Source organism: Phasianus colchicus, chromosome Z (genome assembly GCF_987193195.1).
Source record: "Phasianus colchicus chromosome Z, bPhaCol1.hap1.1, whole genome shotgun sequence".
NCBI classification, from domain to species: Eukaryota; Metazoa; Chordata; class Aves; order Galliformes; family Phasianidae; genus Phasianus; species Phasianus colchicus.
This window is the reverse complement of record NC_143476.1, coordinates 22044509-22115845: the sequence shown is the minus strand read 5'-3', so window position 1 is coordinate 22115845 and position 71337 is coordinate 22044509. Positions and strand designations below refer to the sequence as shown.

Below are 71337 nucleotides of genomic sequence, written 5' to 3'. Positions count from 1 at the left end.
ATAAGGTCTGTTTGCTGTCTAAAGTAGAAGCTATGCCTTAAATTTTCTGTGTGTCTTGCATTACAGGGATCAACATGTTTGGAAATATTCTATTAGTAAAACCTAGAATGAACAGCAAATGTATACATCCACAAGTGGGAATAGTCAAAGCAGAGAAGATGGATGCAAGTAAATATCTGAAAAGAAAATCAAGTGAAAAAAATGTTATGGAGGAGAAAACTATTGCATTGGTGTCTTACAGTTTTTAGCACATACTTAATTCTAAGCAAGCAAACGTTTCCAGAAATTTCAGAAAGTAGTATTTTGCATGAAGCACTCTGTTTTGCTAAAAGAGAAGGTGCAGAAGTTCTCCTTTGCCCACTGGGACAGGAATTTCCCCATCATTTATGTCCAAGTAAAGAAGAGAAATAAAACTACTGAAAAATACAGAGAGAAAGAGATTGAAATTTCAGCTGGCCTCAGTGAGGAGCTCTCACTGGAAGCAACAACTGTTGTTAAATGGCACCTTCTGACTTGAAACTCCAGACAACTTGTCTTCTGAAGTCAGTTCCTTTTTGCTAGCAAAGTTTGCTCAGGAGAGCTGAGGTCACCACATATCTCCACAGTCCATCACTTCTTTGCTCACCAGCTGTTCCAGAAATAGAAAAAAACTCAGGTCTTACAGCTCTCATCAGTGTGTGCTCTCAGCACACGTTGTTCCTCAGTCGAAGTCCTGCAATCCCTGTAACAAATGCTAAGTGTATCACTGCAGCTTTCCTGTTGTGCAGCGCTTGCAAATGAAGTTGGAACAAAGCCTTGGCCTGGCAGATTAAAGGAGCACTGTTAGAAAAATACTAGAGTCAGGACACCATCAGTAGGCATTGACTAGCACTATGGTGAGCTGCACTCTTCAGCGTGCTAGGCACTGAACCTCACCACTTTGATACTGATAGAGCTGCTGCCCCACTGGGTCAGAGACTTCCATATCAGAAGTATCTGTCAGAGGTCCAAAGGTCCAATATGTGGGTTCTTGTTTTATCTTGAAGGTTAACATTTATTTCATTTGGCAACACATAAGCATGAAATGAATATTACTCACCCAGAGATGTGAGCACAATAGAATCACAGAAGTGCCAGCTACAGTCAGAGTAATGTATTAATTAGTTTATTGATTGATTTTTCCACAGTTGAGTCCCTTTAGCTCTCACCTCTCCACTTGCATTTGAAAAGCATGTTCTCACATCTCAGTCCCAAAGTCTACAAGTTCATTTTGCTGCTTCTTGAAAGTCAAAATTCTGACAGGGACAAGAACTTAATGAGAAACATTAGGTGTCATGAGACTGGTACTTCGGTTGTTAATAGTGACAATACTGCATTTCTTGGTGATGATCCTGGGAAGCCCCCAGCCAAATTCAACACAAACTTCTCAAATGTGAAAGACTCTGTCAGATTTAGATGAACCTGGCCTGTTTCCCTTGCCTTCTTCTCCTTATGTACTCCCTTGTTCTTTCAGCTGCAGGTACGCAGATATTCAGGATACCTGTCTCCTCTGAAAATCTTCTTACATTTCAGGGTCCTTGGCACTTTAGGAAATATATTTTTGCCTCTCCTCCCAAAAAGAATCTGGACACAAATGGATTGTAAGAAGCAAAGGGGTGAAGAGAGAATCCCAGGTAGGTTGTTATTTTCATTTCTTATTTCCCAAAAAGCTAATGGAGGATTTTGACACCATGCATTTTCAGTTCATTTCTGGAGAGAAAATCCCTCCTGATCTTCGTTAGAGAATGTAATATTCCCCTGACTTTTCCTGAAAGATGCACTGGAAAAGAGACAGGTTAAAGAACAAATATAACACACCTTGGTTAATGTACCAATTGACTAACAACACACAAATGTGCCAGCTAGGTTTCTGCTGAAAATGAAAAGTGAGTCACTTTCTGTTGACACCTTTAGAACAAATAAAACTGAGGTCCCTGGAGACCAGGTAAATAAAACATAAAGAAAAAGGAAGTTTCTGTTGCCAGTTGATTTAGGAGGTGGAAGGGAAATAAATCCCTACAGTCTTGAAGAAACAGCATTCATTTGTTTCTGACAAAAAGCTAGTGTATCCTGTTCACATACTCAAAATTAATCACTTAGACAAGTATGAGTTCAGGAGCAAATTATTTTCCATCTGAAATTGAGAGAGTCTGTCCGGGCTTGGACACAGGATGGGGCAGAGGGATAGATGTGGTATCTCCTGCAGAAGTATGGGGAACAGTTCTTTCTTTGCAATTCTCTGGGAGTTTTATTTATCTCAGGTTTTATTCAATACATCTCCCATTGCCTTGAATATTGGAAATAGGTACTGCGTAGGTTGCTCTGAAAGTAATGTCTCCTATTTTTTCCATGGAAAATACAATATGTACAAAGAGCATAATGACAATATTCAACAGAGAAAATTTTCAGCTATTAAACACTATTTTTCAACATAGCCACCATGAGCTCTGCATTTTTGATGGTGATGAACAAGAACCTTCATGCCACATCGGTAATACTGTACACCAGCAGAGGTGACACACTGTCACTGTTTCCACTGCTGAAATGCACCACCCACCACCTTACTCTGCTCACATCTACTGATTTGTCTCTATAAATGTTCCCCAAGCATCAATGAATGCCAATAGGTATCATTTTTTTCCACATGGAGCAATTCAAAGACACACCTTTGCTTCATACGCATTTCCATGTCAGACACCATTCTGCCTCACAGCAGCAAAATATAATGGGATGTCAGTGGGAAAGTTCCACCTCTACTGCCGTGCCATGAACATCTGCCTCTGACATTGTGGGCTGGCATCATAAGGGAGGAGACATTATTTTCTGCACAGTCCTCATAAATTTTTGATGTTTATGAAAGTGTTTATAGCTATACAATATTGGTACTAATCCTAAAGTTAATGATATCATCTGACAATACACTCTTCCCTATGAACAGAGCAATAACATTATGTGAATAAGGAAATGTTATGCACGTACCAATCTGTGGATTTCAAAAACCACACCCTACAGTCATCATCAAGTGCCTACAGTGGAGAAAGCCTAAAGACTGAATAAGCACAGAATTAAAGTCATAAAGTGTTTGAATGCAATAGCTTTCAAAGACCCTTGGAAAAGAGAAGCCATACAACAACAGAGTCAGCAAAGTAGCAAGGTATGGGTGTACTTCATACCAATTTCAACATCATCCAATAAATTCTGAAAGATTTATTCATGTTATCAATCTTTCAAGTGCATGTGGATGGGTGTCACAGTAATCTGGTGTTAAATGTATGTCTAAACTGAGTTATATGGACTGAATATATAGAGGAACAGTCATTTGTATGGCAGTGTTGGATATCCTCAGTCTGATGGAGAAGGTCACCCTATCACCTGCAGCTAGGGCCTTTAGAGCTGGTCTTTCCTGAATGTTTGAAGCAGGTCTTGTGTGCTATTTCTGATTTCTTTTCATCTGTTCTTTTTTGTTTTGTTGGTTGGTTTGTTTTGTTTTGTTTTGAGAAGGGAAAGACTGGCCTATGTTAGATTTTGCATGCTGTTGATTTTAGCCAAATGCTAGCATTCTCAAGCTTGTTGAGTGTGAGGCACACCATTCTCACAGAAATATTACAGCTATCTCCCCTGAATGCATTTTGCCATACAACAAAGCCATGCTTGCCCTTCACTTCTCTGTTATCAGAACAATGTGCCCTTGAGCTTTGCAACTGTAACTGCCCTGAGAACAGCCATTCATGCAAGGGAGTAAAAGCAGCCCCTCTTCTCTTGCCATTTGACTAGCTGCAGAGTGCACAGCAGCAGCCTGCCCAGCAGTACATACGGGATAGAGTTGGGGTTTGGTGTGAGAACTGACCCTCTTTGTTATAACAGCTACATCAACTCAAGGGAAGAAGGAAGCAGAAGTGCCTCTCACAATGCCCTGCCTTCTGCCGTGCCATTGCTGCAAGTCTTCTGATACAGAGAAAGAGAGAAGGTCATCTCAGAGTACTGAGTGCAGAGTACCAGTCCCCCAGGCAGATTTAATGTTTGCCTGCAGTCAGGGCTGCAAACCAGAATGACTGTATTCTAGGTTTTTTAAAGTCTTTGAATTCTCTACTTTAGGACAGAGCTGAGCACCTTAGCAAGACCTTCTCCAGATGCACTGTAGCCCCTGCAGGGGGAAGGTCTTAGCTGAATCCTAGATGGCTAGGTGCTAGAGCTAAGAGGAGTCCTGGAACTAAACAACTTCTGAGACGTATCTGAAAAGCAGTGTCTCTTGTGCAGCTCTTCAGCACATTTGAAATGCTGAAGTAGCTTTAAAAAGCTGCCCTCTCTCAGACAAAAATCAGCCAGACCTATCTACTAAAAATGGCTTTCAGAACTAGGCTGAGGAGAAAGAATTCATGCATGTGTTTTAGCACATCTGCCTTTCATTGTGAATAATTTATTCAAATTAAACCTTTAAATCTGAAACATTTTATTCTACTCTCATATGCAATTTATTTATTTTTCTTCTTTATGAAACACTTCAGTTTGGCTATTTTAGACTTACTGAAATACGGAGGAAAAAAAACATTTTTAAAGCCTTTCAGATATCAGAAGCAAAAAAATACCTGAAATTCAAACAAACAAACAAACAAAAACAGGAATTTAAAAAAGAAAAACTTTTTCAGTATATTTAATTCCAAGAGTGCTTGAAACTTGTACACCCCACATGTAAGCATATCCTTTCTGAAAAGATGCAGATCTATGACATTTATGAAGACAAACACCCTGGGGCACTGCAAAGGGAATGTAGTTCTGTTGGAGTGTAGATCAATACATTTCAGGTGAAACATCTTTCAGATTTTTACTGAAACTCTCCTGACAGAATTAGGCCTTCTGTTTTTGGGACTGATCTAATAGAAAAACTTGAAAATAACACTGTCCTGTCAATCATAGTTTGCACCAAGAAGCAGAAATCAAATACAGATCTAAATTTTTCCACAGAGCAGAATCCAGTAAAAAGGTATCTGTTCCAGTAGATTTTTGTTTCAGTCTAGCTAGTAGTCAAAAACAGGAAGCAAGAGATGGCAGATCAAAAGACTGTGTGCCTACAGAGCATTTGTAGTACAATCCTGAAAATGTTCTCTCAACAATAAAAGGACTTTCCCTGCAGTTCAGCACACTCACATCCCAGATGGACCCCAAGCCTAGCCCTTCAGTTTGAAGACACCAGTGTCCAACCTTGATTTCAACTCTTCCACCAAGGTCTGCAGACCTAGACGTTCTCTTGAAAAAGCCCAGATCTACATAATTATTTAGTGTCCCAGAATCTACCATGATATTTGAGGCTACAGTCTTCAAATAGTCCCTTTTCACAGTAAAAGCTAAATATATATGTGCTTCTACAATGATCCAAAGCATCAGACAATAGAATCAAAACACTGTAAAATGTTCAGTCTTGGAAAAGAACTGCAGGAATTTCTGCAGTGCGTCATTTGACACACCGCACTGCCAACACCTATAAGTCAAATACCTTCTTCCTTTTCAACAGGATCCACATCCCGCACCTGCTTTGTTATCTCGTCTTTCCAACACCAAGTAGAACAGGTGGAGAAATTACTGCCAAGACACACTCGGCTGTTTAAACATAGGTGTCTAGTGACATTTTAGGGAACTTAAAGCACACCTTACAGACCTCAGCTGCCGGTAAATTATCTCTAGGACCTTGCTTATGTCTTTACTTCTTTACAGTATCTATCACAGAACTGCAGGAGGTGATAGGGAAGGACCTCTGAAGGTCACCTTGTCCACTCCCTCTGCTCAAACAGGGTGACCCAGAACAGGTTTCCCAGGGCAATGTCCAGGTTCCTTTTGAAGATCTCCATTGAGGGAGATCTCACAAACTCTCTGGGCAGCTTGTGCCAGCTTTCTGCCACACAGCACAGAAATGTTTCTTCATGTTCACAGGGAATCTGCTCTGTTCCGGTTTGGATCCATTGCCTCTTGTTCTGAACACCACTAAAAAGACTCTTCTTTGCACCTTCCCTTCAGCTATTTATACACAATGACAAGATCCTCCTTCTCCAGGCTTAACAGTCTCATCTTTCTCAGCTTCTGTTCACAGAGGATGTGCTCCAGGCCATTCATTATTGATGCCCTTCACTGGACACTCTTAGTTGCCTTCATGTCTCTCTTGTACGGGGGGACCTGGATCTGAACACTGTGCTCCAGGTGCAACCTCACCAGAGCAGAATGTTGCCTCTTTCAGCCTTCTGACAATATTTTCCCAATGCAGCTCACCATACCATTAGCTTTCATTGCAGAAAAGACAGACACATTTCTAGCTCATGTCCATCTTGGTGTCTATCAGGAAACCCAGTTTCTTTTCTGCAAAGCTGATTTCCATCTGTTTGACCTATAACAAGTAGTAGTTTATGATGTTATTCTTCCCCAGGTGCCAGAATTTGCATTTCCCTTTGCTGAACTTCATGAGGATAAGGTCCCTCTGGATGGCAGCATGACACTCCAGTGTTTCTGCTGGTTCTCCCAGATATGTATCATGTGCAAACTTGCACACTACTCCATCATGCAAATCACTAATGAAGATGCTGAAATGGTGTTTGACCCATATTGATCCGTGGGATACACTATTATTAGACTCCAGCCAGACCTTGTGCCACTCATCACCACCCAGCTACTCAGACAATTTTCAGTGAAACCTCATTGTCTACTCATCCAGCCCATATTTCATCAGTTTTGTCTGAGGAGACAGCATCAACAGTGTTAGTGAGATCCAGGTAGACAACATCCAGAGTTGTCTTCTCGTCTACCAAACCAGTCCTTCCATCATAGAAGATTATCAGTCCAGTTAAGCAGGACTTCCTGTTTGTAAATTCATGCTTACTAATAACTATCACTTTCTTTCCAAGAAAGAATACTTTCCAGAATTAGTTGCCCCACCACCCTCCCAGAGACTAAGGTGAGGCTGACAAGCCTCTGCTATTCTGGGTCCTCCTACTTGCCCTCTTTTGAGACTGTTTTCCTCCAGTTCTCACAAATCTCTCTCTGTTGCCATGATCATTCAAGACAATCAATAGCAGCTTTGCAATGATGTCACACAGCTTTGTCAGCACTCGTGGATGCACTGCTCAGGGTCTACAGACAATGTGCTTTTTATTAAGTATTCCACAGCCTGGTTGTCTTCCACCAGGAGTACCTTTTCCTTTCTCCAGACTTTCACCTCAGCCTTGTAGATATTCAAACAAAGTCATTCCAAGGGCACTTGGTAAACAAACAGAGAACTGTTCAATGCAGTGATGAGGCTGACCACAGCACAGATCCGGGGGATGTGAAGACACAGACCTACATTCCATCTGTTGGCTGTGCAAAAAAAAAAAAAAAAAAAAGGCATTTTCAGTCACCCATATCTAACTCTTGGCTCCCTACTTTGTTGTTTGGCAGAAGTGTTGTGGTTGTTTCCTGGTGCTGGGAATTGCACAGATCCACCAACATCTGTAACTCAGACCGTTCTGTGTCTGCATATAGCAGAATTAAGTAGTTACATTTAAACAGCATAACTAGGAGAATAGTGATCATTCTTTCCTGTCTGTGTCCTTGTTTGCTGAGTATAGCATATTTCCAGGAAAGCTGAGAAAAAGCTCATTGCTAACTGTGGAGAGACCACCATTCTTCAAAGAAACAACTCCGATAGATCCAGATCACTGCTGTTTTCTACCAGGAGACTGCTGTTTCCCTGATCTAATTGCTGTTAACAAAAAAGACTGCACACCTCAAAGCTTAGCTGTCCTTTTCTGTTTAGGCACTTTTAGCCATAGAAGAAAACCTCCAGAAGAAAACAGGAGACTTAGTCACCCAGGATATGAAGAAAGATGAGGTACATACTCGCCCCTGATAAAAGGTAATGGGGAGCTGGCTTCCTTAGAAGTAGAAAAAGTGAGGTACTCAATGAGTTCTTTGCCTCAGTCTTCAATGTTTGTCAGGCTACCCATGTTTGCCAGGACTCTGAACTTCTAGGTGAGGGTGTGGGGAGCAAATTCCATCCCACTGTAACAGTGGAACAAGTCCAAGACCTTCTCGTGAAACTGAATGTATGTAAGTTCACGGTGCTGGATTATAGCCATCCTAGGGCTGTGAGAGAGATGGCTGATGTGGTTGCTGAGCTGCTCTCCATCACATTTGAAAAACCTGGCTGTCCAGTGAAGTCTCCTTAGACAGGAAAAAGTGAAACATTACTCCCATTTTTAAGAAAGGGAGAAAGGAAGACCCAGGGAACTACTGGCTGGTGAGCCTCACCTCTGTGCCTGGGAAGATCATGGAGCAGATCCTCCTAGAAGCTATGCTAAGGCATATACAAGACAGAGAGGTGATTCAAGACAGCCAGCATGGCTTCACCAATGGTAGATCATGCCTGACCAATCTGGTGGCCTTCTACAATGGTGTGGTAGCTTCGGTGGATAGGGGAAGGGTGACAGATGTCATCTATCTGGAATTCTGCAAAGCCTTTGACATGGTCTAGCACCACATTCTCCTCTCTAAATTAGAGAGATATGGGTTTGAAGGATGGACTGTTCGATGGGTTAAGAATTGATTGGCTGGATGCAGCCAAAGGGCTGTGATTAATGGTGGAGACCAGTCACAAGTGGTGTCCCTCAGGGGTCGATCTTGGGACTGATGCTCTTCAACATCTTCATCAATGGCATAGACAATGATATTGAGTGCACCCTCAGAAGGCTTGTAGATGACACCATGCTGAACTGTGCAGTCAATACACTGAAGGGAAGGTCCAGAGGGACCTGGACAGGCAGGAGAAGTGGACCCATGAGAACCTAATGAGGTTCAACAAAGTCAAGTGCAAGGTGCTGCATTTGGGCCAGGGCAACCTCAGGTATTTATACAAACTGGGGGAAGATCTCCTTGAGAGCAGCCCTGTGGAGAAGGACTTGGGCGTCCTGGCAGATGAGAAGCTGGACATGAGCCAGCAGTGTGCACTTGCTGCCCAGAAGGCCAACTGTGTTCAGGGCTGCATTAAAAAAGGGGTGGCCAGCAGGGACAGGGAGATGATTGTCCCCCTCTACTCTTGTGAGGCCCCTTCTGCAGTACTGCATCCAGGCCTGGGGCTCCCAGTACAGGAAGGACATGAAGCTCTTGGAGTGGGTCCAGAGGAGGGCCACTGACATGATCAGAGGGCTGGAGCACCTCTTCTGCGAAGAAAGGTTGAGGTAACTGGGTTTGTTCAGCTTGGAGAAGAGAAGGTTCTGGGCGACCTTACTGTGGCCTTCCAGTGCTTGAAGTGAATGTATGAACAGGAGAGGGAATGACTGTTTACGTGGGTTGATAGTGATAGGACAAGGCAAATGGCTTTTATCCAATACAGGGGAGATTTAGGTTAGATATTAGAAGGAAGTTTTTCACCCAGAGGGTGGTGAGGCACTGGAACAGGTTGCCCAAGGAGGCTGTGGATGCCTCATCTCTGGAAGCAGTCAAGACCAGGCTGGATGTGGCTCTGGGCAGCCTGGTCTGGTGGTTGGCAACCCTTCCCACAGGAGAGGGGTTGAAACTAGATGATCATTATGGTCCTTCTCAATGCAGGCTCTTTTATGATTTTATGATAATTTTGCCTCAATCTTTGCCAGAAAGTGCTCTACCCATTCTGTGCAAGTTGCAAAGGCAGGATCTGGGAGTGCAAAGAACTGTTCACTGTAGGAGAAGATCACGTTCATGACCATCTGAGGAACATGAAGGTGTAAACCCCATGGGACCTAATGAGATGAATCTGTAGACTTGGAGAAGTAGTGCTTGAAGTTGCTAAGACACTGTCCATCATATTTGAGAAGCTGTGGCTTCTAATGAAGTTCCCAATGACTGGAAAAGTGGAATCATAACAATCATTTTTAAAAATGAAGAAATAAAAAAAAAAGGAAAGCATGAAGAACTATAGGCCAGTAATCTCCTCTCTTTATCCAGCAAGATCATGGAGCAGATCCTCCTGAAAACTCTGCTAAGGCACATGGAATACAAGGAAGTGAATGACAACGAGTCTTCACTAAGGACAAATTGTGTCGGACAAATTTGCTGGTCTTCTATGACAGAGTTACAGCATTGGTGGATAAGGGAAGGGTAACTGATATCACCCACCTGAACTTGTACAAAGCATTTGACACATAGAATCATAGAATTATAGAATCACAGAATCATAGAATGGACTGGAAGGGACCTCCAAGATCACCTAGTTCCCACTCCTCTGCTGTAGACAGGGACATCTCCCTCTAAACCAGGTTGTTCAAAGTCCCATCCAGCCTGGCCCTGAATGCTTCCACAATCTAGCTGGGCAACTTGTTCCAATGTCTCACCACCCTCACAGTAAAGAATTGTTTCTTAATATCTAGTCTAAATCTGTTTAAAGACATTTCCTCTCATCCTGTCACTACATGCCCTCATAAAAAGCCCCTCCTCAGCTTTTGTGTAGGCCCCCTTCAGGTGCTGGAAGGCACTATAAGGTCTCCTGAGAGTCTTCTTTTTTTCAGGATGAAGATCCCCAGCTCTCTCAACTTGTCCTCACAGTGGAGGTGCTCTGGTCCCCAGTCATTTGTGGTCATCCTCTGTACCTGCTTCTACAACTCCATGTCCTTCTTGTGTTTGGGGCCCCAGAACTGGACACAGTACACCAAGTGGGATCCCATGAGAGCAGAGCAGAGGGGCAGAATCACCTCCCTCTAACTCCTGGTCATTCCTCTTGATGCAGCCCAGGATACAGTTTTCTAGGCTGCAAGCACACATTGCTGGCTAAGGTTGAATCTTTTATCACCTAACACTCCCAAATTCTCCTCAGGGCTGCTCTCAAGACATGACATACTGTCTCTGAATTGGTGAGACACTGACACGATGGAGTACTCTATGGTTAAGGAATTGGCTGGATGGCCACACTCAAAGACTTTAGGGGAATAGCTCAATATACAGTTGAAGGCCAGCGATGAGTGGTATTTCTACAAGGTCAATATTGGGACCAGCACTATTTAATAACTTTGCTGGTGTCATGAACAGTGGTATCAGTGGAACATCCTCAGCAGATTTGTGGATTGCAAGCAGTGTGGTGCAGTCAACACTCTGGAGGGAAGGAATACTATCCAGAAGGTCCTGGCCATGCTTGAGAGGTAAGCTTGTGCAAATCTCATGCAGTTCAATAAGGCAAAGTGTAAGGTCCTGCACCTGGGTAGGGACAGTTCCAAGCACAAATGTGGTCTGGGCAGATAACCGATTGAAAGCTGCCCTGAGGAGAAGAATTTGTGGATGTTGTTTGATGAAAGGCTCAACATGAGTCAGTAGTGTGCACTTGGAGCCAGCTGTATCGTGGGCTATATCAAAAGAAGAGTGACCAAGCTGCCATGGGGGTCAATTCTCCCTTCCTACGCCACTCTAGTGAAATCCCATCTGGAGTACTCAGTATTCAGATCTGGGGACCCCAGTGTTAGAACAACAAGAACCAGTTGGAGTGAGACTAGAGGAGGAACACAAAGATGGCCAGAGGGCTGGAACAGCTATTCTACCTATAAAGACTACACTGAAGAATTCCAGTACCTGAAGCAGGCCTGCAAGAAAGATGGAGAGGAACTTTTTGCAAGGACATGTAGCTATTGGATAAGGGATAATGGCTTTTAGTTGAAAGAAATGAGATTTACATTAGATATTTGGAAAAAATTTTTACTCTGAAGAGACATTGGCACAGGCTGCCCAGAGAAGCTGTGGATGCCTCATCCCAGGAAGTGTTCGTGGCCAGGTTGAATGGGTCTTTGGGCAGTGTGGTCTAGTGGGAAGTGTCCTTCTCCATGGCTGGGAGTTAGAACTAAGTGATCTTTAAGATCCCTCCCAACATAAGCTATTATTCTCTGTTTTTATCAGTTTTCCCCTGGTCTGATCAAAGACAGGGAATGAGCAATTACCAAGGCCATATCAGAACAGCCTGCAAAATCTTTCAGTGCAGATTTCAAGCTCAGATATATATGCTGTAACAGAGATGAGCTACGCCAGAGCAGGCACCTCTCTGAGACTTGGGATAGGAGCACTCAGTGCACTTCACTTATCTGCTAAGGAAAACCTGACAGGAATTCCTGAGAACCGTCAGCTAGGGCTTTGTTGTACTCATACTCCTGACTGCTTTTCTGTCTTCTTAAACAACCAAATATGTGAAGAAGCAGGGCTTACTGGAAAACACTGGTCTGTGGCTGGTCTTCTTGCTGTACCACAGAATCACAGAACCAAATGACAGAGCGCAGGAGGTCCCTGATGACTGCTGAGAATACATCAGTACCCATCACAGGAATGAGGTAGAAGAGAGGTATCTTTCCCAAATTTGGTTAAAAGGAATGAATTGTTTGAGGGCCATCCTCAGTGTAACAGCCAAATGCATTTTTTCTGCATGTTCTTTCTCACCAGCTAGTTTATCAGTCACATGGATCTTTCTTCTGAAGAATTAGGTCTCATGACTTCTGCTTCACATGTCTCCTCAGAGTTCTTTGAAGTCCACAAGGCTGTCCTTGAACTAATCACTCAACTCCCTGAGAATATTTGTTATTTTCATTTGCCTTTCCTAGCACCAGACCAAGTGTTATTTTGTGAGACAGCAAGGTAACAGGGAATCTGCAATATACTGAGGTAAAAAGCTGCAAGAAAAATTTCTTTGTTTTCCCTTCCCTTCCCTTCCCTTCCCTTCCCTTCCCTTCCCTTCCCTTCCCTTCCCTTCCCTTCCCTTCCCTTCCCTTCCCTTCCCTTCCCTTCCCTTCCCTTCCCTTCCCTTCCCTTCCCTTCCCTTCCTTTCTACAGAACTAGCTAGGCCCCTCTTCTTTTCTAGATAAACATCCCATGCTATCCCTGATGAATCCTTTCTCCAGGCTACTCCCACACATCTTTATGCATACAAACCTACTGTTTCCAGACTCCTGTTCCACGTGAATGCAGCAGAGATTACAGACCCAAGCAATCAGAAGATAAAATCAGAAGACAATCATTATTAGAAATACTTCCTACAGGTGCAGGATAGCCTGAAGCTTTTGAATTTAGCCACAAAGGAGTAAGCAGGTTAACCTCTGGTGCAGTGTGGCTTGTGCACCATACTACATACAGTCACATTTTTGGTACTACTATACAGGACATAGCTAAAACCTCTAAAACTACACAGGACTCAGAAGTGAAATCTGATTTCACTGAGATCTGGAAAAGGCTATGGATTTGCAAATAAATTTGGTGGTTTGTTTCTGGTAGCAGAGAGGTTTTCAGATGTTATTGACTCTACTTTAGTGAGTTGTGGCTATGATGTGCAGAATCAAACTCTGTAACCCAAGTAAGATTACAAAACAGGTACTATTTATTCAGTGCTGCACGGACACCGGGTGCAAGGGGAATAGATTCTCCTAACTTGCACACTGTCAGGAAAAATCATGCCACAGATATAGGCTGAACTAACACATAATCAATAGTTTTCCTGGAATTCAGATACATATTCATTACACCCACGAGAGTTCATTAGCATGCAGACACCCCCTCTTGCATGTGCGTAGTGGGCTGTGGGATGAAGATTTGTTGTCTTCCTTGCAAAGGCTTCTGACCTTTTTAGCTGTAAATTTCTGATCTTTCGGGGGTGGGGGCATCCCTCCAGACTGGTTTCTTCTTGTCCTCTGGACATCTAATCGTCTCCCTGCCAAATGTCCTCAGGCTGTTCTCAAACTCTTATCTTTATGGCCTTCATCCCCCTCCCTATCTAAGACCCAGTGTCTGCCATCCCTTATTTTCTAACAAGCTCTACATTCTTGCTTCTGTAAACTATCTCTAACTATACCCCTTTACCCCCCTTATTCTCAGTCACTGTGAAGCCTTCTTGCCTTTTTACTTTCACTTATGGGGCCCTTCTCACCTTTCAGCTAACAGAATGTATTAGCCACTGACCGCACTATGCCACTGGCTACAGAAACGTATGCACCTTTTTCACATTTACACCCTCAGACATTTGGATGGAGTCTTGATGGGTTTTTTTGTTTGTTTGTTTGCTTTTAATGAATATGGGTCAGCTAATCTTAATCCGCTGTTAGAACAAGCTAGTGGGTTTCATTAAACTTGCAAGCATAGAGATATTCTACATGGAGTTTTTTCATTCCTCTCAGCCCAGAGTCCCTGCTGTTGTGCATCCAGAATTCCTTTTCCACTCTTGTCCACTTTTGACAAGACAGGCCTGGGTGGCCAGGTTTTATCTATAGAGGAGAGAAAGAGACTTACTCATGACTTCCAACTGCTTCATCTCTACTTTATCCACTAAAACTGGCTAACTCCAAGAGGGCTGTAAAATGCCAGTGGAGAGCCCCATTTGGCTGGAGGAGTCCACAGCCCTTCCCTGCAGTGATTGGTGAAACCTCCTCTTTTTCTATCGTACTGGAAAAACTGACACTTCCTTTCTCCTCCAGCAACTTTACTGCCCTCATTGTTATACTGAATTCCTGCAGTGTTTGTGGAGTGCCTTTTTTGTAACAGAGCCTGCATGAACTACATAGAACTGTCTTCTCTTTTCTGAGTAGACTTTTTTCGCATGCCATCTTAGCAGGAGACAAATAAAGTGACATAGTGGAGGGTAGAACAAGAAGATCTGGTGTAGCAAGATTAATCAGTTTGCTCAGAAAGTTCTCCCTGTTCCTCCTTGCCTCAGAGCAAAGAGAAGAGGTCAGAGAAGTCACTGTTTACCCTCAGCTTCCTGCACCACCAGCTCCGGGTTCTGGATTCCTGTGTAGGTACAGAAAAATGCTGCAAAAAATTCAGACCCTTTCATGCCTGATGCCTCCCCACTTGGTCAGGCCAGAGGACTCTGAGCCACATATCCCTCAAAAGGGAGGCGAAGTCAACCTGTAAGGTGTTGACAACCCAAGGAAAATTAGGGTGCTGCCTACGCCCTGGTAGGAAAGACCAGGAGAAAGATGTGGAGAAGTCCTGGTAGGCATGAATTTTTGAAGCTCCAGTGCTATCACTGTGTAGCCAATATAGAACTGTATGCATATTAATATCCTATGTAACTGTACAAAATCAAAGCTGCTCCCTTCTCTCGTTACCAGAAAACAGGGGTGCTTTGAGCTAAGTGCCAGCTGACCAACCAGGCCAGCAGTGGCTTCTGCTTCTGTCAAGTTTCAGGAAAAGCAAAGAGGGCCAATCAATCAGAGGCCTAATGTGGGGAGGTAAGGATAAAAGGGAAGTGCTCCCACAGACACAGCTCCTAGCAGACTCACGGTGCTTTCTAGCATAGTAAGAGAAGAACAAGCGAGTTGGATGAATGAGTTTGCATTATTAACCCCCCAGAACAAAGGCCAGTTGTTCTGGCAGTGGATTAATCATCAGAAGAGTAGGAAGTCGAGGTCCCATGCCAGACGGGTGATTACTGAAGCTTGGAGAAGCAGGATGACCGATCTCTGCTAAGGTGGAAAAGTACAGTCAGAAGGAAGTTGGGCCTGGGGAAGCTCATGGGAATTTAGGTGTGGTGGGGTTTTTTTTGGTTTTTTTTTTTTTTTTTTTTTGGTTTTTTTTTTTTTTTTTTTTTTTTCTGTGTAGTGCTGTCTCAGGGAAAATAGAAAGCCTTGTGCTCCACTTCTATCAGCCCTTTTTTGTTACCACTGGAGAAATATTAGTAGCAAAGCATCTGATACAGGGAAATTTGAATACAGTTTGCTTTCTGAAATCTCCCATAACTGGCAAATCTTTAAAAAAAAAAAAAACAAACACATACCTACATATATGAAGGCTGATCAGAAAGTAATACCTCCTACTTTATACCTCCCATCACATGTTGTTGCCATGTGAGAGATGGCAGCAGAGGGGCATTCTGACAGGGTGGTGTCTGACATAGAAGTGCAGATGAAGCAAAGGGGTGGAACTGGATTCCTCTATGCAGAAAAAAAAATGGCACCCATTGACGTTTATCAGAGCTTGTTGAAAGTTTATGGAGATCAAACAGCAGATGTCACGCAGTGAGGCAGTGGGTGGTGCACTTCAGAAATGGTGATAGTAACAGTGTCTCACCTCTGCTGGTGCAGTTTGTTAAGAAAGTTGCATGCAGGCTCTTATTCATTGCTAGTGGAAATGCGCAGCTCTTTTCTCTTTGAAACAGTGCTATTGTGCTCTTTGTATCTGTTGTAGTTTCCTTAGGAGTTAAGGAAGGAGACATTTCTGTCAGAGTGACTTATGCATATTTATCTACATATGAAAATACATACATGCTCATAATACTGCTCTGGGCGAAGAAAATCTGTTGATGTTTCAATGCTGGGAAGCACTATGAGCTGCAAAAATGTGAAGGAAAGGTATGCTAATAGAAGAGAGTGTAGAGGGATGGATTTCAGTTCAGATTGCAGACAGAAAAATTTAAGATAACTTTCTGACACAGAAAAAGCAACGAACTCAACAGAAAAAAAAAAAAAAAAACAACTTTAAAACACATTTAATAGAATAATAGTTGTGTTAGGTATGTGTGTGGAGAACAAGGAAAAATGCAATATATTTTCACGGCAATCTACCTCCGTAAGCTCTTATTCTACAAGTGTCTGCTTTTGAAACCTTTTCTCGTAGCTGCCTGGCTTTTAGGTATGTAATAATGTAAAATGAGCAGCCAGAAACACAGTGGCAATGAAATGCAAAACCATAAACTACTCTGGCTACAGGAGGAGGGATGAAAGCAGTTATTAGCACAGCATGTAGGTCCTGAGTTACAAAATCTTTCAGTGATGGTTATGGCCACTGCTGCTGATTTGGATATGTGTGGGCACAGATCTGACCACAGGGTGCGAGCTGCTCAGTAGAACTGACACAGATTTGCTGACTGAAGTGGTCGTGCTATAAAGATGTTAGGTTGAATGTGTTCGGGCATAGTGGTGATGGGTTGACTGCTAGACTTAGCGGTCTTTTCCAACCTTAATGATTCTATGATTCAGTGACAAGAACAAAGGAAGACAGTAGGAAAGGAGAAAACAGCTGGGGACAGTTCATTTCTCTGTACTTATCGAGGCCTGCATGCCTAAGACCAGGAGCCAGAGAGGGAAGAACCGCTGTATCCTGGAACCCTCAGGTCAGGGCCACACGGGTGCTGGAGCCACTCGGTATAAGCGTGGGCTGCGGGGCTGCCCGGGAGCAGGGTGAGCGTGCAGCATCGCCCGGGGGACGGAGTGCAGCTGCAAGCAGCAACAGAGGACACAGCCCTGGAATGAGGGGGCAGACTCCTGAAGTCTGCGCTGCTGCTGCTGCTGCTGCTGCCTCCCGGACCTGCACTTGGAAGCGCCGCTGTTTGACGCAGACGCCACGCAGGCTTTGCTTCTCAAGCACCTTGCCCCGCGCGAGCCGCGGGTCCTACCGCCCCGCTGGACTCCGGGCATCCCGGCAGCGCTACCACGCGAGGTGTCAGGGGGACCCCGCTGACACCCCTTCGCTGCCCTCCCGCCTGCCCAGCGCTCCCCTCCGACCTCCGCCCTCTCCGCCTTCCGCCCCGCCTGCGGAGCTCCACGGGCGCGCGGCGCCGCCCGACCGCACACCCTCGCACCCGCTCGAGGACCCCGAGGCTCAGCCACGGCCCCCGCCGCGCCCCCTCCCTCTCTCGCGCCCCCTCCCTCCCTCCTCCCCGCCCTTCGGGGCGGTGCTTGCGGCTCGGCCGCGGCCCCCGGCTCAGGGCGCCTCTCCCATTCCCTCTACTCTCTCGGCCTGGCAGCGGCAACACGGGCGGCGAAGGGCTCGGCCATGGGCACCAACGTGCCGCCGCGCCGGGAGCCGCCCGCCCAAGGTCCCCATGTAAGTCATCGGCGTGGCTTCGCGCAGCCCGCGGGGGAGGGGGGTGCGACGGTGTGGGGGCCGCGGGGAGCCCCCGGGAGCGGGGCGACGCCCCGAGATGCCGTGCCTGGATCCCGTGGGGCCGGCGCCGGGCGGACGGGACGGGATGCGGAGCCCCCCGATCCCCGCGTGTCGCGGTGCCGGAAGGTCCGCCGTGCTGCGCGGCTTCAGCCTTGCGGGGTAGTCCGTGTTAAGATTTGGGAGCTGGCAGCCTTCGCTCAGCAGGCACCGTCTTTCTTGCGACTTCCCCGCGTACTGTTTGGTGATGCGTTGGGTTTAGGCTCCCTCGTGTTGGGGTTAGCACCGGGAGGGCAGTCGGAGAAGGTTTCAGGATGTTAGGTTTTAGCATTATCAGTCACTACATTTGTTTTGCTGTTGTCCTGGTGGTGATGAGGCATGGCCCCATTGTGCCAGGTGCTCGGTAGGCATCCACTGAGAAGAAAGATGTGGGGCTTTGGAGGGTTCACATGCCAAGCAGGTTATGGTCAGTGGGTGGGTGTGAGGCTGTGCGTGCCGGCAGACTGACAGGGAGCTTCATCTCTGTGGGGCAGTATTTCTGAGTAGGTTTTCTTTGAAAGCGTTCAGCTAATGGAAGTGAAGTGAAGGTGCCGCTGAGGGAAGGGCAGAAGAGAGGCAGACAGAGGGAGAAGGGGACTCTGAGCCATGGGGGCTGACAAGGTGTTCCCAAGGGGTTCAAGGTACCCGCCGAACCCCAGGCAGGTCCCTGCTTCATCCCCTTGGGCAGCACCTCCAGCACAGGGTTTGCTCTGCCCAAAGTGGTTACCGCCGGCTGCTCAATACGACCTGTAGAACAGGTTCAATGACTGCTCATCATTTTTTGTGTCTGTGACCAGAAGTTACGACTGCATGCAGGAGAGATGCAGAAAAGACATTGGAGATCTGCTCCGCAGAGAAGAACCTGGTTAAGCTGGAGGACAGTAGGTTGGCCATAAGCCAGCATTGTGCCCTTGTGGCCAAGAAGGTCAATGGTATCTGGGGTTGCATTTTTAAATGAGCATGACCAGAAGATCCTTCTGTTCTGCCCTGGAGGCCATATCTGGAGTACCTTGTCCAATTCTGGGCTCCCCAGTTCAAGAAAGGCAGAGAACTTCTAGAGAGAGTCCAGTAGAGGGCCACACAGATGATGAGGGTCCTGGGGCATCTCCTCTATGAGGAAAGGCTGAGAGACCTGGGGCTGTTCAGAATGGGGAAGAGAAGACTGAGAGGAGATCTTATCAGTACTTATCAGTATTTAAAGGGCAGCTGTCAAGTGTGTGGGGCCAGGTTCTTGTTAGTGGTGTGCCATAATGGAACAAGGGGCAGTAGGCACAAACTGGAGTACAAGAAGTTCCATCTGAACCTGAGGAAAAACTATTTTACTGTGAGAGTGACAGAGCACTGGAACAGGCTGCCCACAGCAGTTGAGGAGTCCCCTTCTCTGGAGATATTCAAGACTTGCCTGGACACTCTCCTCTGCAACCTCCTGTAGGGAACCTGCTTTAGCAGGGGGTTGGACTGGATGATCTCCAGAGGTCCCTTCCAAATCCTACAGTTCTGTGATTCTGTGATGTCTGCCAAAGTACAAAACCAAAGATGTGTGCCTGTATGTGCAAAGAGGTCCTGTCCTGTTTGAATCTGAATGTCTTACCATGTTGTGTAGAAATTCCTCTTTCTCTAAAGTGTGTCTTTACACATCCTTGCTTTCCTCTTGCCTGTCAGCCAGCTTTGAGCTCAGATCTGGTTCCCAGTCTCCTTCAGATCTGCAGGTGCTGAGAAATAACATCATCCTGGATATCCTCCAGAGACAACATCCATCTAAGATACAGACTTTAAAAAAGTGCATTTCCAGCAAGCACTGAAAATATGTCCACAGTCCTTATTTTTAAATAAAAAATTCTTCGACAAAGTTTTTTTGACCTCTTGTAGCTGTGTTTCCCCATGGTGCCTTAAGTTTAAAGACAAACTGGAACTGAGTTTTAAGGAACTGAGAATCCCATCAATGCTGTGATGCTCAAGAAAAGGGGATTTTTATGCATTACATAAAAATGAGACTAGGGCAGAGTCAAGGATCCCTCTGATATTTTTTACAAACCTGCATAATTCCATGCGGTGGAAGTTGGTAGTGGTGACTTTCCCATTAAGTACCTTGCTTTAAAAATGCAAACCATCCTTTTGAAAATCCTTTTCGAATTGCCACATTTTTCTCATAATTCTACTGTAAAAGAATGAGACAGCTCATGGGACTTAGCGTGAGGCACAAGAGCATGCTACGCATTGTCAGTACTCCAGAATTGCCTGGCAGGGTTTTAGAAAGCGCAGGCAAATAGTCCCCTTAGTCAAAGGCAGGGATGCTTATGCTGATTTCTAACATGACTGCCTCTGTAGCCAAGCTGATCAGAAGGTGTCTGTAACCATATGGCTCTGGGTGGCCTTCTACATCCTGGCATACATCTCGCCTTGTGAAAATAGGCTGCTTGTCTCTGGTGCTGTTCCAGGAGTATGGCCTTTCCAGGAGAGCCTCAGCAGAGCCTGTGGAGGTTAGAGCACCTACTGGGAGCATCACCTTTCCCGCAGTCAGGGAATACTTTAGCAGTTGTTTTTAATTTGTAATTTGAGACTATCTTTCATTCAAACATCGAGTACCAAAATCAAAGCCCTAATGAAATACCATGCGTAGAAGTCCAGCTGAGAAAATGAGTCCTGGAAGTTGACTAAGAATAACTGCTGATCATCACTCAGATGCTTTAGACACAATTTTCTGTTTCAGTTAACTATGAAAAGGAAGGAAGGAAAGAAGTAAATTACCATTTACCGTATGAGTTGCTTTTTTTTTTTTTTTTTCCCTCCCCTTTCTAAATGTCATCCTGAACTTTAAAACTTTGCTCTTTGTCATTTACAAGTCCTGGCTTCCTGTCCAAGTAAAATGTGTTTACAGAAGGTCTGTGGCAGTCTACTTGCACAGTCTCTAGAAATAGTGCCTCCTTTAAATTCGTGTGCTTGTTCTTTAACTCAACTTTTGGTTATTGTTTGGAGAACAAAACCATTTCTGGAGATTACTAGTAATGAAAACATGAGCTATAGATAATCCAAGCAAAAAATGAGGTTGTTTTATCCCTGGCCCCAAATTAAAAACAAGAATGTACTTTTAGATAGTGCTTGATGCAGAAATGCTGTGCTTTTGACTGTCATCTGAGTCTTCCACAGCATTTCTGCAAGGATCTTCAAATGAAAAAAAATGAAATTATCAGGAGGACCAGATAACAGCCACTTAATAGTGTAGGAATTAAGACTGCTCTAACAGTCACACAAATAAAAATGATGCTCGCATAACTCAGCTAATAGGACCTGTCAGGAGGATTTGCCCATTTCTTAGTGAAGGCTACACACATATACAGAGACACACACACACATGCAAAAGAAGAAGAAGAAAGATTTTTCTCACTTTATATTCTGTCTTTAAAAATTTCCCCAGCTGTACTGAAATTACAAACTGTCTGTATTGTGTAGCATAACCATCTCTAAAATCACATTTTCTTTTTGTCTCCATAGAAGCTAAAAGTCAAATTAGACATTTACAAATTACTCAAAGCAATTTTACCATGGGAAAAAAAAAAAAAAAAAAAAAAAGGATGAAATACATATTTACTTGTATCATTGTTCAGTCTAGATCTGAGCTTTGTCTATGTAGTAGACAGAATGTAGTAGTATTAACCCTCTAAAATTAGAAATTATGGACTAGCACACATTGGTCATCAGATAGTCTCATTGAAAAACACAGTTGCAAGCAAGTAGGATGTTGTAGCACATTAGAAGCTATAAAAAAGCTGTAGAGCTTATGTACTAGCTGGACAAGACGAACAAGTAGAAACCTCTAGACCTGCTCACAGTGCAGGAAGTATTTATTAATTCTGACAGAATGACAGAGTTTGATGCTCCAACATTCCTCACTGCCAGTCATTTAATATTCTTTTCAATATCATATCTCAATTGTAAGTGGGAAAAATCAGGCAGTCCTATCAGTAGATGTGCATTTCTGCTTCTTTCCCCCTCCCCCCAGCTTCTGGCTTGTTGTACTTCCTGCTCCATGGAGCACATCCCTACACCTTTGTTGGAGCTTGCAAGCCTGCACAGACCCACAAGCACAGCAGCACCTCTCTGGTTAGGGAGTCTGATCTGCCCTCAGTCTCTGCACCCATTGAGACAAAAATGCCCACCACTAGTCTGTCACTGACAGGAAGTTTGGAGTGAGGGCCAAGTGCTGGGTGGAATGTAGAACACCAGATTAGAGCCACAGCTCTACTGGCAGATAATAATTTTGGTGTCTTACATCTTTAAGGTTGAGATAATACAGCATGCATGAAGGAGAAATGGTGCAGCTTTAGCTTCTGCTTGAAAGCCAGATAGAAGATCAAGCTATGCTTTGTAACCAAGTCTCTTTAAAGAGAATTAACAAGTTGTGATAGAAGCCCAGAGTGAGGAGAATTGAGAAAGCTTAATAGAACTTAGTTTTGCTGTCTGGTCCTTCACATTTGAGAGGCATTTGCATCAACCTAACTTGGTCATTTCTTCTGAACGTTTTTCTTTACCAAGTATGCAAATACCACTCCCAAATGAAGACAAAGTGACAATGGAAATCTGGTGACAAACTTACCGCTGTTCTTACCTAAAGACAACAGCTGGCAACCAAGTTGATTCCTCCCTAGCTTTTGTCCAAATACTCTTGATTAGGTAGTGGCTGTATTCATTCCTGTTTGAACATATCACAGCCAGTTTCAAGTAGACTGTCTTTTCTGCTTATCTGAGGCTTAGACACAGCACAGGCTTCAGCAGACTGCATCTTGCTGTCCTGCTTGAAAATGCTGCTACAGGCATCATGCCAGCTGGGCTGCCATCATTGTTCAATCCCACCTGCTTCAAAGCCAGCTTTGTGTGTACAGAAGTGTGCTGTATCCCCTAGTGGATGCTTGACGTGTGTCATCAAGCATGAATCAGCAATAGCAATCATGTTTATTCTAGCAGAAGTGAACACGAGAGGAACTTGAAACAGACAAACCACGTCCTTAAGAGCTTTTAACCCAAGAAAAGAAAACAGACCCTTGAAGCACTTGGATTGATCACACAAGCAGAGTGGATCATGCGATGGCGGCAGAAAGTGGGTCAGTTCCACTATTTTATTTTTAGAGAGACAGGGTTGGGGGGGGAGGGGAAATTGTGTAAAGTTTCTTTCAGTTGAAGACATAGACTCACGTCATCAGAGATTGAATGAAACGATAAAAATCACATCGAAGTTGTCAGCACTCTTTTGCGTGGGTTTTATATAGGTACTATCTTAGCAATCCTCGGCCAAAGAGCCCATCAGAACAGAGGCTGCCTTTCACACTGTGCCTCTACTGCATCCTTCTACTCTAGCAAGTTACTGGAAACTTGATTCAAGTTTTATAGGTAAGTATAAATTATATAATAAACCACCAAAAACCACCATATGTTATTGTCCTAGTAAGAAAGAGGTTATTAATCTGTTACAGAACACTGGCAACTCTAAAGTCTTGTGACGTCTTTATCCAATTCCTGTAATTTCAATGAGAATCTCAGTTCTCCTTACCTGGGGTTTTGATGGACCTCATTTTATCATATGTTCTCCAATTTTCAGATATTTTTGAATTTCTTTTTTCTTGGCAAGGAACTCTGTGCCTAACAACCTTACCAGCATCCATGTCATCTATCTGTAAAATTCTGAGCAGGATGTGAGAGATCTGTTCTGTGAGGAGGAGAAAATAAAACCCCAAATCCTGCATAGTGTAAATGACTTCGTCTCATCTTCCCTATCTCCTCTTTCTCTGAAACATCAGCCCATGCTGTGGTGATACTGACCTAAAACTGCTGTGGTTGCTTGCAATAAGTATTGACTGTGCACTGCTCACCTGGTAGTGTTGTGAAGAACAAACAAGAAGATGCAGAAAGGCAGTGTCTTGTTATGCTTTTCCTGCTTGTGTGCATCTGCTTATATTCTCCTTATATCATATGGTAGGTGTTACCCAGTCTTTTCCTATGAGGTGCATTCATAACAGAGTGCATTCACAGCAGCTGAACGCTGCTGGACACCACTTTCTCAGAAATAATGACTGCATCAGAAGGATCAGCTGTTCTGGAAGCACTATGCCCTTACCTTTATTATTCAAGCTCTTTCGTGCGCTTTTGGTGGCACAATGCACAAGGACATGCACAGCTGCTTCTGCTTACTTGTGAAAATCTTAGACTGAGCTTTCACTTCCTTATATTCAGCAACTGGTTTTGACATAAATCAAACAGATGTAAATGGGGAGCTAAGGAGGGAGATTAACACCTACACTTGATGTAGATGTTGATGTAAAAAGACACATTCCTTTGCTTTTATTTTTATGGGAGGAGGTAACTTCTGTGCAGAAGGCAGTGGCACTGAGCGTCAGCCCATGCTATCCATCTCCTGTATGACAGTCCGGTCAGGCACTGACAGGTCCCTTCTCTCAGATGCAGGCCACAGCCTGTATTTGTCACCTCACTCAGGATGGCTTTCCAAACAGTGCAATCTCTAAGCCAGATGCAGATCAAAGGAAATGATCAGATGGTCTTCTGTTCAAATCCTAAGCAGCAAACATGCCCTCTCTGGAAAGATTAAGCCCATCTCCCATTACTGATCCTGTTAAGATGTTCTTTCTCTCTTGTAAACAGTCAATTTCAAGCAGAGTTTGAAATATTCCCAAAGACAAGTATTGCCTTTGGTGGATTGTTGTTTGTTTTTGTTTGTTTGTTTGTTTGTTTGTTTGTTTCTTTCTTTCTTCCTTCCTTCCTTCCTTCCTTCCTTCCTTCCTTCCTTCCTTCCTTCCTTCCTTCCTTCCTTCCTTCCTTTCTTCCTTTCTTTCTTTAATAAATTATGACAAAAGCCACTTAAGATGTTTTATGATTGAAAATTTCCATATTTGTTCCTCAAAACCTTGAAAGAAAAGGCAACTTTTTTTCCCTAGTGAAGGGATAGGAGTATAACCTCTCTGTTTCCTTGCATTTATTTTCTTTTAGTTGAGTTGCCCACAGGAGGCATTATGAAGATAAATCTTTCTTGAGCAGCTGAAATTGAAAGCAGAAGGGGTGTAACACATGTTATGTAGGTCGATCTGAAAGTAATGTCTCCTGTTTATTTGCAAGAAAACTACAAGAGATACAAAGACCACAATAGCACTGTTTCAAAGAGCAAATTCTCAGTTACAAAATACTCTTTTTCAGCATAGTCCCCACCAATATGCTTTTGGCCAGCGTTGAGCAAAGCCTGCATGCTGCTCTGCTCTTCTAACAGTGTGCACCAGTGAAGGCAACCTGGTTGCTAGGAAAACGTTGCCATCACAGTTCATCTATCATCAGCCTGAACAGATGGAAGTCAGAAGGTGCTGATCTCTATGGTGAGCATGGTTGAGCAGTCCAGCTAAGACTGGCAATGTGCTCCACCGTCTTCAAAGAGGTACGGGGCCTGGTGTTATCATGCTGCAAGAGAAAGGTTGTCTTCTTCTCTGACTGGCTTGACTCTGGAAGTTTGAGCCTTCACCTTAGTCAGTGTCACGATGTAGCAGTCAGATCTGATGGTTTGTCTGGGTTCCAGAAGGATCACTCCTTTCCTATCCCAAAAGACAGTGCACATCACCGCACCTGCTGAAGGCTGTATCTTGGACATTTTCTTTGATGAGGAATTCACATATCATCACTTGAATGGCCATTCTGACTCCAGCTCATAGTGGTGACATCGTCTCTTGTCACTGGTAATGATGTGATCCAGGAAATGGTCACCTTCGGCCTCATGTTGGTTCAATAGGTCCTGGCAAATTGGCATACGGTGTTCTTTCTGATCCCGTGAGAGCATCTGTGGGACCCAACTGGTGCAAACTTTGTGCTCTCCTGACATTGCAACCATTGTTTCCAATGCACAGGAGCCAATATTCAGCTCTGTTCATAATCTTCCTATCTGCATGGATGAGCTGATCAAGACGCTCTTCATTTCATGGTGAGACAGCTGTGTGTGGCCACCTGGAATGTGGCTTATGTTTCACATCACTGTCACTACCGCTGAAACATGCCACCACGCCACCTCAATGTGAGACATCCGCTGTTTGGTCTCCTTAAAAGTTCACCAAGCGTCAGTGAATGCCAATGAGTGTGATTTTTTCTGCACAGAGGAATTCAGTGACCCACCTTTGCTTCATACACGCATCCATACGCCACTATGGTGTCAGAGTGCCCCTCTGCTGCTATCTCTCACACGACAACAACGTGTGATGGGATATTGGTGCGAAAGAGCCACCTCTACTGCTGTACCACCAACATCCGCCTCCGATGTTGTGGGCCAATATCATAAAATAGTAGGAGAGCAGCCCTTGTGGATGGATGAACAAAGACACACTTTGGACTAGAGAACTGTCGGAGCGTAGGTGCCAAATAGATAAATGTGACATGAGCTTGGTATTTTCTAAGTGTCTGAGGATGGATGGCCCTGCCACATCACTCTGTCAGTTTCTCAGGCTTCAGCGGCACTAATCAGAGATCCATCAGAGGGAGAAAAATCGCAGTGAAGAACACTCCTTTGACCAGGATTGTGTGGCACTGCAGCATTTTATGTAGGCGCTTCCGCAGGAAAACACAGCAGGCGAGTGCTGCTGAGGAACTGAGCCCAGACCCAGGTCAGACGCAGTCCCTGAGAAAAAGCAGCATCTCTTACAGTCATCTGAAACACACAGGTGATGAGCAACGCCCGGAGGCAGGTTTTAAACCGTGCCATCGCGGCACTGCTAACGGGATGAAGTCGATACAGGCGCTCTCGGCTGAATCAACACCCGGGCCGCAGAACCGCGCGGCACACGCACAACCTGCCGAGGGTCAGACGCGCTTCCCAGCCGCGGATCCGCCGCCCGCTGCGCTTCTCCTCGCCCGCCCACCGTGGGCGGAGCTGCTACGCGCGCGGCTCCGGCACCGCCACTGCGGCCTCGGCGCGGCGCGGCGCGGGGAGAGGCGGCCGCCGGGCGAGGTGACCGCCGGAACGGCCCTGCCGGGGCGACCGGGCCGCGCCGCGGGGCGGGGAGGGCCGCGGGCGGCGGGCGGAGGAGCGCTGCCGGCGGGGGCATCGCCGGGCGGGGCGCGCATGCGTGGCGTGGGCCGGTGGTGGGTGGGGGAGGGCGAGGGTCTGCCGCAGGGGAGCGGCGGCTCCGCGGGCGGGCGGCGCGGGGAGGAAGCGGGCGGCGGGGAGGCGGCGGGTCCGGGGGGAAGGAGGGGCGAGCGCTGGGGAGGAGCGCGTCGCTTCTGCCGCGGGCCGTCAGGCGGCGGGTGGTTCGGTTCGGTTGCTGCGGGTCGGCTCTCCTAAGGGAGCGTCTGCGAGGTTCGGGAAAGCGTCGGTCTGGAAGCGGCGGAACGGCCGCCTGCAGCGAGGCCTGCCGTGGCTCACACGGGTTTGTTTGTTAAACTTGTGCCGCAGAGGGTACTAAAAATAATTCTGCTCTGGGGCTGCCCGAAACCTCACGTTGACTGAAGCTGAAACGCGGAGTGCGTGTGCGGCACTGCGCTGAGAGGTTCGTGTCTGAGCCGGGAGCGTCATTCGTGCGGCTCCAAAGGCACGCCTTGGGGATGTCGGCTTCACGTCTTCGGTGTGATTTCATTTGAATTCGTGGCTGTTTTTAGGCGGGCAGAGCTGGGATGTCCTGCGCAGGAGCATCTCCGGAAGAGGCCGGGTTAGAGCTGGGGAAGCAGTGGTGCTGCTGGGTCTGACTGCTGGTCATCGCCATCGGTTCAAGGTTGTGCGGTGACAAAGGGTAACGCGCGCCCTGAGCTGAGTGTGCGTGGCTCTGCGCGTCTGCAGACGCTCTTTATATGCTTTCAGTTCGAGGGACTGAACGCCGTACGTGCACTTAAAATATCTGTAGATGAGGTCAAATGAAAGCAGCCATCATCTCAACAGACAAGTGCGGATGTTCCAGCAGGAGGAAGTAATTAATTTGTCTGAGAGTGTAAACCATCTGAAAGTGTAAACCGGTATTTAATTAACACAGTACTTTTTAAGCAAGGGTCTAATGAGAATGCAAATGTAATGGCTTGCTGTAGAACAGATACTATTACTTTATGTCTGGATTTATAGAATTCAGCTTAATTTGTCTTAAAAATAAATTGCTGAAGTTCCAGGTTGTATCCGCTCTGCTTAAGGTGGTTGGCACTGTTGTTTTGCAAGGGTGAATGAGAAATGCCATTTCTGATGAGCTCTGTCATGGCAGCTGTCATTGCTTTTTGCCCCTCTTCTTTCATTCTCAAAGGTAATTCGTGACTGATGGAGTTATACTAGGGGAAAAAAAAATCACTGTGTCAGTTATAGTTTCACAGAGCCTTAATGGATTGCAAGTGGAAACTAGAAATATCTTTTATCACTGACAACTTGAGATGGATTTCTGATAGTCCTAACATGACTATTATGCAAAATATTGTTGTTGTTGTTGTTGTTATATGTGACAAAATCTAATATGCATGAAAAATAGGGAGAACTTGGAAAAACTGTTGAATGTTTCAAGTGTCATGAGGGTAGGATGCTAAAATAGCCTAATGGACTTTGTCTTAAAAATTTACTAAAAAATGTGAGGTTTTTTTTTTTTTCCTGTTTATAAAGTGGACGTGGAGGAATACCTGTGCAGTAGTGTCAGTAACAGGGAATCAACTAAAGGAAAATTACATTGATGTCAGAATGTGACAAAGCTGAAAACCTATTTCTTTTGCATTATCTGTGTGCAGTGCACAGCATGGAACCCTGGGCTGTCATCTGACCTTGAGTCTTCTGTGAAAGTACAAAATTTGATCCTTCCGTCGTGGCTGAGACCTTGTGGAAGTAATTCTCTCTTTTCCCCACAGCAAAATTCTGTTGCCCTGGAAATGCCTAAAATTAAAGGAGCATGAAATCAGTCAGTGTTATTGTTGTGTTTACACAGCAGCTGCTTGGGAAGAGCTTCCCTAGCTATCTGAATAAGTACAGAGATTGATACTGCTATATCTGTGTCAGAGATGAGCAATCCTTCTGCATTAAGCAGGAAAAAGTCAGCTCTAGTTTACTTGCCACTAAAATGCAGTAAAAATCTGAGATAGCATTAGATTTCTTACCCCGAGGATAGTACTTATTTAAAATCCTGTTATTCCCAGAAGGAGAACTACAAAAACATACCCGGTCTGATGTTCTCCTCCCAAAATAGTGGTTTCTGTTGAGGGGAGAAAGGGAAGAAGAGGTGTAAATTGGATTCCTCTATATTTTTTAATGGATTTTCCTTTCTTTCTGAACTTTTTTTTTTTTTTTTTTTTCATGTGCTGAAATAACTGAAAAGAGCAAGGTAAAATGGTAAACATGGGATAGGTAAACATTAAACACGATTACAAAGTTTAATCAGCTATTTAACAGGCTGGAAGAGTCCATTAGAGGAAATGTCTCGTTACATTAACTGCTGATGTTGTTTGCTTTGTTTTGTTGTTGTTGTTTGTTTGTTTGATTGATTGATTAAAAAAAAAGTATTCAATTCCTGGGGAATTTTAATTGCCAATATGTTAAGAACCCTTTTTTAAAAATAAACAACAACAATCAAAAATGGACTCCAGATCAACTAATGATTATTGTCATTATTATCTCCAAAAATTGTTGTTTTACTGTCACCTAACCCAATGTTGTATTATTTAATATCTCAATGTACTTTGGCCTGCAACATAGTATGAAAGGGATTAGGAGTCAATATTTAACTCACTGTATTTCACCAAAGTGTATTTGACAAATACATAAACTGACTTGAGCAAAAACTTTTTTTTTGTTCACAGAGCCTGTCAGTAAATGTATCTCTTAGCAGTTTGTTCCATTCTGTAGTTTTAAAATAGATTTTTTTTTTTTTAATTTACTTATGTGCCAATAATTTTCTTAGCTAGAAAGTTCCATTTGAATAGGGAAAAGTCATTCTACTGTTTAGAATTATGGAATTATTTATATTGGAAAAGACCTTCAAGATCATAAAGTTCAATCAGCAACCGGACCTACCAAATCTGGTTGCTGAACCATCTCCTTTAGTCATGCTTCTGCACGCCTCTTAAATACCTCCAGTGATGGGGACTGCAGCACTTCTCTGGGCAGCCTGTATTGATGCTTGATCACACTCTCGAGGAGGAAATTCTTCCTAACGTCTATTTTAAAAATCCTCTGGCACAACATGAGGTTTTTTTCCTTATGTTTATCATCTGAGAGACCAACACCCTCTTGGCTGCAACCTCCTTTCAGGTACTTTCAGGGAAAGATGAGGTCTCACTTCAGCCTCTTCCAGATTAAGCAGCCCAAGTCTCTCAGTCACTTCTCACAACTCTTCTAATCACCAGTTTCACTGCTGTTCTCTGAACATTTCTCTGTAACTTAATATCCTTCTTGCAGAAAGAAGCCCAAAACTGAATGCAGCATTGGAGGTGTGATCTCACGTGTGCAAGGGCAAATAAGTTCCCTGCTCCTGATGGTCTCTGTTTCTGATACAGGCCCAGATGCCGTTCTTGGATACCTGGGCTCACTGTTGGCTCACATTTCACTGGCTGTTGACCAGAACCCTGAGGTCCTTTTCTACCAGGCAGCTTTTCAGTCGCTCTTCTTCAAGCCTATGTAGGGTTGTTTTGACCCACAACCAGGACCTGGTGCTTAACATTCAAAAATAGAAGGGTACCCACAGGGATCATGAAGTCCAACTCCTGACTGCTCCTCGGGCTGTGCCCACACCCTGTGCATCCCATTCCATGCCCACTGCCCTCTGGTACAGACCTTTCCCAGACCCCCAGCTCCCTCCCCTGGCACAGCTCCATGCCGTTCCCTCGGGCCCTGTGGCTGTCACACAGAGCAGAGCTCAGCGCTGCCCTCTGCTCCCTGTGAGGAGCTGCAGCCGCCATGAGGGCTCCCCTCAGCGCCTCTGCTCTGCGCTGAGCGCAGTGAGGGACCTCAGCAGCTCTTCATACATTTTCCCCTCTAGACCTTTTGCTATCTTTGTAGCCCTCCTCTGAATGCTCTCTAATAGATGCTGACACAATGTCATAGAAAGACATAAAACTGCGTGCAGTGCTGTAGGTGAGGCTGCACAGTGCAGAGCAGAGGAGACAGCCCATCCCCTCGCCTGATGGCAGCACTGGGCCTGCTGCACCCCAGGGTATGGTTGGCCCTTTGGGCTGCCAGGGCCATTGCTGGCTCACATTCAACTTGTCATCAATCAGAACCTCCAGATCCCTTTCCATGGAGCTGCTCTTCAACCTCTTGTGTCCCAGTCTACATACATCCAGGATTGCCCTGTCCCGCGTGCAGAATCTGGCACTTGCTCTTCTTAAACTTCTTGTGGCTGGTGCTTGCTCAGAACTCAACGTTTCCCAGCAAGACCTCTCTACCCTCGAGGGAATCAACAGTTCTTCCCAATTTAGCATCATCAGCAAATTCACTTAGAGTTCCTTTCAGTCCTGCAACTAAGTCATTTATGGAAACTTTAAAAAGGACTGCCCCTAAAAGAGAGCTCTGAGAAACCGTACTAGTGATTGGTTTCCAGATAGATTTAACTTCCTTGTTGTTGTTGAGTGTTGTTGAATGTCATACAGTTGGACTTGGCTCACTGACTTAGTCTAACCAGATTCCCCTGGAAACCCTTCCTACTCTCAAGCAGATCCGCATGCCTGCCTAACTTGGTATCATCAGCAAACTTTGTGAGGGTGCATTCGATCCCCTCTTCCAGATCATTAATAAAAGTGTTAAATAAAATTAGCTCCAAGACTGAGCCCTGGAGAATATCACTGCTGACCAGCCACCGACTGGACTGACTTCTGTTTGCCCTTTGAGCCCACCATCCAGTCATTTCACCTAACTGTACCCCTGTCCAAGCCATGAGTAGCCGGTTTCACCAGGAGAATAGTGTGGGAGATGGTGTCAAACACTTTAGAATTATTAGAATTCAGATAGACAACATCCATGGCCTTTCATAAAGCTATGCTGGCTGCATTTGATCTCTCAGTTGTTCCATGTCTGCTGTTTGACAGCTTTCAAGAGGACCTGCTCCATAACCCTTCCCAGTACCAAGATGAGTACAGGCAGACCCGTAGCTACCTCGACTCTCTTTCCTGCCTTCCTTTTAGACTGGAATCACATTCACTGACTTCCAGTCAACTGAGACCTCCCCGGTTAGCCAGGACTGCCACTAAATTATTGAGAATGGCGTGGTGAGTGCTTCCACCACCTCCTTTAGTACCCATGGATGAATTCCTTCCAGCCCTTTGAATTTATGAATGTTAAAATGATGTAATAGGTTACCTATTGTTTCCCACTGGACTGTATGTGCTTCATCTTGTTTCCTGTCACCATCTTTCAACTCAGAGGAGTTGTGTATCCTGGGAACAATTGGCCTTTGTAAAAAAAAGCAGGCAAAAAGTCATAGAATGACTCAGGTTGGAAACGACTTTAAAGATCATTGAGTCCAACCACGACCTAGCCATACTACCCTAACAAATAACCCTCCACAAATCATGTCCCTGAGCACCACATCCAAATGGTTTTTAAACACATCCAGGGATGGTGACTCAACCCACCTCCCTCGGGAGCCTATTCCAGTGCTTAAGTCATTAAGTATCTTAACCATAACTTAATCATTAAGTCATTAAGTATCTTAATATTATCATCATCTTCCCTCACATCTGATAAAGGATGGAGCTTCTCCCTTATCCTCCTTTTGCAGTTGATGTATTTATAAAAGCATTTTGTATTGTTTTTGACTGTAGTAGCTAAATCGATTTCCAGCTGAGCTTTTGCCATTCCAGTTTTCTACCTGCACAAGTTGACAACAGCTTTGTAGTTTTTCTACACTGCCTGCTCCCTTTTCCAGTGTTCCAGAGTTTAAGAGTTACAATTGAACTTCGTAATATTTAAATATTGCTCGTATAGAATATGTGGATTACTTATAGAAGAAAAGGTACTAAAATAGTGAGTAAATGGATAAATGGAAAGAACAGCCCTACTTTTTTTTTTTTCTGAAATCTTTTAATGTTAAGTACTGTAAAGTATCAGTTGTCTACCATCAGTGGGTAAGGCAGTATATGTCTATAGTTAGGGGCTACAGTTACATATGCTATTCATAACGTGTGCCATTTATTTGCTGTAAGATTGTTACTAATGGTTTCTATTTATTCATTTATTTTTCAGGAACTGTATTTCAAGAATCTTTCAAAACAGAAACAAAAAGAAGACATGGAGAAGAATGGAAACAACCACAAACTTCGTGTTTGTGTTGCTACTTGCAACCGTGCTGATTATTCAAAATTAGCTCCTATTATGTTTGGTATTAAGGCAGAACCACAGTTCTTTGAGCTTGATGTCGTAGTGCTTGGTTCCCACTTGATTGATGATTATGGGTAAGGTGGATTTTTGTCTCTCTTCCATTTTCATTCTGTTTCTGAAGTGTTGGCAGTACAGTCATGAATGCTAGATCACAAAATCCTTGAAATCATGAAAGCACATAACAAAATTTTAAAAATCATTTTTCAGACATTATAGATATATTCTATCTCAATTTTCAGCTTCTTCAAAGATTGCTTTTTTTTGTTGTTGTTGTTGTTTCTTTACAATTAAGTCTTGGAAATTTAGAAAGTTTTGTGTAAGTGCTGGAACTGAGGTTTTCAACACAGTTTCTAACAAAGTGAGAAATTCAGTTCATTCAGACTTACCTTAGAATCCGGTGATTGTCAAATGAAAATGTGTTACAATTTTTAATTTTCATGGCAAAAAGATAACTTGCAGTCATTCTAAGTTGTAATTTACATACTTACTGGATAAAGTTTTTATATAATTGGTATTGCAGGGAAGTACTGTTAGTTCTCACCTCCAGGATTTTGGGGGAAGAAAGCAGCATAGGGTAATCTCTTTCTTACAGAATGAGTAACTAGAGGTAGAGGTAGGAGAGGTATTAGATATCATTTGGCAGAAGAGATTAATGTCCCCTTCCTAATACTGTGTAAGTGAGCAGTCACATTACCTGCCTGGGTAGATGGAATGTCTTGTTTCTGATCCTTTCCTTTGTAAGAACTTCCTATATCCCAGGTAAGCATTCTTCTATCTGCTGAGGGAATGGAGGAAGGCAGAAGGAAGAAAGTGTATACTTTTTCTGGGCTTCTTTATGTCTTTATGTCCGGATTTTGCTCCAGATGCCTTTATCAAACTGGGCTAAGAAAATTAAACTGTTAGGAAGACACTTTGCAAGTCGAAGTAAGGTTTTAGCATAATGGTCTCAGGATTCAAACATTGTTAAACTTTTAGAAATGTCATGCATATCTTCAGGTAAAAGCACTTTCTGGGCTTCCCAACTAGCAATTTTGACATGTGATAAGTTAAGGTGTGATTTTTTGTGAGGTCATGGGAAGTTTTATTATATCTATTAGACTGCTAAGACAGGAAATGTAACTGCTGCAAATTCTCATTATGGTGCTGTTTCTTGCTTTGCACTGGCCATTGTTTTCATCCAATAATATGGTAATATGAATTCAATACCTTAAAACTAACCTGATTTAAAAAACAAACAAAAAAACCTGTTGTCAGGTTAGCATATGGTCAGGCTGGAAAAATAAGCCAGTCCTGCTTCGCTAGCTGAAGAGGATTTTTAATTATTCAGTCTGATTTAAATTAATTTATAAGTGTAACCTTTAGATAAGGACAGTGAATGTATCAGATAAGTTGAAGACAAAATGGGAAAACATCTTTTTTTTTTTTTTTTTTTTTTTCTCTCTTAGGTTTAAGCAAGCAGAAGTGTTCAGCTTTGCATTTTTTTCTGTTGTATTTATACATTCATCCAGCAAGGTCTATTTATTGGTGAAGAACTGGCATATCTTTTCAGAAAAGAAAATGACCCATATTAATTTTCCAGTAGACCCTGCAAAGACATGAATAAAGAGTTTAGTTTCTGGGGGTTCTGGAACATGCTTAGCAAAACTTTTTATTAAAAGTGTACAGAAAACTTGATGGAATTGGAGTAGGAGGGATGATCTTTATATAGACTAGAGTGTTCCCAGATTGGTTTCCTTAGTGAGGGAGACTTGATACGCAGGCTTTTGTTCAAACATAGTACAGCTATTCTAGTGTTCTGGTATGCAATTATTTTGTCAAGCTGTGTTGCTGTAAATCCAAGTTCTATTTCCTCTAACCCTTTCTCTCTTATCTTCAGTAACACTTATCGCATGATTGAACAAGATGACTTCGATATTCATACAAGATTGCACACTATTGTGAGAGGGGAGGATGAGGCAGCCATGGTGGAATCAGTAGGACTTGCATTAGTGAAGTTACCAGATGTCCTAAACCGCCTGAAACCTGACATAATGATAGTTCATGGTGACAGATTTGATGCTTTGGCACTAGCCACATCTGCAGCCCTGATGAATATTCGCATTCTTCACATTGAAGGTGGGGAAGTCAGTGGGACCATTGACGACTCTATTAGACATGCTATAACCAAACTGGCCCATTACCATGTGTGCTGCACACGGAGTGCAGAGCAGCATTTGATAGCCATGTGTGAAGACCATGATCGCATCCTGTTAGCAGGCTGTCCTTCATATGACAAGCTTCTCTCTGCCAAAAATAAGGACTACATGAGTGTTATACGCGTATGGCTAGGTGAGCAATCCACTTCTTGGTGGTTTTCAAATTACTTTAGATAAACTCACTGAGTTCTTAATCTGTGGTCTGTGGTGCATTGGGTGCACAGTGATTCTAGGAAATGCATGGGAAACAAAGGACAGACTTGTTGGTAGTGGGTTTTGGTTTAATTGGAGATTATTATGAAACTATTTCTTCTAAAGAAAGAACAAACAAAGAAAAAGAGTGTATTTGCTACCAGTATCTACCATAGCTTTCTTTCTACATTTGGCCTTATTCTGTATTTATTCTGCATGTAAGAAAAGCTACAAATCTGTCTTAGCAGAAAATTTAGTCCTTTTCCAAGGAAAAAACAAACAAACAAAAAAATCCCACCAAGATCTTCTTAAATTTGTAATTTCTCTGATGCGAACAATTTAAAAGTAGACTTTTTTCTATATGAACACTTTCATTATGGTGTAAAGAATGTGTCAAAAGAGAATCAGAGCTATTTAGAATTGATGTAAAAAGAATGGAGCAAACTTATATTCTGAACATTCCTTTGCAGAATGTATTGTAACAGGGCCAAATGTGCTTAGCACTTTTGGTGTTTTGATTTACTTAGAAGTATTTCCTGTAGATGTTGATTTTTTGTGCTTTCTAGTAAAGCTTGACAAAGCAGTCTCCTATGTGGTGCAGTAGCCTGAGTACTTGGAAAATGGAATCTTATTAGATTAGTAGGTGACTGTGTAGCAGATCAGCTGTTTAATAAATATGCAAAAACAAGTATGGCTTTAGGAATAAAGTCTTTGCATGATGATGGAGAGCTGGCGGAAAGCCCAAGTAATGGGTGGTAATGACAATCACAAATCACAAACCTACTCATCTCCTGTTGTGAAGCAGCCCTTCAGGTAGATTCTTTTCTTGCTGCCGTCAGCGAAAGTTAAGAGCAGCTTCAGAGTTTTCATGTTATTACAGACTTAGGGAGATGTGAGAACAGCTCTCAGCTCTGGTTTAGACCTGCAAAGATTGAGATCTAGGCCTGAAAGTTAACAGTGTGTGGAGCTTTGCAGAGGTAAAAGTTATGAGTCATACCTAGAGAGGCAAATAATAAGCTGTCACATCACTCCCTCCTCTTACTACTCTCTGCTACTGAAAAACAAAAAACATTTTTCTTCTTTTTTTCCATCTGAACAGGCGAAGATGTTAAACCCAGAGATTATATAGTTGCTCTGCAACATCCAGTAACCACAGATATTAAACATTCCATAAAGATGTTTGAACTGACACTAGATGCGCTCATTTCCTTTAACAAGAGAACACTTGTTCTATTCCCCAATGTAGATGCAGGTGAGTAAAATGTCTGTGTGACAGAAGGATGGATAACCAGTTGCAAAGCATACATTGGTTCATACAGAGTGCTTTTTCCCAGAATGTCCAGCCAGATGGAAATAGCTGGATGATCTCAGCGTCAGACTTGCATCCACTGCAACTTATTCTTGTCCAAATTGCTGAAGGACGTTTCATCTTTTCAGTGTGGGAAGGAAGACAAGGGGAAACTGTGTTACATGTGGGAACAACATGTAATGCCTCTTGCACTAACTGAAAAAATTGTTAGATTTATTGAAATGATTTTGGGGATTAAACTTAAGTTCATGTGCCTGAAAAGGAACAAAAACAGCTCAGAGGTGACAATTCAGTAGGCTGCTATTAGCTTCTTTGTGTGTTGAGACTTCCAGTGAACTCTATTCATTTATTCATGTCTTTTGTTTTTCTGTAGGAAGCAAAGAGATGGTTCGGGTGATGAGGAAGAAGGGCATTGAACATCATCCCAATTTTCGGGCGGTGAAGCATGTCCCATTTGACCAGTTCATTCAGCTAGTTGCCCACGCTGGTTGTATGATTGGGAACAGCAGTTGTGGTGTCAGAGAAGTGGGCGCATTTGGCACACCTGTTATCAACTTGGGGACACGTCAGACAGGAAGAGAAACAGGTAAGTGTTTGCATAACTACTTCAATTTTTTTGTAGTTCTGAAGGTTTTTTGTTTCACTTAATAAAGTAAAACAAACGCTTTACAGAGGCTATACTGCTGTGTCAGTGCAGCTTAATTTTTGACCTGTTAAAGCTTTGCTGGCTATTCCTGTATTTTTGTAGCATGTTAGTGATGAGATAATGAGACATTTATCTGTAGACAAGTTAAATATATATCTCCATTTGCAGTGCATCTCATTTAGCAGAGAGGCAACTAATTGTTGTCCTTTACAGCTACTTCCATGTTCATTTGTATGCATTTTTCACTTTAAAAACAGGAACTCATCACCACATTAGGAATTAAACTGTACTGTGGTATTTCAGTCATGCAGATTTGACATAAATGACCACTTGCCTATGGTTTTCATTGTACTTATAGAATTCTGTTGAAAACTAGTACTCTACCCTATGTGTTCTGTAAGGCATGATAATGTACTCTAGGAGTCACCATTGCTTTATTTGGAGCAAGGGCAGGTACAGGAAAGGTGAAGAGTAATGTTGATTTGGCTGGAGTCTCCTGCTCAGAAGAACTAAAAATGATTACTTCCTTATTCGTTTGTAAAGCAGTTCTTATCCTCTAACTTCATTTAAGTAGGTGACTTGTCCTGTTCTGTTAACTTTTACCATCTAGGTGAAAATGTTCTTCATGTTCGTGATGCTGACACACAGGATAAAATTCTGCATGCACTACAGCTCCAGTTTGGTAAGCAGTATCCATGGTAAGTATGTTTCACACTGGGGGGGGCATTGAAGTAGTTGAGAAAAGCATTTAGAGGTGACTTGTCGTATTTGATCACAGACTTTTTACTGTGCTAATCTGAAGTTACTAATGATGTTTTGGTATAACTGGTAGTTTAACATCCAACAGAAAGCAAAGAGGAGAAAGTTCATGTATTAGTTTAGACTAGAATTATGAAGACAGCTCATTCCATAGTGGAACACGGAGTATGGGAGAGAACATCCTGCCTGTCTACCTTTGACATCTGCTTGAAAGACATGCTACTTTGTAGCTGGATTGGCGTCAGGTGTGATAAATGGAGGGTCATGAGTGCAAACTCTCAGAGAGGCTGTGGATGTATTCAGTGCTCTTCATATTTACAGTACTGAGCCTCAGTTCTAAAACAACTGAGCTCTTAAAAACTTCAGGATGTTACATGTGTAAGACTCAAGAGTGTATTTGTTAAAGACCTCAGTCTTTTCACTGGAGTACTAAATGTTTGATATTATTTTGTACAGAGGTTTTTAAAAATGAGACTTATATGTAGCAAACTAATGTAAATGGGAGTCTTGAGAGGTCTCCCCAGGAGCCAAGATCCGGGACATTGCTGAGAGGGTACCACAGATTGTCAAGAGCACAGACTACTATGCCCTGTTGCTCTTTCACATGGACATGAAGGACACAGTAAAGCAGAACATGGGCAGAATCCAAGAAGACTATAAAACCCTATTGCAATCAACTGGGGAATGAACCAGGCCAACCAGAATAGTGGCAGATGTTTTTTAGCTCTGTCTCATGACAGGAGCCACAAAGCCAGCTGCCTCACAGATGTGTATAGCTACAGGGGATCCTCTTGCTTCCCTCTAGGGATACCTGCACCCTCTGCTCCCTTTTCTTCTCTAAAGTGTCTGTATATCAATGCAGCATGGGGAATAAACAGGAGGCAGATTCATGTGCAGTCACAGGGTCATGATTTCACTGCTGTCACAGAGTCATGGTGTCACAGAGTCATGGAGTCACAGAGACATGGTGGGACAGCTCACGTGACTGGAATGTTGTCATGGATGAATATGTCCTTTTTAGAAAAGACAGACCAGCAAGGTGAGGTGGTGGAGTTGCTCTTTATATGAAAGAAAAACTGGAATATATCGAGGTCCAAGTAGGGATGACTGATGAATGGAGAGCTTGTGGGTGAGAATTAAGGCATAGACTAATATGGGTGACATCATTGTTGATGTTTACTACAGGCTGCCTGATCAGGAGGAGAAAGTTGATGAGGCCTTCTGTAGACAACTGAAAGTAGTCTCGCAGTCACAGGTGCTGATTCTAATGGGGGACTTCAAGCAGCTTGATAATTGCAGGAAAATCGACACTGCCAGGAACACGCAGTCCAGGAGGTTTCTGCAATGAGATGAAGATAACTTTTTGTGGCAGATCATGGAGGAGCCAATGAGGAGAGGTGTGCTGTTGGACCTTGTTCTCACAAAGAAGGAAGGGCTGGTTGGTTATGTGATGGTTGGAATGAGCCTGGGATGCAGTGATCGTGAGATAGTGAAGTTCGAGACCTTACGTGGAAGAAGAAAGGCACTAAATAGGATTATAGGATTACCACTCTAAACTTCAGGAGAGCCAGTTTTGACCACTTCAAGGACCTATTTGGAGGTATCCCAGTAATTAAAGCATTGGGAGGCAAGGAGATCTGAGAGAGTTGGTTAACATTCAAGCAGCGCTTCTTTCAAGCTCAAGTTCAGTGCATCTCTAAGAGAAAGAAATTCTGCGAAGGTGGCAGGGGACCTACATGAATGAACAGGAAGCTCATGGAAAAACTCAAATGGAAGAAGAAGGTCTGTGCAATGTGGAAAAGGGGTCTGGCTATGAGGGAGGAATATATGAACGTTGGCAGGGAATGCAGGAATGCAACAAGGAAGGCTAAGGCTGAAATTAAATCTGGCAAAGGAGGTCAAGGACTACAAGAAGGACTTCTTTTAAATATTTGAACAGCAAAAGGAAGACCAGGGAAAATGTGGGTTGCTGTTGACAGAAGTGGGTGTCCTGGTAACAGGGCACTGAGGAGGTAAAGTTACCGAATGCCTTTCTTGCTTCAGTCTTTACTTCTAAGACTGCCCCTCAGGAATCCCAGATACTGGAGATAAGAGAGAAAGTCTGGAGAATGGAAGACTTCCCTTTGGTCGATGAGGATCTGGTCAAAGATTGTCTATGCAAACTCGATACACACAAATCCACAGGCCCTGATGGGATGCACCAACAGGTACTGAGGGAGCTGGCAGAAGTGACTGCTATACCACCTTCTGTCATCTTTGAAAGGTCATGGGGAATGGGAAAGGTGCTTGAGGACTGGAGGAAAGCCAGTGTCACTCACATCTTCAGAAGGGCAAGAAGGAGGACCCATAAAACTACAGGTCCATCAGCCTCACGTAGTCCCTGGGAAGGTTTATTCTGGATGGCATCTCCAAACAAGTGGAAGAAAGGGAGGTTATCAAGCATAGTCAACATGGATTCACCAAGGGCAAATCATGCTTGATCAATCTGGTAGCCTTCTATTCTGTCATGACCATCTGAGTAGATGAGGGGAAGGCAGTGGATGTTGCGTACCTTTCTCCTACAACATCCTTGTAATGAAGTCAAGTAAATGTGGGATAGATGAGTGGAGGACAGTGAGGTGTATTGAGAACTCGCTGACAGAAAGAGCTCACATAGCTGTGGTCAGTGGCAGAATCCAGTTGGAGGCCTGTAACTAACGATGTTCCCCAGGGGTCGTTACTGGGCCCAGTCTTGCTGAACATCATTAGTGACCTGGATAAGGGATGGAGTTCACCCTAAGCAAGTTTGCTGGTGATATGAAGCTGAGAGGAGTGGCTGGCACACTACCAGATGACTGTGCTACAATTCAAGAAGACCTGGAAAGACCGGTAAGCTGAGCAGAGAGGAATCTTATAGGATTCAACAAGAGCAAGTGTAGGGTATTGCACGTGGGGAGAAGTAACTGCATGCATCAGTGCAGGTTAGGAGCTGACCTGCTGGAAAGCAGCTCTGAGAAGGACTTAATGGCTCTGGTGGATAGCAGGTTCAGCTAGCAGTGTGCTCATATGACCAAGAAGAATAGTGTATCCCAGGGTGTGTCACAGAGAGCGTGGCCAACAGGTTGAGGGAGGTGATCCTTCTCTACTCTGTCATGATCAGGCTACATCTGGAGTATTGTCCAGTTCTGGGCTCCTCAGTTAAAAAAAAAAAAACAAAACTTTTGAAGAGAGTCCAGCAGAGGACCACAAAGATGACTAGGGGCCTGGAGCATCTCCCGTTTAAGGAAAGCTGAGAGATCTTGGACTCTTCAGCCTGAAGAAAAGAAGACTGAGAGGGGATCTCATCATTGTTTATAAATATCTGAAATGTGGGAGTCGGATGGGGCCAGACTCTTTTTGGTAGTGCCCAATGACAGGACAAGAGGCAGTGGACAAAAACTGCAATACAGGAAGTTCTATACAAAGACAAGGAAGAACTTATTTACTGTGGGGGTGACAAAGCACTAGAACAGGTTGCCCAAAGAGGTTGTGGAGTCTTCTTCTTCAGAGATATTCAAAACCCATCTGGACACTTTCCTATGGGACCTACAGTAGGGAACCTGTTTTAACAGGGGGTTGGACTAGATAATCCTCTGAAGTCCCTTCCAACTCATATGATATTGTGATTCTGTGAACGTTCCATTTATTGCTATTACTACTTGTCACATTTGTAATAAGTATATCTTGTCTGAGTGTGTAGCATGTTCAGAAACTCAATTCTTAGTATCTGTAATTTTAGATTGTTATTCTGTGGAGCCTTTAATTGAACTCTTATTTGCTCTTTTTTGTTGTTGTTGTTGTTGTTAAAAAGCTTTCCATTTTTTTCCATCCTATGTTCCATATTCCTAAATGAAGCTAATGTCAGGCTTGCACACTGTTGTTGTGTGTGATCTTCAAGCTACTGTGCTCTATCTACCACCTACCACAATATACTTGAGTAGTTCAAAATGTAGCGTTGTCATAATAGTGATATTATAATTTTGTAACAATACAGTATTACAGCCTTCTGTCATTTAATTAAGATTGCAGTGATACTTCCATAAGATAATTAATTAAGATTGCAATGTTACTTCCATTTAAATTGATATATATATTTTTTTCATATTGTAGCTCAAAAATATATGGTGATGGTAATGCTGTTCCAAGGATTTTGAAGTTCCTTAAATCTATTGACCTCAAAGAGCCATTGCAAAAGAAATTCTGTTTTCCTCCTGTCAAAGATAATATCTCTCAAGATATAGACCACATTCTAGAGACACAGAGTGCTTTGGCTGTGGACTTAGGTGGAACAAATCTCCGAGTAGCAATTGTCAGTATGAAGGTAAATATTATCCTTTTAGCTATTCTGCAAACTTCTGGGAGCTTTGTGGTTCTTTTCCTAGAATGGATATATGCTTAGGATGCAGAAGACTTGTGGAAAGAAGCAGCACAGTCCTAGTTGCATACCTTCTGCTCAAAGTCATACTATCTTAGAAGTACAGGGCAAGTTTCTGATTTGTTGGTTCCCTGTAAAAGCTGCCTAAGTTCACCATGCAGCTTTTCGTTTGTCAGCAAAGAGGGAAAGGTTCCATACCCTGTCTCATTACTTTCCTGTTGACTTACACAGCTATGTAACAGATGCACAGAACCACTTTTAGTAACAGCCAGTATTTATAAAAGCAGTGTACTCAGAGGAGGTGGTGGGTGGTCACAGGACACAGAGTTTTGCATCTCTTTTACCTGGAGAAGAAAAGGTAGCAAGTAATCAAAAATCTTAGTATCTTCCTACACAGCAGCATGATAAGTAGTGGCACCAAATCTTAAATGGAAAAGCATTTTGTGTAAGACATAACACCACAGAGGTGTAGACCACTTGTAGAGAATCAGGCAAAAAATAAAATACTAATTACAGGCCTGGAAAACAGGGAAGAGTTGAACACACTAGAGTTGTTTAGTACAGTGAAGAGAAAACTACAGTAAAAAAAGCCTTCAGATATGTAGAAGTCTCTTCTGCAAGGAGAAAAATCAGTTCCACTTGTGTATGAAGAAATAGCAATGGATTAAAACTACAGAGTGGAAAATGAAAGGATTTTTTACTATTTTTTACTAGGTCTGGAAGAAAACATTTTCAATTATAATTTTTTTTTGGCAGTCAAACTGTTGCCACCATTTCTGCCAATACAAAGATGAAGGTAACTAAATTGGAAAAAATGCTGTTTATTCTGCAGTGTGTAGTTTTGAGGTGGCATTTATGAAAGTTAAAATGTTAGCAAATCAGAGCAAAATGCTCAAAGCTTCATAATAAAATTTACACCACAGTTTTAAGCATTTAACAGCAAGTGGCAGAGATGAAGGTGAGGTTTTCAGGAAGAAAATAATAGTTTTCAAGAACTCAGGAAGTGCTCCTTTTGAAAGCTGCTGTCTTTGGAGGTTTGCTGTAGCCTTGCCTTACAAATAACTTCCTCTGTTTTGCCTTCCCCTCCAAACCAGAAGAGGAAACTAAACATCATTTAAAATAACAACAACAGAAAGCACGATGCTGGTGTTGATGGAGTGAAATGTCAAAAATATCAAAGTTCTGGCATTTTCTTAGTTATTTTTGCAAGAACATTTGAAATGTGTGGCATATAGACTGACTGACTTTGTTATTCCTTTGTCCTTAGTTGTGCAAATACACTGCTGTTCATTTACGCATATTTTGTGGAGTACTCATTATATAACACAAAGAACAGGTTTGCTAAAGAAAATAGCATCTTATGCATATTCATAGCCTTGTCCTGCAATATAGTCATTACATTAAGGTTAGTTCTTTTGTACCACAGATTCAGATGTGCATAATTAATTTTTTTACTACCAGCGCATGACTCGCAGGTTTTAAAAATAATCCCTTCCTCCTGCATCCTCCCTCCCACATACATCAGATGTCACAGTAGATGCACTCCAGAAATACTTCCAGTGACTCAGAGTCATAACCACTTAGAAGAAAGGTTATTTCTGAAAGGATAGTAAGTTGTACATTAAAATTTGAAGCACTTCTCTCTGGCTGGTATAGCAACAAAATACTAGCTACTGCTAGCAACACCATTCAAATTTCTACATGGTCAGAGCAGAAGCATCTCATTCTTAAGTGCAGTGGATTCTGTCTTTTTTTTAAGCAATTATTATTAATTTTCTTAACACTTAAGAGTTGAGCTGAAATGTACTGCTGTATCAGACTTATTCCTAACAACAGTTCCAGCACATTTCCTTATGCAATTCACATGTTCCATCTGTATTTTATTTCAGCTAGGGAAAATTGAAGCAGAATGTAGGGCCTAAGATACAGAATTTAAAGCCTTCTTCTTGTAAGTTTGAGTCCCACAGTCCTCAGGAATCAGAAGACAATCTGTTCTGTAGCACCAAAGTCTAAGATGTATTAAGTATATATATATATATATACACTTTCCATTTTTAAGTTGACCTGTGTTGAAATTAAAGAGAAATTTCATTAGAAATTAAATTTCTTAGAGAACATTTATGTTTTTTATTTTCTAGGGTGAAATAGTTAAGAAGTATACCCAGCTCAACCCTAAAACTTATGAAGATAGACTAGATTTAATTCTAAAGATGTGTGTAGAAGCTGCATCGGAGGCAGTAAATCTGAACTGCAGAATTTTGGGAGTAGGTAAGTTAATGAATACTTTTTTGTCTTTTCGTCTGAGAATTTCAACATGTAACAAAATCACTATTGACTAATGTAAAGCACTTCTTTCAGACTGATCCTGTGTATTTTGAATTCTTACACTGCATTCCTACCACATCCGAAAAAATTAACTTTTTATGAAAATGGGAAGCTGACTATAAATACTGAAGTTGCCCTAGCCTGTAACAGCCAGGAAGATGATCTGCTGAGTTTTAACAGTGCCTCAGTCCTAACCTCTAGCACAGTTAAGCTTACAATAGAGGCACCCATGTTACTGAAAAACATTGCTGTATGTACTGTATTATATGGTTTCTATACTTCTGAATTTGAATGGCACATTTTAATGGTTCCCTGAATTAAACATATATGAAGTCGTGGTACACAGAAGTGGATTGTGAAATTCCATGCAGAATCTTTGTATTGAAACAGGTCCTGAAACAACTTCAGCTCAGTTCAGTTTGCTTTGTTACCTGTAAGCCTTTCTTTATGGCCAGGATTGGTTGTGCTGTAGAATTCTCAGTTGCACTGGAGCAGAATAAAAAGGTTACAGTCTTAGATCAGTTTTGCAGCGAACAGAGTCAAAGGCAACATTTTTCATTCAGTTCCATTTTGCTTACACTGTAGTAGAGTCATAGAATGGTTTAATTTGTAAGGGACCCTTAAAGACCATCCAGTTCCAATGCCCCTGTCATAGGTGGAGATATTGTACACTAGTTTGGGTTGGCTAAAGTACCCTGCCCAACCTGGCCTCGAACATTCCCAGGGATGGGACATCCACTGCTTCTTTTGGGAACCTATTCCAGTGTCTCACCACCCTCATCATGGAATTTTTCTTCCTTATATTCAATTTAAATCTACTCTTGTTCAGTTTAAAACCTTTGGCCTTTTTCCTGTCACAGTATGATCTGGTAGAAAATCTTGCAGTCTTTATTATAAGCTCCCTATGTACATTGAAAGAGCCTTCTCTTCTCTAAGTGTTTTCTCCAAATGTTTTCTCCAAACTTTTCTTTTCTCCAACCACAACTCTCTCAACCTGTCTTCATGGGAGATGTTCTTTAGGCCTCTTTGATCATTTCTGTGGCCCTCCTCTGGATGCAATATAACAGGTCCATGTTTTTCTTGTGCTGGGGACTGAGAACTGGAGACATTACTCTGTGTGAGGTCTCATGGGAGAAAAGAAGAGGGAGAAAGTCATCTCCTTCACTGTGCTGGCCATACTTTTTTATGCAGGCAGTATACAATTGTGTTCTCCATCCATCAGCACCCCTGAAGTCCTTCTCTACAGGGCTGCTTTTGATCTATTCATCCCCCAGTCCTTACTGACCTTGGGGATTACCCCAGCTCAGATGCAGAACTTTACACTTGGCCTTGTTTAACAGACCCGCTCCTCAAGCCAGACAATATCCCTCCAACCTAGCAAATCAAAGTTCAAAAAATTTTGAACTTTGAATGTTTATTGTTTTTGAAACAGTGTTAAGCACTGAGAGTCAGTAAGATGAGTCAGTTTTGCACTTCACATCTTTCAGGCTACCCATTGCACAGTACCCATGACTTAACCACCCAAAAAGCTTTCCTTTTATTTGTTTAATTATTCCAGAATTACATTCCTATTTACTTGTCAGCCCACTTTCTTTGACTTTCAGTGACTGGCTGTTACTGTTTGGTTGCTCCTGAAGGAAAAGTTTTGCTACAGAATAAGATACATTTCTTAGCTGGTTATTTTACATACTTGCTTCATTCAGTCTCATAGTTTGAATCAGGATGTTATTTGAAATTAAGATTTCTTTTTAGAGAAACACATGTAATTTCTATGGGAATAACTAATTTGCTAAATTATCATTATTTCCTTAAGGCTAAAAATATTAAACTAAAGTGATCTCTTCTGTTTTGCAAATACTTAGAAGGACTAGACTTGATCCTAGAGCCACTGTCAGTACTACTCATTAGTTATCATAGGAAATGGTAAAAGTAAAGGCGTGTTTTAATAAGTTCTTGCTGAGTTAGCGTGGAAAGCTTTTTTTTTGGTAACGATTTTCTGAGTATCTTTAGATAAACTACAGAATTATATAGTGTCTTTACAAGAATGATGGCTAAAATACCCAAACTGTGGTGTCTATATCTAGATATATCTATATTAGAGTGGCCTGCTCAGTCCATCAGCTTTGGAATCCTCTCCAGCTAGAGAAAACTGGTTAATGGTAACAATTCTCTTTACGTGTCAGTAGTAGCAATAACTGGCAATAATACATGGAATTTTTTACCTTACTGCTTCAACACTGATAGGAGAAATAATACTTCTCAATGCACAGAGAAAAAACTGATTTTTTACTTATGGTTTTAAACTGACTTAGTTCTGCTTTTTCTCTCCTGTACTTCTGGGACTTAGGTATTTCCACAGGTGGACGAGTAAACCCTCGAGAAGGAATTGTACTTCACTCCACAAAACTCATTCAGGAGTGGAGCTCTGTAGATCTCAGAACCCCAATATCTGATGCTCTGCACTTGCCAGTCTGGGTGGATAACGATGGAAACTGTGCTGCTTTAGCAGAAAGGAAATTTGGTCATGGAAAAGGAATAGAAAATTTTGTAACACTCATCACTGGTACAGGTGAGTATATTATAGCTCAGTGAAAAGTGAAGTTGAAACACCAAATATCACTCAGAGGTTTATCTGGTTTTAAGAGCATAAACACCTGATAAGCACCTGTAAAGCTCTGATATATTAACTTCTTAAACCATAAATCCTTGTGCTACTATATCTGTTTGTACTTTTATTCAGGCGAATGAAACCTTTTGCATGGTACATCTTTCTTGATAAATGTAAGTTCTGCTGTTGCTGGCAAGACATTTTCTTAAAATAAGCAAAATTTGACCAATTTTAGCTGGAGTAGTTTTAGTTTATTCAGCTCTATATCTTAATTAATTCTCTTCTGTCTGCAGAAATACAAGATCAGAGTATATATGTAGAATAGGTAGATAAGAACTGAGTAAGACAGATAGTATCTCAAGTGCAAATGTAGACTGTTCTTCCTAAGCATACAGTCCTTTTGACCACTTAACACAACGTTTAGAGTATTCTTCATGACTAGTTATTCTCAACAGCTGTTGAAATGTAGTATTAAAACGTCTGAAAATAAAAAATTTTAAGGCCACTTCTGGTGTCAGCTTTGAGAAAAAGAGCGTGACCCACAAGCTTAAAAGATCTGTCACAGTAGTCCAATATCATCCACAGATTTTAAATAAGCTTGGAAAAAATGGCAAGCAATATATTCTGGCTTTGTTACATAAGAACAGGAGGTAGCTACAAGGTTACTTAGTATGTGTGCAGAATATGGAGAAATTTGTCCAATAACAGTCACTTATGGGCTCCAGTACAGAAGACCATGGATGCACATACTTTTTTCAATCTGTATTAGAATAAGCCAATTTCAATGTCCTACTGAACTGGGGTGTTTGAAGTCTGCATTTTATCTTTTTTACTATTGGCTGTTTTTGTATCTTTGCAGGAATTGGAGGTGGAATCATACATCAACATGAATTGATCCATGGCAGTTCTTTCTGTGCTGCTGAGCTTGGGCATATTGTAGTATCTTTAGATGGACCAGAGTGCCTGTGTGGTAGCCAAGGATGTATAGAAGCATATGCCTCTGGAATAGCATTACAAAGAGAAGCTAAGAAACTGCATGACGGTATCTATATGTTTTATTTTTGAAAACATTTAAATGATTCCTAAACTGCAGTATAGTTAAAAAAAAAAATTCAAAGGAGACATTGAAAAAAAGACCTGCCACCAGGAGGAGACAATAACAGGTATACAGGCAACTGGCTAGGAGATCCTGTGCATAGGCAGTGAAGGAGCTGCAACAGCCTGTATTAGTACCAAACAATTCTTTTTCAGATATGGTAGCATGCAGTCAAGCCATATTTAGAACCTCTGGCTTCAAAAGTGCAATAAACATGTAGCAGAGTTCAGTTTCTCCTTTTTAATGATGTGGTACATTTTGCAGCTCGACAGGCATTCTGTGAGCAGTTGAATTTCACAGGCTTCATCTTTCAGCAACAGTTTCTCAGTCTATTGACTGAGGTTGATAACATTTATATTTGATTTTATGAAGGTTTGGTGCAGGTGATCATATTAGTGAATTACTTTGTTTGAATTTGATGCTCTCTTTCTATGAGCAGTTCCCTGAACTGTGATCACTAAATTCAGAGCAGAGCCGATAGCTCAAATTTCAGAATGTAAGTAGAGATGCAGAAACCTTAGCTGCCCGTTTACTCCATTTCTTAAGTTAATACATCACCATTTTTATCTCTTGGCTTTCTCTCCTCCCCTTCAAACAGAGGATCTGCTTTTAGTAGAAGGAATGTCAATGAAGAATGAAGAAGTTGTTAGTGCTGCACATCTCATTCAAGCGGCTAAACTTGGAAACACAAAGGCAGAAAGCATTCTCAGAACAGGTAAGAAGGTGGAACAACCCTCCCATGATTAAATTTTTGGGGATACAGATATGGTAATACACTCTAACACTACAACATATAATGTAGATTTGAGGACCTCTATCTGTATAATTACTACCTTTACTAAAATGTTAAATGCAAGTGTTGGAGGAAATGTGAGCAGAAGGTGCATTGAAGATTCTTTGTTCTAATAAACAAGATTAAAAGTTCCTGAAAAGATCAGTTTGGTTTTAAATGAAAAAAAGAAGTGAGTCTCAAGATCTTCGTATTGAAGAATCTGGGGAGACGTTTTACTGTAGGCAAATGAATGTCTAGTTTGAGCAAGCAAAGGCAATTTGCCTATTAGTTTACATGGGATAATTTACTATTTTACTAGCTTGAAACATAGAATCATAGAATCACTAAGGTTGATAAAGCCCTCTAAGATCATCCAATCCAACCATCCACCTATCACCAATATTTCCCACGAAACCAAGTCCCTCACTACCACATCTAAGCATTTCTTGAACACCTCCAGGGACAGTGACTCCACCACCTCCCTGGGCAGCCCATTCCAGCACCTGGCTGCTCTCTTGGAGAAGTATTTCCTAACATGCAACCTGAATCTTGCCTGACCCCCACATCACCACAACCTTCCTTCAGGCAGTTATAGAGAGCAATAACGTCACTCCTAAGCCTCCTCTTCTCCAGACTGAACAATCCCAGCTCTCTGAGCTGCTCTCCATAAAGCCTATGCTCCACACCCCTCACAGCTTTGTTGCCCTTCTCTGGACACACTCCAGGGCCTCAGTGTCTTTCTTGCAGTGAGGGGCCCAAAACTGAACTCAGTACTTGAGCCATGGCCTCACCAGTGCTGAGTACAGAGGGCCAATCACTTACATGCTCCTGCTGGCTGCACTGTTTCTGATAGAAGCCTGGATGCCATTGGCCTTTCTTCATACATACCTGGTAGCACTGAGAAGTTAGACTAATGCTTTGCTGTTTTCTTCTAGAGTACAAGTGTGACGATACACAGCTTGATCTTACACATCCATATTATTGAATAATGCACTACTGCACTTCTTTTTTTCCTTTTAAAGGAAAGATTAATACAGTCTGATAACATGAACTCAAAACTTGGAACACTCTTCTGAATACTGAGTTATTTGCTGCTATCAGATCTATTTCAAAAAATTGTGTTTGCACTGCTTTGAGTATTCCATGTAATTTCTTTTCACTTTATTTTTTTCAGCTGGTACAGCATTAGGACTTGGAGTTGTGAACATTCTGCACACCATGAATCCCTCTCTCGTGATTCTTTCTGGAGTCCTGGCCAGTCACTATATTAATGCTGTCAAAGATGTGATACATCGACAGGCTCTGTCTTCTGTTAAAACTGTGGATGTGGTGGTCTCAAATCTGGCAGATCCTGCTCTTCTTGGAGCTGCTAGCCTGGTACTGGATTATACTACCCGTAGAATATACTAGATGCCTGGAAGAATTACAGAAATGAACTTTCATATTCCTTATGGGTGGAGGGAATACTTTGCCCAAAATCTTCCTCTGACCAGAGCAGCTACAGAATCAGAGTAATAATGTTCTAAATAGTTAGTGACTACTTCAACATTTCCTAATTGAGGTATTACCTTTTTGTATTTTTTCTAAATTTCATCAAAATTCATAGAAACTATTGTGCAATTCTGTTGATTTTAATCACCTCAAAGCTCAGATGTTGCTTTAAGTGTAGCTGAATTATTTATGAGCATATTTTGATGTACAGTAGGAAATATGTGTTTTGTGTCAAATTATAGCTAATACTTGGGGATCCAGTTCTCATTTTTCACCTTTGTGAAATGAGAAGTCTACAATGTGACCAGCTTTTCGATTTACAGGTTTCCACCCACAAAGTAAATATGATACAATCACCAACAGCAGGTGTTAGTTTCTGTAAGTGGAAACAACGGAAGGTGCCTCCGCAAACAAAGAAGCTCTATTTAGAAGTGGTTTGTGAAGGACTTGGAGGATACAGTTATTTATTACATCGCCTTTAGAGGGCAGAGTCCCATTTTAGAAGCTTTGCATATGAAGGAGAAAGGCGGTCGTTTTGTGAGCTTGCAGGCTGCAAGAGCAGTCCAAACAAACTGACAAGTGTAGCAGGGTTCACCTTTGTGTTCTGGCTACAGCCCGCAGTAAATAATATTATTGTGGAGGTTGAATTTCATTTTAATGGGTATTCTCAAGGGACTTTGTCTACAACTTTGTCTTCCACATTAGCAGAGGGGACTTTATTCTTCAGTGGCCAGTTATCTGACAGCCAATAATGTGGTACATATGAGCATAAAGACTGCCTTTTAAGAAATCTCATTCACTGCAGTGACATAGTGCATCTCCTCAGCAGTGCTGGAGCGGCAGGTGAAGTGTCAGTGATGTCCAACATTTACCATCAACTCACAGGATGGAAAGTTAAATCTGAGCCTCATCCTCACACATTCAAGGTATTCATTAGCCTTGGAGCAACTAACCTTAAAGGGTTGCCTTGTTAAAACACAGTTTATATGACACTCTGGAAGTTTCTACAGGAAACATTCTGAGAGAGAGAGGGCTTTTCTGGGACCTGTGTAGAGGCCGAAGATCACACAGTGTAGTGTGTACATTTAAGGAAGGCAGGTTTCTTTAACTAGACCAATTGGATACATAGTTCTGTGTCTACTGATCTGCTTTTTAGCATGTTTTCAAGATACTGTAGTATTGACAATTACTTGACACAAGAAGAAACTGAAAAACAGGACAATATAAGTGGTCAGCTATCCCAGAAGGAAGACAGCTGCCAGAGAAACAATCTTGTATCCTGGCATTTCATGAATTATCTGCTCCATAGTAAGGATATACTGGCTCTTAACCTTTGCTAAGTTGCATCAGGCTTTATGTGTTCCTTTTCATTTAGCATCTGGATTTAGTTGATGAGTCCCAGTAACTTCAATACCAGAGCAGTAGCTCCATGAGCAGGTCAAGAAGTCCGTTTTGATCTATATTTGACAGCAGCTCAGGGTGGGGGTAAAAGTACTGAGGCTCTAACAGAGAGAATGTCTATCATTTGACCTTTCCATCCCCAAAGCATCACAAGGAATGTCTGATAAAAAGTGGGACCAGGTTTTGCTTTCCAGACCTCCTAATGCTGTTTCCCTTTTGACATCTCAGATAAAATTTTTCCTTAGCAGCTGAAGGGAGATGGCAGGCACTGACAAAATATAAAAGATATTTAAACATTTCAAAACATTTGATAAAATAAATCAAAAGTCTTTTCTCTTTAAAAAAACAGTTATTAATTAAAATGTTTCTGAAGTTGTTTTTTTCTGGCAACTGGACAAAAACCAGCTGCAAAGGGGCAAGTGGTGCAGAAGCCCTTGGTTTTCCTGAGACAGTCGTCAGTTTATAAAATTAAAAAGATGTTCATATTTAAAAGTGTAGTAGTGACTTTTGTTTGCTTTTTCTGTTATTTCTTCCTCCCATGTTCAGAATCCTGTCACACTTCAGACAATTCTTTGTGAACCAAAGGTTTCATGGACACTACTCCAAGTTCTATCCAGTGCCAGGGGAGAACATCTACAGTGCCATGCTGTCTGGTTAGTTGATGTTGACCCTGCGCTCTTTAAAGCACCCCACTCCTTGAAAGTCATGAGCCCTATTGACAGCAAATAGCCTTTATATCCATTACTGGGAAGGCAAGGCAATAGCTGGATTTCCTTTTTCCAAGCTAGCTTCAGAATTTCAGACTGTAAAGAAATGTGAGACTCACAGTGACCTTCCCATTACTGTATTACAGAGACTTCCCATTACAGTGCCTTCCCATTACTGTACTAGCACCATCTGCTAAAACCACCTGTTGGAGGAGATGGAAGTCTGGTTTTACAATGTGTCTTTTAAGTGCACGTGGTATCACAACTGTACTGAAGCTTTAACAAGGTTGCCAAGCATGCCACAGCCAGCTCTCTGAGCAGAATGGCATACAGCTCTGAGGAGCATGGCAGGAGACCCCTTGGGACATGCATTTTTATCATCAGTATTAACATGCACCAGCAGTACTTGAAATTGCATAGTGCCAAGAGGCTGAAAAATAATTTAAACTGATGCAGGCTTAGTGCTGTACCTTATAATTAATGTAATCATTGCAAGACTTCTATGAGATGAGTCCACATGCTGCATTGCTCCATCTGGTAGGAAAAATTGGTTCACTCCAGCACCACTTATGCACAGGTGCAGACAGCTGGGAGCAGGAGCAGTGAGAAGGCCAGCTGGGCTCTGTCTGCTACCTGCCTGCTGATCTCTGCTGTTGTTTTGCAAGCAACATAGCTACTCAGCACTGCAACAATGTCTGGAATGTCTTTTTAGTCTCCTGAGAAACAAGTGTAGTTATTCTGTGGTTATTCTGTATTTGATCTGCTATCCAGAGAGTGAAAATCAACAAATGCCATAGCCTTCTGGTGATCCTTCCATTTAAATTGTCAAAAATTGGGATGCACAACCAGTAGAAATAACGTCAATGATGTATTGCAGAAAACAAATCATACTGCACAGAGAAAGAGTTCATATTCAGTCACCTGCCTCAGTGAAATCTGATCGCTGTCTCTCTCTCAAATGCAGTGGAGAGTACACAGGCATTAATGAGGGGAAAATGCTGGAGCTGTACAGCCCTCAGGGAAGTCCAAGTAACATCAAAGAAGCACTAAAACCTCTGCTTTGGCAGCTGAAATGTCCTTGCTAATGTCATGCATTAAGTACAGCTGTGTTTTAGTCTGGCACCCAGCTGTGTTTGCTTTGTACTCCGAAAGCAGATGCTTTGCACTATGAGTATGTAAGTAAGTGTTTTAGAAACAGCTGAAGATGCTCATGAGCTTCTGAAGAAGACACAGAAAGCCAAAGTCCATGGATTAAGTTTGCATACGCAACTGTAGAACTTTTGGGTTGGTACATAAGTTAATTCACACAAAACATATTACTCTGCTCTGTGGAAACAGAACGATGCCTAAAACACTGACTATATGGTACACTCCAGTTTGGTGTAAAATCAGACAAAGTTTACTCCTTTTCCAGAATGAGCAAGGCAGCAAAGACATGGGTAATGCAGCCAATTTTCTGCTACTTTCATAACTGAGGGAAGCTTTTGTGTATGCAGCCCTCCTCCTGGTCCCACACAGGTATCAGCAGTACTGTAAGCAAACCACAGATCATTATGAATCTTTAACTTTTAGCTGAAGAGGATCTGTTTGAGAGCTTACATTTTTTTGTTTAAAAAGAGACACCCCACACCACTCCTGCTTTGCTTTTACAATCAGGCCACCATTGCTACAACTCCTAATTTAAATGGACTATCCCGTACCCAGTCAAGCACAAAGGCCTCCATTGACAACCTTTCACAATGAAGATCAGCAGACTGCACAGCCTTGCACGGACTACACCCAGTGCCAGCACGCTGCTGCAGCATCACTGCTCTGCAGAGGAACGAGCTTGTCTGTGTAACAGGTACCACCTGATAAATCCTCTTGTCAAACCCAACATACAATCCCTTGTCCCTTCTCAAATACTTGCCAGTAAACTATGCATTCTCCTCTTGACCAGCCGCCCAGAAAAACAAAAAAAAAAAATGTGGTTCATGGCTAATGACAACTTTCACTTACGTTCCACTGGCTAAGAGCTTCCTCCCAGAGGCAGAAAGATGCAGGGCAGTACTCAGGCTCCCATCTCTAATGAACTCATGGCCTTGACACCATCCCCCTTCAGCTCTACACTCATTACCATTTTGGGCCAGTATGGTGCTGTCTGCCTCCTGACCATAGGCTAAATGAAGCCAGTCATATTCCAGAATGTATTCAGTAGTCTGCAGCTTCTCTCAACGCTGCTTAAGGTCTCATGTGCATACACCTGGAATTTTGTTTAAAATATGGGAATTATCCATGTTTTTTGAGATTCTATTGATTGTTTTCTTCATCAGCCACATTACTGCTACAAAAATAAACAATGGTGGGAAGAGGACTGAGTCTGCTCAGTTGGCTAGACACAGTGCAAAAGTGTCACAGCAAGTCACAGAACAATGGCAGATACTCACCAAAAAGAAGTCCATGTTCTGAAGCACAGACAAGGAGTTAGATTCACCCAGAGATAGTTAACTATGTTTTTGCTCTGTTGAATAAGGCATAACTAACAAAAACAGTTTTCAGACAGCCTGAGTACTGCTGATGTCCCACTTAGAACACACTGTCTAGTTACAGGCACCTCAGTGCAAGAGAGACATGGACACATTGGTGCACTGAGGTGACAGCTTGGAGCACCTTTCCTACAATGCTGAGAGCACTGAGACTGTTAAGCCTCGAGAAGTGGAGGTTCCCACTTATCAGGGATCTTATCGATGTGTATGAATAGCTGGAGGGACAGCGTAAAGAAGATGCAGTCAGACTCTTCTCAGAAATGCCCAGTGCCAAGACAGGGTGCAATGGACATAAACTGGCACACAGAAGGCTCCCTTTGTACTCCAGTGAGCATTAATCAGCATCTGGAATCCTCCCCAAACTGAGCTAGGCTTTCAGCTCATGCACAAAAGATTAAGAAATTCTACACATTAGCTAAGCTACTGTATCAACCAGAGCAAAGCTGGAATCTGATCTGAATGCTGGGTGAGACTGAAGAGCCAAGGAAGGAACAAATCTCCAAACAAGTTTGTTTCAAGCCACCTTGGAAAAGAGCTGCAATCCAGTTGATACACAAACAGCAGTAAAATTTTCCTTTCCTCTGCTTGGCAGCTCAACTGCAGACAGCCTCCATACAAAAGTGCTCTGCATGTGAAACCAGTGTTGAATACTTACATAGCAAAACAGGCAGCCCAACAAGCAGATGGATGTCGGAGTCTGTAACTACTCAATGCCCTTGTATTATTTTTCTAACCTAAAACCTATAGCTGGAGTGAGCCTGTCACACAGCAAAAAACTACCCAGAATTGCTTACCTGCAGAAGGTAGTGTCCTTGGTTCCACCAGAACTAAGATAAGCTCCTTAACAAGCCTGGTGCTCCAGTTTCCCAAAGCTTCTGTCTTGTGTAACAAATTGGATAAGGAAGCAGTTCTAACTAAAGCTCTCAAGAGCTTTAAGAAAGCTTACAGAGAGACAAGCAGAACAGCCTCCAAGAAACTAGAGATACTGCTGGCTAGTCATTCACTAGCACAGAGAAACATTTGGTTTAAACACTCGCTGCGAAAAGGGTGCAGGAAAACTTCTCAATTCATCCAGAGTCAACACATTTTGCAGTTTAACACATTTTTAATATCAGTTACGCTGGAAGTGACTTCTCAGTGCAAATAGCACAGACTACAGTTCAGGAGGTTCTCTCATTTAAAACAAAGACAACATGAGGAAGAACATGCAATCAAACAGTGATCAGCTCTAGATACATCATGTTTGGTCCAACGAAAACATAGAAACAATTAATCCAATTACAGCAAACATAGCTTCTCTGAGTAAGGTTAAGATATTGCATCTGTAGTGTTTCCATTGTGCTTTCCTTCAGCGAACCAGCGGAGCCTGCTTGAGCGAGATGAGGACTGAACGCATGCGGGATACATCTTTAGCCTGCTTACTAGACTTGGGATTAAAGTCACAGAGCTGAGCCACGCGTTCCCACTCAGTGCCTGGAAAAACGTCTTCTGCATCACTCACAAAGGCTTCTTCAGCTGCCCTGAAAGCAATGCAATGGACCTTGTGTTAATGCCCAACATAAGGCACTCCTTCCCACTTACAGGATGCAGTTCCTTTCAGCACGTTTCATAAGAAATGTGACCTGACAACTGCTTGTGAACATTATGGCTACTTAAGCTCCCACTGCCCCAGCCCTGGAGATGGAAGTAGGTTGCAGTAGTATGCTATGCACAAGCAGTGCAAAAGATCGCTGTGTAAAATGTTGGAATACAGGTGTTTGGTTTTAAGAGTAGTCACTGAGTCTTTGCCTACAGGAGTCACCAAACTGCCAGAAGGTAAGGTACTCCTGTGTAGACATTTATGGAAAAATGCCCATGTCTTAAATATTTAAGCTTCTGCCACTTGATGGCTTGCTTTGGACACTTGCCAACTTGAAATTTACAGTTCCCTGTATCTTATCTTAGAATAGATTCTATTTGAGGATTTAAATCAGTCCCAAGGCCTTCAGGCCATCATAAAACTATCTGCTGATGTTTCCCAATGCTGTACAGAAGCAGCATAAATCAGAAGGAATGTAAGTAATGAATTCCATGCCTGTGGGTGCTGTAGTCTAAAGCACATCTTGGCAAATAGGATGACTCATCTGAAGTCAGCTAGCAGGATAAACATGTTTTCCCCTCTTCTCACCCTAAGGATACTCTAAGGAGGCTTTATACAGTATGTACAGGTTAGCACCAGTGGCTTCCCAGCAGTATCCTTTTGGCATTTCTGTGCTACCAACAGCATTGCTTCAATGCACATGTAACAATCCAGTATCATTTACTGGAACTCTGAGGCCCTGATAGCTGCCTGAGTAAAAGAGCAGTAAGCATTGAGAGATCAAACCAAATCCATCTACTCCAACAAGCAGTACAGAAAAAGCAGTGAGGATGACTCCCCCATGAGGGTTCAGCACTGTTCACAGGGATGATAAGGTTACAGACACCACTGAAGACAAGGATCACTACAACACTGCTACTTTATGTGACATGACACTTTTAACGGGCAGTGAAGATTTTACTTAACTGTTCTAGGCTGTAGCAAGGATGATTTATGTTTGTGCTTAAAGGTGAAGAGAAGAAAAGAAACGAGAGAAAGTTTAAGTCAGATATAGAAAATGAGAATGAGTTTAATGCAGATGGTCAGCTGGCTCAACATGCACTAGCAGTTCAGCCTACATTCAGGAAGCATGCTGCCAATTTTATTCTGCAGCGCTTGCACTGCACATTTGCTACAGGAAAATAAGGATTTTATTGGAAAAAAATCTAAGTTAACTCCAGGACACTTCAGAACAAAGTCAAACACCACCTGTAAATCCATCATTTCACAAGTCTTGCTTTACATCCATCTACAATTAAGTAATGAATTCCACACTTGACCTTCAGTATAAATGCACTCAAAGACAAACCATGGTTCACCAGTACACCTTTTAAAGGTGTCACCTTAGAATCTGTCACATGGCCATCTTTCAATTCAAGTCTACAAATTAAGGGAAGAAATTAAAATACATGAACAAGCCAAGGAACATTGCAACCCTTTTACCCCACAGAAACTAGCATAATTACTGGGGCTTGAAAATCCTGGCTCTCTTCTCACTGATCTGTGAGGCTGGCTACACATCTACACATAGGTGCTCTTTCACCAGCAGCTAATGCTAGCTTTCTAGTACCATCATTTTGTTTTTTCTGCGTTCCCTAATAGCATCCTAAATTCTATAGACACCTCTTCTCCCTTGATTTAAGCATGTGATTTCTTCCTCTTGCACTATATGCAATCCTCATTCTAATATTTTTCTGATTTAGTCAAATGGAACAGACCAGGAACACAGTGCCTATTACAAAAAATGCAGTTATACTTTATACTTTACCATGGAAGTGACTGGGACTAAACACAGCACCCACATAAGACTCCATCTGACAGTAACCCATACATGCATCAAAGCATCTTGCTGTATTGGCCTGGAAGGTCAGTAAACTGTGAAGCCCAACATATTACAGGCTACTGAATCACTGACAAAATTCCAGTGCCATGTATTCTACATAATTTGTGTGCTGGTATGATCTTCACAGGAAAACAGCACTTAAAGCTGCAGATCAGAGTCAGGACAAAAAAAGGCTATTCTACTTTTTTTTTTTTTTTTTACTATTATTCTACTATTATGCTGGCTGAAATACTCGGCAGAAGACATCTTCGGACATTCAGCACTATTTCAGACCCTCCTCATTACCTAGCTGACTAGCAAACAGAATTAGTAGTTAAGCAACATACACATAACCAATCACGTCAGCGAAGGGTTGTTTGTAGAAAGCTTCATCTGCCACCCTAGGTAGCAAATAGTCCAACAGGCAGGCAAGCAGGCAGGAGAAAAGAGATAAGGATGAGAAGTACAGAACACAACTGAAGGCAGTTTTAAAAAGCAAATTTAACTAGTATCACCTACACTCACTGAAACAGGGAAGCAGCTGCCACATTGAACTAAATGAACACATTGAATTAAGCTGATGACTCAAGGGGCAACATAAATATCATATCATATATATCCTATATCATAGAAAATTAGGACCACCTAGTTTAGGGCTAGTCCCAGTGTTAGCGTGAGATCATTTCCAGATACCAAAGACTACTTGAAGTAGAGAGATCTCACCAGGTTGGTGATAATACTGAACACTCCCTCAGATAAACACTTTTCTAACTGCAGCTCTTTTTAAATTGACCTTTCTCCAGAATGCATACCCTGATCTCAAACCACTGGCCAAGATAAATGGGTAATGAGCTCTTTCCACTACCTGTAACAGCAGCTATCCTGTTTTCAGCCCAACAGAAAAACTGCATCTGAGGGAATGAAAGTGTCAAATCCATAGTTCAGTAGGAAGTATAAAGTCTCCTTTTGTCATTCAGTAAGTAAAGTCTAACTAACACTACTTATAATAAACTAGCTCTTTAGATAGGAAAAATGGCATTTCAAAAATCATTTCAATTTGAAGTGGATTCCCGAAGTTCAAAGCAGCCCCAATGACCACCTAAAGAAAATGACACTGGCAGCCTTAGGTCTGAAGTGAAGACCTTGTGTTATTAAGTCAGCATTACCATATTTACCTTTATGTGGCCAGAATTCAAGATTCTGCAGGGAACTTCTACAGAAATGTAAGGATTTACTCGATTGTGCCCAGGTCACTTGTTTCTGCTCCACAGCCCATAATGAGCCAATTCAAGCATGATGAATTTAATGAGTTAAATAGTCAGTGTTTAATTCTTCACCCACAGAATGCTGCTTATTTCTCATAAGCTTCCACAAGAAGCAGCCAAAGGTTTTAAGATATCCAACAAAATAATCTGTTTTGGAGTAACTAGGAGACCACTTCCAAGTTTCTGAGTGCTGGCAAGTAAGGCCGCTAGCTGCGAGGTAATTAGTCACTGAAGAGCTGTGCAGCTAGGTACATACAGAGAAGCAAGCAGACTGAACAGTTCTGTCCAAATTCAAACTTTGTCTTAAAGGAAGCTTCTGGAATGGCTTTTTATTTTAGTGTTCTCATGTGGACATTTAAGCTAACATCTAAAGAAACTCAGACTAATCTACAACTGGACACTCATCTCTTAATAGGATAGTAAGTGGGCTGAAGGACTAGTGACTAAGGATATAGTAGACATTCTAGTCTTCTCTCCTTTGCATAATTACTTCCACAGCCAGCAATATAGCTCTTCAGATAGCTGGAGAAATCTTACCTGTTGGTAGCTTTTGTTTTCTGGAGCTTTTCATCTTGTCTGGCATACCACTCCTCCAACTCTTTTATTGCTTTCTCCTTCCATTCTGCTTCCTGTTTTCTTGAGTTAGCATCTAAAGATTCAAGAATTGATGTCAGTCATGTTTATGCCAATTGGATTTCATAAGCATTTCAACTGATAGTTCAGGGTGCACTCTAGTGCAAATTATTACTTAGTCCACTTAAATATAGTTTGAGGTTTTCTGATTTAGGCCACGAGAACTCTAATGCCCTCAACATTCAGAAGATTAGCTAAACAGAATGTCCCTGTACAGCACTGAGACAGTCTGGTTCAATTTAGTCTAAGCATTTGTAGACTAATTATAATACAGTCAGTCTGCTAGCCTGCAAACCATTCTAAAGCATTATCACCTTGCTATGGCTGTTCTAGAATAAAGATCAGTAAACTCTCTACATTAGACAAATTAAGGGAATGTGATACTCAGTTTGCCTTTACACCCAACTCATAGTTCACGATAAGCTCATCTATTGTTACTATTATAGAAGAGGAACTTAACTCTGTCTGGAATCATATTTCAAGAGGCTGTTCTGACGATCTCAAAGCAAGGCCTCCTCCGTAGTGAAACTGGAAAGCACATCGGTTTAGAGGATCTTAGAAGCTGTCCACAGGTAAGTGTGGCTGCCTTTGATAGCTGAATTCAGTTAATACTTGGTTATTTAATTTCACTATTAGGTTAATATCTATATGACAAGTAGCCTCCGCAATCTTAAAATGAGCAATCCACATCCTTGAAGAAAAGTGCTGACAGTTGTATCTACTCATTCTTTTCTGCTGATAAAAGCTGTTCATTTTCTGCTACTGAGAAACTGACTGGTAACCTAAAGACAGGCCACTTCAGTAATCTTGGAAAAAAGTTCAGAGAACCACTTGCTTCTTAACTCCTACACCAACATTAAAAGTTTGCTTACTGGAAGTCTTCTCCTCTGAGCTTGCTGCAGAGAGCTAGAGGTCATTGTTTGAAAAGCTCTCCTGCTTAAGAAACTGCCACTTCTGAGTTTCAACTAAGTTTCAACTGAGTTTCAACTACTACAACACTCTCCTTACCAAGCTGCTCAAGGCGCTCCTTTTGCTCCTCTCTCCACTTACGAATGCTCTCTGGTTCTGACTGCAGTCGATCTACTTGTGATATGGCAGCATAGCAGTCTGTTGGACCGTTGCTTTCCTTGGGGAGAAGGAAACGTCATTTATACATTAAAACTGTACATTTCAGTAGCTACCTGCAAGCTACATAAAAAATAGACATTTGAACTGAATGTGTGATATGCTTCTGATGCTATACCACATTTGTACCACATGATGAAAAATCTCTTGCTATAAAGGGCAGCACGATTGATGTAAACTAATATGAAGTTGCCTCTAGGAACTGGGGATTAAACAAATTCAAGCTAACCGGGAAATCAAACTGGGCCAGAAGTCTATGACCAAAGAAAGCAGAAGACCGTTCATAGAATCTCAACTGTAGACCTACAAACCCCCAGCTAATTTCACATTAAATATCTGCAACGAAAGTATATTTTTGGAGGATTTTTTTTTTGTGCACAGGAGATTGAAGCTTGAAGCATTCTCTGTAATTTGCATCTGTCTGCTTCAGAGAAATTTGCAAGCTTCAAAGGAAGTTGACTTCTAATATCAGTTAGAGGCATTATAGAATTGGGACTGCTATAAGCTGCTTAGAACACAAGACGCATTGTTGGGTTTTTTTGCTTAAGTTTTAAAAGGTATACTAGCACTTGCAGTTTATCATACAACTTTTCAAAGACTTGCAGTGCACAGGGTTATTAATACATTAGACTTTCAAAGATAAATGCATTGCCACAGAGCATACTTCAAGTCCAACTCTTTCCATGGGTTCACTACGCCCTTAACAGATTAAATACTTCATCATGTGGAAGATGTATCAAACAAAGCAGTTACTAGAATCAAGGTATTTCATCTGCCTTTTATTGTATAATGAGACACAGAACCAATAACAAGAAGTTTTCCCAAGAACCTCACAGCAAGAGCGAGGATATAAAAATGGTAGCAGTGAAAGCAGTTTGTTTCTGTCCATCTCAGTGTTCACTTATGTCTATGGAAAAGTAGCTTATATGTTGCTCCCTTTTAAGTATTTATCTGAACAGGGCTATCAAAAGAATTCTCTCAACAATCAGCAATGCCTTATCCAAACTGGTATTAAATTCAGCTATACAACAACAGTTGTGTTAGCATGCTCTGTTTTTCCCTGACAGACAAAACATTGTAATACAACAAACATGCTTTCATAACGTCAATGAGCCACATGCCAGCAATGTAATGTCATGCAACTTTATATCACTAAGAAATATATAATATTTTCAGTCAATTTGTTCCTTGTAAGACCAATTTTGATAAGACAACATGAGTTATACTTAAAGAGTAAGCAACTTAGAAAACTTGACTCTGAAGTAGGTAGAACATGTTCCATTCGGTTTATTAGCCAGTCTCAAGTATATGTTACGTCATATTACAGAGCCTGTCAACCTGCTCACAGTGGTCACGTCCCACTCAACCATAACTCAAAATAGATTGTTGCCTTAAGATGCCCTCAAGTTCATAGGAGGAGCATACTGCGAGCATTAGCAGCTTTAAGAGGTCATGAGACAGCACACAAGCATGTTAGAGAAGAAATGGTGAGTGCAAGTCTAGATTTAAGTAAATTCTCACAATAGAATAGCACATTCTAAGTAGAGATTACTTCTATCTCACCTGATAGACAACACCATTCATCACTCCATCAACAGCACCTGTAAAGAAATAACTGTAGTTTAACCATTTGAGAACAACAATACAATTGGATTTACTAAACAGTTAGTAGTCTGAAAACCTTTATTACAGCATCCAGTATGGTAATTATGTAAATAATTGTTACTCAATACCCCATAGGGTCAATTCCTTCTCTGCACTTTTCTTCCTTTTCCAGGACACAAGAGACAGTGAGTCATTATTCTTTAGAACTAAAGCCAGTTCTTCACTATGAGGTCTTGCTACAGGCTACTCAAAAAACAGAGCTGACACTCTGAGAAGCTGCTATGGGTAATGTCTTGGAGTTTCTCCCATTTTCTCATCCCTGTCTTTGAAAATGAATACTAGACAACTGTTCAGAAGTTAAATGTGACTTACTCTTTTCACACTACTTGGAAGACTAGCAATCAGGTAGGGCATCACTTTCTAAATCTTATCTTGATTTTGTTACCTCCTAACTCCTAGCAAGTCCAAAAATTATATTAACATCCCCACCAAAAATCACCTTTCATGTCTCTCCCGCAATGACATCTTTGATAGCTTTCTACTTCTCCAGCTGCATTATTCCTTCTGAAACAACACTGGCAAGAGTGTCTCTGGAACAAGATCAGCTGGAATCCTTGCCACAGAAGCTTAGAATCGCTTATCAGAAGACCGACCTAGGAACACGCATCAACTGTGAAACAAGTATTTGACTTTGTGAAACTATTTGAGTCTCCAGATTACGCAGAAGGCAGTAAGATTTTCAGGAATCACTTTCTGGAACAGTAGTGTACCATCTCCCAATGCAATATATTAAGTTATTAACAACTTTGTCTCATCCATAATGCTACCCTGGATAAGCCCATCTCAAGTGTTTCTCACTTAAATCTACACTGAAAGCTGAGATTTTACTGAAGTCAACAAACAGTAGGCAGAAACTCAAACATTTCACATTAGCTTCCTAAATAAGGTTGTCAATTCACCTGGAGCAGACTATCATGCTGCTGCATGCTCTATTTGTTCCAAGTCCTCCTTGCACTTTTACCAGCATTACTAAGCCCCTATCTCTGACTCCTGAACAGTAGTAATTCACAGTACCTGCAGAAGTACGTAAAACCCTTAGTCAAAACACGGCCTCCAAGAACGCAGTTACCAGCTTCAGAAGGAGAAAGACAATCGAAATTCATAAAAATTAGTTTTACCAGTTAAAGGACCCTAATATTTTAGAGCTACACTCTCATATCTCAAGAGCAATAACTACATTGTTTGCTGCTTGTCACAAGTTGCAGAAGCCAAAAAAAACTGCCTTGATAGGCATCTGCCTCCTTCACAGCAGCTATCCTATCCTGCGCATTAACATCAAACTGCAAGTTTCCTCAAAGCAAATGCACAGAGACCACTGAGCACACAGACTTGAGTGGTTACAGCTACAACTAACAATTCTCCTCATTAGATTTAGGAAGACTGAAGCCCACAGAGGAAACCTGGTTACACTTCATGCTACAACAGGATGCCACAACTGTTCACCTTTGTAGGCTGGGCTGGAATTACAGCTAAGCCAGGGTCTGTAACTTGTATTGACAAAAACTACCTGAACAAGTTAGCTGCCCCCCTGGCAAGTACTAAGAGCAACCTGCACCATCAGACAGAACCCAGTTGGAGAGGGAACCCAAAGAAGGTTAGTCTTGAAATAAATCTAGTTCTGACCTCCAGCGGGAAGGCAGCTGTTCCATGGGACATACTTGGAAACACTGACTGACCAGCTAAGCAATCTTAAAAATCTTTAAGATTTTTCTTGTCAGAATACAAAGAAAAAACTTTCACTAAAGTCTTCAGTATTCAGGCTGGTAGTCTGCAGAGGCGAACAGAACAACATTCCTGCAGAGCTGAAAAACAGATGTGTTCATCTTAGGGCTACTTTTCTTCTTAGATACCAATTGGTACAGCAGAAAGTATGGCTAGAGGACAAATAAGTCACAGGCATTAAAAATACTACAGCTTTCCATCTGTTTTAAGCTTCTTAGAACTTGTGATTACAATGCTGAGTCAGCATGCTGACAATGCACACTGCTGCAATAAAGTAGAACAGCACTGTTGTGCTATCATGTTGCCAACACAAATACACTAACTGAAACAGAATCAACAGTCAAATATTCTCTCTCCAGCTCTCCAGTCTCAGTGTTTGTGTAACTCAGTATGAAACCTAAAAAGAACTGTTTGCCAGCTTTTGTCTCAGTAAGCAAAGCAATCTGTGTATCAGATTTCCTTGTCCACAGAAGGATGTCATTTTGTGTACAACTTTCCCCAGAAAAAATGTTTTCAGCAGTTATGAACAATGACAGTTCTCTACTGGCTTCAGAGTCCATTCATGACTAACACAGCACCTTACAACTCCTGAAGTTAACACCACACTTTTTGAGGAAATTAGGAACACCCCATACTCCTTGGTGCTTCCTTCTGAACTTTGGATGAAGCACAGAAAATATCCAAGTATCCGCACTTCCAGAACGTGCTGGCAATAGAGTAACAAACTTCCGGTGTTCCACCCAGACAACATTTAGAGTCTGAGCCTGTGAGGAAAGCAGAAGCTGTATCAGCTGTTTGCACACACAGGAGGGAAACAACGGTTGTGTTTGCCAGAAACAGACAGCTAGAATCGGTGTCCTCCAAACGTACAATAGCTTATAGGACAAATGGCCAAGTACCTTGAAGATAAGTGCAGTTTTTTCCTCTTCAGTCCTACAAGTCAACATACAGTGCATTTGCAAAGTTAAGTTCCTAACCGAAAGGAACAGCCAAGGAAGCTTATGCGACTTCAGGAAAAGGGCAGATCAAGCAGATGGCATTGGACTTGGAATAAAATTAATCCATAAGCAGTTGTTCTCCTGGTAGTACTACACATGCAAAAACTACAGACTAGTTCCAAGACCAAAGTTAAGGTTTAGCCAAAGGCTTACTTCAGAGTTACACAACTCTCATTTAAAGTTCGCTTTGTACTGAATTTCAACAACTGAGCTGTCAGAGGCTTTCTGAACTGAAGATCTACTTTTGAAAGTGATTCAAAGAAATCGATGTGTAGAAACTTAACAGCAAAGTTTTGTTACAATTAAGCAAGCCATTCTTTATTGGCAGTGCTGGGGTAGCATTGGATAACTCTTCAAGAATGCTCCATCAGTTGATCATTTGTGAATAGGTTATATTTTCACATGTACTACATACCCATTACATTCCCAAATCCACTTTCAATGACTGACTAACAGACACAGCCTTATTTGGTGATCTTCAATGTCATCTAGAGTTCTTCTAGCATCCTGATGGCCCACTATCTGTCACTGGAAGTTGTTTACTTCCAACACCCTTATGTCCTGAAGATTGCAGTGGAATGCAAGGACAGACAGAAGTCTCTGTACACAGAGATAAGGAAGAAAAAGGGGAACATCTCAATGCTGTCTGTCACATTTTAGGCGTTCCATTGTTGTTCCTTTTGCCTTGTTAAAGCAGAACAGTCTTACAACATCTCCCCATCTACAGTGTGACATCCCACTTATCCGCAACATCTAAAGGCTACTGCAGTGTTGCAAGCAAGCATTAACAACAGAATATTTTCTGTAATTACTTCTTCAAATTAAACACATTGCCTTGCTCTAAGACCACACAGCTATGCAGCACAAAACAGTTCCAGCCTTGTTCACTAGTGAAGTTTTACTGTCAACACAGATGAAGGCTACCAGAAGAACTAGAACAGAGGACCAGGAAGAGTAACACTTCTAATTCAAGCCCAGGCATGGATTAATTCCTTCTGATGCCTTCCTATCAAGTAGGCTTTTGACAATATCCTCCATGCAAGAGAAATTAACTTCAATATGACTATATTTAAAATTGCACTTCTGTGAGCTACTTTTAGCATCTCTTTTAAATATTTAGTATTCTCTTCACTGCTTATCTTCTTAAAAAGTAGTAGTTTGAGGGTTTTGTTCCCTTATTCTTTTAAGATAATGTCTTGCATCACTGAGGAAGAAATAGGTTTTCCAGTCAAAACCTTATTCCTATGAACGTGGGTAAACTAAAAAATAAAAGCAGGAAAAAGGCTTCTCTCCTCATTAATTTCAGTCTGTTGTCATAAAACACAGTTCTCATTTTCAATACAATCAGCAGAGGAAAGTGTGGCCTAGTACCTGCAACAACACTGTATCACAACAGCTTCTTTAACTTTCCAATAAGCACAGTATTCCTTTGTAAAGGGCAAATAGGTGTATGTTTGTTCCTACCATGACCTTCATAATAATACACCATCACAACTTTTTATTTTAAAACAAACCTTTCTCAGTGCTACCCTATGGAGCACTTTGAAACCTTGAACAGTTCAGAAAAAACAATAGCTACTGACAAATAACTTATTCTGTCTGTGAAATTAACTAAAGCTAGAAGGAAATAATTCTTTCCCAAAGATATTTGGGATAGGGCAGTACACCTGGTCTTTCAGGGCCAAGTTTTCCAGCACAAAAGCTGTAACGACTGATAATGCTCCCTAACAAAGCTCTCTAAGAGCAGAGAGAGAGAGAGAGAGATTAGTTCTAAAAGCTAGAAAGCAGCTATGACTGTATTCTCCACCAAAATCTGTCACGGAGTTAACTAGATCAATCCACGCCTGTGACAGGGGGCAGTAGGCCCCTGCCCCTCCCCCTCCCCCCCCACCCCCACAAAATGGGAAGGAAGGAAGGGAGGGAAAAAAAAACAGTGGCAACAATCTATGGAGGAAAACTTATTTTACTAACTATGATATCAGAATGCAAGGTAACACAATATAATACAATCCAATCAAAATTGAGACTAATAAATCAAATAAAATAGGAGAGAGAGAGTTCCTGAGACAGAGTCAAACCTGAAAAGCTTGGAACAGCTAGGAAAGCCCCCTCCAGCACTCACTGCCAGGCAGTAAGAGACTGCCCCACCTGGAAGGGTCAGATCCCATGACTTCTGTAATGTATAGAGATAGGTACCTGGAATTGGAGCATTAACACTTTAACTCCCAGTGCACTACATGATGTTATGATGCGGAATACTGAAAACCAAGAAAAACGTAAAACCGACATTGATTATTGGCCAGTAAGTCGTGAGTAACACCACAGCTTTTAATCCCTTACACAGCACCCCCACGATAAAGAGTGGGTTCATCGCTGGTATCTGCTAAAAAGGGGTTAATGAATTAAAGCTAACAAGAGGAAGGAAAAAAAAAGGAAAAAGGCACTACCCAGACTAAGCAATGCTCAAAGTTTACAAATATCCCAGAATGCTGGCAGTATGCCTAAAAATATGCTTACAGCACCCGGTATTCCCAAGAGGTCTTCCATCCAAGTACTGATCAGGCCTAACTCTGCTTAGCTTCCGAGATCGGACGTTATTGCTTATTTACACAGCATTTCTTGTCTTGTGAGACAGTGATTGTGCTTCACATTTCATGTGAAAGCAAGAATAGTTGGAATGGCTATGTACACATAAATGGTCTAATGGGCCAGGCCAATATTCCAGCCCTGACAGCAGCAATGTGAAGTGATGCTCAGTGAGACCATGTAAGCTTGGAAACATTATGCTGTTTCCCCCAAGTACCCATCATTGCTACAATTAACAGGAATAGTTTCAATTACCATAAATATGTTTCCATTAGCCTAAGTACATGAAGTTCAACGCTGACCTTAACTTTTTTTAAATAGACTTAGTTTAAACAGTTTGTTGTGTTAGAGAGCATGTTTCTTACAAGCATATTTAAGGAAGCTGGAGACTTCTCATTCTCATAATATTTGAAGATCTTTGCACTCCAGAAGAGAATTGCCTCAGCTACAACTTCTGCCCAGCATTAAGAAAGGAAAGAAAGAAAAACTTATCCAGCAGATCCATAAATCAAGATTTCAGGAAAGTTATACTTAAAAAAATAAATAAAAATTAAATAAATACACAAATCCAACAATTTTCTTCTATGCCATATAAAGCAAAGAGCAGCGTCTAAGGCTTCTGAGAAGGGACTCATACACAGACTGTTTCTGCTTATAAAATACACGAGTCACATTACAGCTACTACTGGAACAGGATGGTATTCTAATGATTACCCTTATGTTTAGTGCACGAGGATGACACTTCACTTGACAAAGATGCTAGCGTGGAAATACAGTCTTTATAGCCAACCTTTTAATGAATGAGCTAGTTTCTAAAGGCTTCAGTACCTCTAGGTTAGCCCTGGATACAGCAGGTCTCCATTACTCAGCTCACTTAACCGTGCTTTGTTCCTACGGATATTATGAACCAACAGTCCCATGAACACCAGTTATTTCAGTAACAGCGTTTCATGTTGAAAACTTAACTCTGAAGACACGTCAATAGTGAACCGATGAGCAAAGTAATTCAGCTCAGACAGAAGAGGCTGGCTGCCCGATCGGGAAGCAATAAAGGAATGGCTCTGGAGGTCAAAACTGATTCCCCTGCGCGCAGAGATGAACACGAGACATGCCTTGCAGCAACACAGAAACAGCATTTCACCACGGCGTTCACTAGGTTCACAGCCCCTCTCACTCCGAATTCAGATTAAAGACCCTGGTGCGTGGGGCTCAGGACCGCTTCAGCTGCGGTTACACTAACGGAGAGCCCCGACGCCCAGAATACACAACCACGCTCCTCTGAGCACAACACCCCGTTCTGCAGCATCTCACCTTCGGTACAAAGGTTACGGAGACACAACGGCCAGAGGCTGAGTAAAATTAAACATTAGCCCAACCGGCTCACACACGCGAACGCAGACCGCCGCTTCCGAGCAGAGCGGCGCCGGGCGCAGCGCCGCGCACCGCCCTACCCGCGGTACTCGGCTCCGGGCGCACAGGAGCGCCGGGCTGCGGGCCGGGCGGCCCCGCCGGAAGGCAGCGGCCGGCCGAGACAGAGGAGAGGGAGGCCGCGCGCCGTACCGGAGTCGAAGCCGTCCGCTGCCTGCAGCGCCTCCGGCACGTCGCCGCTCTCCAGGATGCCGTACCCCTCGTCGTTCTCGATGCCCGCGATCTCGTTCTCCTGCTGCGCCAGGAAGGCAGCGGCAGGGTCTTCCTCGGCGCCATCCGTCGCCCCGTTACCGGCGGTGGCCGGTGGCTGCTGCGCGCCGAAGAACTCCAGGTTAGCCATGGGGACGAGCTGCTGCGGCGCTGGGCGGGCACGGACGACGGCAGGTCCCGGGCCTGCGCCTCCACACAGAAATCGGCGCGGAAGTGGGGGACCCTCCGCCCGGGCCAATGGGAGGCGAGCACCGCCGGGAGGCAAAGCCAATCAGCGAGCGGCGAAGGCGGGGCTAACGGAATCCTCCGCGCGCCTCAGTGGGCTCGGGCCAATCAGCGCCAAGAGGGTGAGGGGGAGCCGACATAGAGGGCAGCGGAAAGGGGTTGTGGGGCCGGGAACGCGCAGGCTCGGCTGTGGGAGCGCGCGCGGCGATAAGGGTCGCGTGACTTCGTCAGGTCGGAGTTGCGTCACTGCGGCGTCGTAGTACCGCTCGTAGTACCGCTCGTAGTACCGCTCAACCGTACTGCGCTGCGGGTTCGTGGTGAGCCGCGGGGCTCGGAGAATCATAGAATCTTTTATGCTGGGAAAGACCTCTGAGAAGTCCAAGCGTTAACCAAGTACGGCCACTCGACCACAGAACTGTTAAGGC

The 71337-nt window shown here is 42.5% G+C and overlaps 2 protein-coding genes across 10 annotated transcripts; one reads left to right on the top strand and one right to left on the bottom strand.

Annotated features, from left to right (window-relative positions):
• The first annotated feature begins 17646 nt into the window (after positions 1-17646).
• GNE (glucosamine (UDP-N-acetyl)-2-epimerase/N-acetylmannosamine kinase) lies at positions 17647-52880 on the top strand. 8 transcript variants are annotated; one of them, XM_090132705.1, is made up of 13 exons: positions 17663-17796; positions 30379-30531; positions 33062-33270; positions 35073-35524; positions 36683-36835; positions 37266-37478; positions 38149-38236; positions 42426-42636; positions 44829-44958; positions 47363-47584; positions 48483-48665; positions 49318-49434; positions 50666-52880. In XM_090132705.1, exons 1-13 carry the CDS (start codon positions 17746-17748, stop codon positions 50899-50901), a joined length of 2418 nt encoding a protein of 805 aa, XP_089988831.1. In that variant the 5' UTR covers positions 17663-17745; the 3' UTR covers positions 50902-52880. The 8 variants fall into 8 exon arrangements, with proteins under 8 accessions (XP_031466233.1, XP_089988831.1, XP_089988825.1 ...); XM_031610373.2 differs by lacking the exon at positions 30379-30531 and having other exon boundaries at positions 17647-17796; XM_090132699.1 differs by lacking the exons at positions 17663-17796; positions 30379-30531 and adding an exon at positions 22857-22991.
• Positions 52881-56700: 3820 nt separating this feature from the next.
• On the bottom strand, positions 56701-70916 carry CLTA (clathrin light chain A). 2 transcript variants are annotated; one of them, XM_090132706.1, is made up of 7 exons: positions 70610-70916; positions 63642-63679; positions 61962-62079; positions 60858-60969; positions 59403-59456; positions 58161-58196; positions 56701-57135 (listed from the first exon to the last, which is right to left on the bottom strand). In XM_090132706.1, the coding sequence occupies exons 1-7, from the start codon at positions 70815-70817 to the stop codon at positions 56964-56966; spliced, it is 738 nt and encodes a 245-aa protein (XP_089988832.1). In that variant the 5' UTR covers positions 70818-70916; the 3' UTR covers positions 56701-56963. The 2 variants fall into 2 exon arrangements, with proteins under 2 accessions (XP_089988832.1, XP_089988833.1); XM_090132707.1 differs by lacking the exons at positions 58161-58196; positions 59403-59456 and having other exon boundaries at positions 70610-70913.
• Between the last annotated feature and the right edge of the window lie 421 nt (positions 70917-71337).

What these genes read in the sequence shown, in the direction of transcription:
- GNE (XM_090132705.1), top strand. Translation starts at nt 17,746, where the DNA reads ATGGGCACCAACGTGCCGCCGCGCCGGGAGCCGCCCGCCCAAGGTCCC. An exon ending in CGCCCGCCCAAGGTCCCCAT is followed by an intron (nt 17,797 to 30,378) that starts GTAAGTCATCGG and finishes TTTCTGATACAG; the next exon opens with GCCCAGATGCCGTTCTTGGA. An exon ending in TAGCAATTGTCAGTATGAAG is followed by an intron (nt 42,637 to 44,828) that starts GTAAATATTATC and finishes TTTATTTTCTAG; the next exon opens with GGTGAAATAGTTAAGAAGTA.
- CLTA (XM_090132706.1), bottom strand. Translation starts at nt 70,817, where the DNA reads ATGGCTAACCTGGAGTTCTTCGGCGCGCAGCAGCCACCGGCCACCGCC. An exon ending in AGCGGACGGCTTCGACTCCG is followed by an intron (nt 63,680 to 70,609) that starts GTACGGCGCGCG and finishes ATTTCTTTACAG; the next exon opens with GTGCTGTTGATGGAGTGATG. An exon ending in GCTGACGTGATTGGTTATGT is followed by an intron (nt 58,197 to 59,402) that starts GTATGTTGCTTA and finishes TTCACCTTTAAG; the next exon opens with CACAAACATAAATCATCCTT.